This window comes from Uranotaenia lowii, chromosome 2 (assembly GCF_029784155.1).
Source record: "Uranotaenia lowii strain MFRU-FL chromosome 2, ASM2978415v1, whole genome shotgun sequence".
NCBI classification, from domain to species: Eukaryota; Metazoa; Arthropoda; class Insecta; order Diptera; family Culicidae; genus Uranotaenia; species Uranotaenia lowii.
The window spans coordinates 212,919,821-212,991,909 of NC_073692.1; the positions used below are offsets into that span (position 1 = coordinate 212,919,821).

General features: G+C 34.4%; 2 protein-coding genes across 2 annotated transcripts; both read right to left on the reverse strand.

The window, feature by feature from the left end:
- Positions 1–941: 941 nt before the first annotated feature.
- On the reverse strand, positions 942–32,007 carry LOC129744963 (uncharacterized). The gene is made up of 11 exons (XM_055737785.1): positions 31,193–32,007; positions 13,762–14,013; positions 9,141–9,365; positions 8,928–9,079; positions 8,035–8,178; positions 7,887–7,962; positions 7,488–7,820; positions 2,087–2,278; positions 1,624–1,991; positions 1,493–1,562; positions 942–1,434 (listed from the first exon to the last, which is right to left on the reverse strand). The coding sequence occupies exons 1-11, from the start codon at positions 31,424–31,426 to the stop codon at positions 1,129–1,131; spliced, it is 2,352 nt and encodes a 783-aa protein (XP_055593760.1). The 5' UTR covers positions 31,427–32,007; the 3' UTR covers positions 942–1,128.
- Positions 32,008–43,742: 11,735 nt separating this feature from the next.
- Positions 43,743–44,266, reverse strand: LOC129742306 (uncharacterized). The gene is made up of 3 exons (XM_055734188.1): positions 44,166–44,266; positions 43,955–44,045; positions 43,743–43,897 (listed from the first exon to the last, which is right to left on the reverse strand). The coding sequence occupies exons 1-3, from the start codon at positions 44,220–44,222 to the stop codon at positions 43,743–43,745; spliced, it is 303 nt and encodes a 100-aa protein (XP_055590163.1). The 5' UTR covers positions 44,223–44,266.
- Positions 44,267–72,089: the final 27,823 nt, after the last annotated feature.

The following is a 72,089-nucleotide window of genomic DNA, read 5'->3' on the forward strand; positions in this document are numbered from 1 at the left end:
GCGCCTTTAAGTATGCAATTTTATTAGCGTTGAGACAAAGTTATAGAATTTTCTTCTGATGTCTGCTATAAATTGTGAAATGAGAACAAACATGACCAAAATAGTCAATTAACATTCTATCTTGGGGTTTTGTTTGATTTTTATACAAGGATTAGGGCTTGCTGAATAAAAGATCAAGTCTCCTTCAATAGGGGATCAAGTCTCCCCTAACTTCAGAAATATCGCAATTTTTTTACTCCAACGAAAATGCTTCTAGTTCATCAACGGGTTCAAGTATCGTTCTAATTTTTGGAGCATAGAAACTTGATGTTACAAGCTGTCAGAAAATGTCAAAGAAGCCGAGTTGCTAGATTTTTCCAAAAAGATATGGTGAAAATAAGAAAAGGGGATCAAGTATCCCCACTCTCCCCTATAGTCCTCTGTAGTTTTCGGCTAACGCTTTGGAACCTTTATTCAAATGAGTTTTCTTCATCCGTTCGTTCTTAGGCATAATGGATTATCCTATAGGTACATCCTCCAGCTTGCAGAATTTGCTAACAGACGAAAGACGACTGTCAAACTCAAAGTAGGCATGAATCGCGATGACCGTGGGCAGCGGAAAGTAGTTCGGGATTACCATTTTGTTTTAAATTGGCCCGTACCGGTATCACCATTATCATTGAGCTGCCATAACAGTTATCCCGTTGAGTTTGAAATTGACACTTTTTTTTAATTTATTTTATCATCGGGATTTTAACATCAAGATTGACTGTGAATTCAGACATTTTGAGATGATTGTGATGATGATAACAATAAAGAAAAATAAAGTTTAGAGCAGAGTCCTTGAAAAGATAATTTTCTGAAAGTCATTTGTTTTTTTTTATTTGTTTTTTAACCCATTTTCAACTTCCCAATGATTCTTTCGGATATAAGGTAATACAAATTGGTAACTAAAACAAAAATTAATAACAAAGTTTCCTTTTTTTTTAATTATTTACAACAATGAAATTTGATTTTTTCTTTCAAAGGAGCTATTATCACGATTCATCAAACTTTTTTGAAACACTTAAACAAATGAGCGAACTATACATAAAATACTTTATACATACACAATAACCACACACAAACAGATCATTCTGAGTTGAGCGATCACTTCTTGATCGGATCGAACGCCGGGGTGACGGTAAATTGTTTCGGTTTCTTCAAGCTTATTTTGAAATGTTTGCCGCCGCCTCCTCCTCCTCCCCCAGATTCGGAATCACGCCGGGATCCATCGCTTGGTCCGGCATGGTGATGACCTCCACCACTGGTGCTGCTGGCAACGTGTTCGACGATTTTGGACAACGGTGCCGAACTGCCCCGGAACGAGTCCGAGAAACGTGGCCTCCGCAATCCGGGAATGTCCATCGGGTTTGATCCTAGCCGGGTGCGGTGGGTTGGCGACGATGGTTGAGACTGTGGAAGGAAAATGCTTGTAAGTTTAAGTGTTTTTTACATTCAACGATTAACATACGTCTTCAACTATGGATGAATACTTGGGTGGCGACCAGGGTTTCGATGATCGGAAATAGGAGGAGGAAAGTCTGGAAAATCATTTAAACATCGTTAGTCACAGAACAAGAGAGTCAGTTTCTTACACAATACTTCATGGGATTGTTGTGCGGATGATGGCTGGAGTAGTGATACTGGCTTTCGCCGTTGTTGGTCGAAAGACTCAGATAAAGAGCTTCCAGTTCCTGAACTGTGGGCCGGTGATCCCGTTGATGGTAGTTGTGCCTCGGGGACCACGTGTTCTGATTCACTCGGCTTATGTTGTTCAGCCATCTCTCGTTGCCGCTGATACCGTGACCATCTCCATCGGAGTGCAGAGCCTGGAGTTCCTGGATCAGATGCTTACTCATGGTCATGCCATCCATCGTGTGCAGAGTTTTGTTGTAATCACGAGCGATTTTGATGTCATGCCTCCAGAATTGTTTCTGATCCTTCGGAACAATCGGAGCAACTTCCTTTATCTGAATTAGGAGTAGATATTTAAGTCGACATTTTGAAGAGAGATCAGAATGGATATTTAAGTCAAAATTCAAACAAAAAACAGTTCAAAACAAACCTTTAAAAAGGTAACGCCCATCACGTAGATACAAACTACGTTCAGCAGGGTAAGGCACATGCTCATGCAACCGAGCGCAAACAGTTCGAGTGTTTGGTTATCCGAGTAGAGATGCGTCTTGACGACGGCACTGTAGCGTTTATCCGGGGTGCCGAACACCAAACACAGACAGGACAGCGCCCAGAGAACTCCCTGCAGGATTATATGAAAGTAGAATGATTTATAAAGGATACCGGCTTAATTAGAAAAGAGTTTTAAAAAGGTTTTAAAGAAGTTCTGTTTGACTGACTCGATCAAAGAATACTGTTATAGGAAAATACGTGGTCCAGTCAGATAACAAAACGATAAATATTTAGCTTCGTTTTTTACGTCAGTTTTGTTCAGCTTGTTCAAAATTGATCACAAACTCTATAAAGGGGCTTTAGGTGGTCATACCATAGGTTTGGTCCATGTAGATCGAAAGAATGCTACTCTTTTCTATGCGTTTGGTTAGGGTAAATATGTTGTTTGATGATGTACTTATCTCCCGTTTTTAGCTTGGATTCTTCCAGGTTCTCACAGAAAATGTTGATTTTATCATCAGCAATCATTATAACGAGGACATGCGTCAAATAAATTAAATTTAATACGAATAAAATAAAATAGTAGTTAGTTGTATTCGGCAACGTTTGTTATTTTGCCAACACGACGCAAAACGAAGTCGAACGATTCTTGTGAGTGACAAACGTGTCTGAGGGAATCTCTGAATCGAGATTCGTAATAATCGTACACGGAAAATAATAAAAAAGTAAAATTTACCGAGATAGCAAGTTGAACGCTCGTAAAAGCCAAAAAGCCACAGCGCAATAAAATTTACCTGAATCGAGGTTGGAAAAAAGTTCACCGAGAAAAAAGGTGAATCCAAAAAAGGTAAATCTTACCTCGTAGCGAGGTGAAGTTCACCTGAATTGAGCTCAATAAAAAAGTATAATTCTCCTAGAAAAAAGGTAAACCCAAATAAGGTAAAACTTACCCTGTTGACCTGGATTGAGTTGACCTGGATTGAGCTAAACAAAACGGTACAATTCATCTCGAAAAAAAGAAACTATTTACCAAACCCGTTTATTGAGGCTAAGCTGTTTTGTCGTTCAGGAAGGAAGTTTTGCTTCGTGCCAAATATGTGAAAATCGGAACAAAATGGTAAGTGTTTTCTTAGATATCATTTAGTTGTGATGGTTCTCGTTGAAAACTTTGCTTTTGTTTCAGACCGGCCCACAGAGCGAAGAAGGACATGAATGTGATAACGCAATGCAGAACGATTCAGCGGCCATGGTGGCTCGGGAAAACGCGAAAGCCGAATTGTCACGAGCCTGGCAAAGAAAGGACTTGCCTCAACAATTTTTTAAAAAAGGGAGATACGTTCCGAATATTAATATAAGGTGAAAGTCCCAATTTATTTAAAATAAATATCAAATTTTGAATGAATTTTGTTTTATTTTTTATTGAGGAAACCAATCAAACGAACTGGCATTAACTTTTTAAATCAGTGAATGGGAAAACGGTATTGTTTACTATTTTGCTAGGTGAATGCGAAAAAGGTAAAATTTACCTTTTTGCTAGGTGAATTAAAAAAAGGTAGAATTTACCTTTTCGCTAAGTGAATGAAAAAAAGGTAAAATTTACCTCGAAAGAAGGAAGAAGGAAGCACAGACTGCTGCGCTGCGGCTGATTGTTTGCTTCGATTTGGCCTTCCGATGGAAAAAGAAGGATTGGTTTAGGAAACGCAGATTTTAAAAAAATGCTGCTGTTGATTGTTTGTTTTGTGTTGGCCTTCCGGTGGAAAACGAAGGATTGTCTTAGGAAGAGCAGATTTTTTAAGGCTGTTGCTGTTGTTTATTTTGATTTGGCCTTCCGGTGGAAAAATACGGATTAGCTTTAGAAGCGCAGACTTTTAAGTCTGCTTTGATTGTTTGTTTGGATTTAGCCTTCCGATGGAAAAAGACGGATTGGCTTTGGAAGCGCAGACTTTTAAGGCTGCTTTGGTTGTTTGTTTTGATTCGGCATTGCGATGGAAAAAGACGGATTGGCTTTGGAAGCGCTAATATTGAAGGCTGCTGATTGTTTGCTTTGATTCGGCCTTCCGATGGAAACGACGGATTGGTTTAGAAAACGCAGATTTTTGAGCCTGATAGTTTGTTTTTCTTTGGCCTTCCGGTAGAAAACGAAGGATTGTCTTAGGAAGTGCGGGTGGCTGATTGTTTGTTTTGATTTTGCCTTCCGATGGAAAAATACGGATTGGCTTTCGAAGCGCAAACTTTTAAGGCTGCTTTGATTGTTTGTTTTGCTTTGGTCTTCCGGTGGAAAAAGACGGATTGGCTTAGGAAGCGCAGATTTTTTAAACCTACTGCTGATGATTGTTTGTTTTGGTTTAACCTTCCGATGAAAAAATGACGGATTGGCTATGGAAGCGAAGACATTGTGTATTTGACTATTGTAAATTGCTAGATCAACAGTTAGATAGCAGGCAGAAGTTTTCATCACTAGAGCTACCATGAATGGAGAAGTTTAGTAGAAGAAATGTCTTCAAAAGATAGTTTTGCCGTTTTTTCAGTCACACGAAGGCCCCGTGAAGTTCTGGACCGATCTAGCTACACGCGGGGTTTATTGTAATGATACCAGCAGAATAATATTGATGTTTTTTAAATGAGTGTTGATTAGGGTGGCCCAAAATCTTACTACGTCTGGGATTTTGGAGGCTCAAGCTTCAAATGATAGCTAAGGGTATAATAAACAAACTTTTGAAAGGCAGCGGCTCAGAAAAATGATGTTTAGAGGTCGCACTGGTTCGATTTATGGAAAAAATCCATTTTTTCGCAATTTTGTCCTAATAACATTTTCAGATCTTGAAAAAGTATCAAACATGTGTCTCTAATATTTTTTAAATTTACTTTATAATGTAAGTTTTAAACTAAAAATTTATTGGAGCTGTTTTGGACTCTCAATTTGTACGTATGATTTTTTAAACTACGCAATGCTATGAATTCTGGTAAAAAAAAATAATTAAAATAAATAAAAAAGTGTACTTTTGATTAAGATTTTTAATCAAGATTGAATGCAAAAGATGCGCGACGTTATGATGTGCAACTTTGCAGAAGAAAGTGTATAGCTATGACTTGTAGTTTCAAAGTAATTCAAGTTTTACTGTGGAAAAAAGTCACAATTTTCAAATTTTTGTTTAGAATTTCTTTATATTATGCTGTGGATGAGTTTCGAGCAATCCAAACTTCTGATATCAAACTTTTTCTTCCTTATATCGATCCTTGAATCAGCCTAAACAAGCATGACTAGTTTCTAGATTTTAATTTTAAATTTATTTAGTGGTTGTAGCCATAACACATTCCTCTAACCGTCACCCAAGTATGGGTAACACGACCTTCAATCAATAAAAAAACTAAACTTGGGATGGTTCTTTCTGGTGATTTAAGGATCGATAAAAGGATAAAAAAATCTCATATCAGGAGTTTATTTGGTTCTTAGATTGCTCGAAACTCATCCACAGCATAATATGAAGCAATTCTTAGCAAAAATTTGAAAATTGCGACTTTTTCCACAGTAAAACTTGAATTATTTTGAAATGACAAGTTATAGCTATACGCTTTCTTCTGCAAAGTTTTTTTTTCAATGTTGTTTTGAATTCAATGTTGATTAAAAATCTTAATCCAAAGTACACTTTTTGTTAATTTTAATAATTTTTTTTTCAAATTCATAGTATTGCGTAATTTAAAAAAATCATACATACAAATTGAGAGTCCAAAACAGTCCCAATAAATTTTTAGTTTAAAATTAACATTATAAAGTAAATTTAAATAAATATTAGAGACACATGTTTGAAACTTTTTCAAGATCTGAAAATGTTATTAGGACAGAATGTCGAAAAAATTGCCTTTTTCCAAAAATCGAACCAGTGCGACCTCTAAACATCATTTTTCTGAGTCGCCGCCATATAAAATATTGTTTCTTACACATTAAGCTATCATTTGAAGCTTGAGCTCCCAAAATTCCAGACATAGTACAATTTTGGGCCACCACTGTTGATCCACAAAACTGCCTACAGTTTATTCCTATCGGAAAATATTTTGCAATAGTCTTATTAAAGCTATGGTCATTTATTTCGGTAATAGCTACGTGTTGAATTGTTGATTTTTTCTGATTTTTTTTGGCCCAAATGGTTAAGAAGTATAAGTAACCACTCTAGGATGCTCACAAAGTTCAAACCAAGCATTGGAGTGGGACCCTTGATCTCAAATATGGGTTAAAACAGTATGGTTATTGAAAATAATTGAAAATAGACCCCTTAATTATGCCGTAAAAAAGTATTGGCTGACTAGTAGACACCAAGTAAATAACTAATAGTGATCAGTTTCATATATCGCAATCTGTGCAACTGGTTTTTACGCAATTGGGTAGATGTGTTCTGATGGACATAGAAATTTATGTTAAAACCGGATTTAAGAGGTCAAATTCTTCGAGATGCCTACTCATGAAAAGGTTCGAAAAAGGTTCCAATTTGTCTTTTTAGGTGAATTTGCGTAAAATATCATGATTTTGCAAAGGTTTTGCTTCTGTGGTAAAAATAATAGATCAATACATGACTGAAAAAAGTGTGCCAAGATAAAAAAAAAGGGATTTTATAATTAAGTAAGAGTATTTCTTGTAATCAATAAGAAATTATTATTATTGTTTATTATTGATTATTGTTTTTATATTTTTACATTAAATGTCATATTAACACCTCCTTAAAAACCTTAAATGTCATATTAACAAGTTTTTGATCAAATGAATAGTTTTTTAAATACACACGTTTGTAACTGTCCGGATTCTAAATGATCATAGCCTTACACTCTAACGATTGACATATTGGAATACATATTTTTATCATATTTTTTCATTTGTTCAAGGTATAGAAAAAAAATTCAAGTCAAATCAAACAAGGTTCAATAACTCAAAAAAATGAACATTTTAATGTTTTGAAACAATAGCTTTGTTGCTTTGTTCTATTTGGCGGAATTTTCTAGAACATTCGATCTATGTAGGACATACCGGTGTCTAGATATAGTTAAGGAACCAAGTAACCCCAGGGATGAAATATCCGATTCAGAATAATCCCTAAGTATCCTCATTTCTTCATCCTCCCCTTACGATTTAGAATGAAGATTCAGATTTCCGATTCAAAATCTTAAAATTAAAACTTCATGCAAAGTTTCAGGATTAGGAAATGTCTACAGAATATATGTAGCTTTAAAAGTAAAATTTGGATCTGAGTGTTGAGTTTCAGGATGAAAATTTTGATTTAAGATTTCTGATTCGTTTCGATCGTGGGTTTTAGAACACGATGGAACAAAATACGATTCAATCATCTTACCGCATTAACGGCCGGCGGCAGCAGCGAGGCGGAAATGGCCACCCCAACCAGAGATCCTATATTTTCCCCCAGGATGGCAATGGCAACGGCGGCTCCCGAGGGCAGCGCAATGGCAATCCCGACCAGCAGTGAGTGCACCTCGCACCGGCTCAACATTTCGTTGGTGATGCCTTCCCCGACGCCGTAACGCTCATCCAGGCTACATACGATCAGTCCAAAGATAAAACCCACCGAAGTGGTTAACGAAATTCCGATCATCTCGTTCTTGAGTCCCATCAGCTGCAGACTCCGCTCCTTGATCACCGTTCCAAAGATTCCCGCTATGATGGGGCCCTGTGGTGAATTTTCAAAATGTGTTCGTTAGTCTAACTGTAGGCGCGTTAAAAATTACTTTCTCACCATTAGCGGAGAAATCAGCATACTGGCGATCAAAAACAGCGTGCTATCTTCGATCAATCCGAACGCGGCCAAAATGCTAGGAAGAGAAACATTTTTTCAGGAAATTAATTATTTTAAAAAAGATTATAATTTTTAAATAACAGATCACCTGGCTACGCAAAGCATCGAGACGAAGTCGAAGGTAATCGAGGCATCATGTTTGACTTCTTCGACTATTTGGGCCACATTCAGACGAGCCCGGACAGAAGACAGGAACGTATTCCATGCGCCGTCCTTGCCACCGGCATTAGATCTGCAAGTTTTTCATATTAATCACTCCATGTAACATTCATTTCTAAGGCCGATGACATAGTGAATACGATGCGATGCGATGCGGTGAATGCGGTTCAATGCGGTGAACCACATTTGATGAAAATGTATGTGAATCGCTTAAACCTGACATACTCAACGCGGCGAAGCAGATGTCAATTTGTTCCGCCGCTCGAGTTCGCGTAGGCTGCGTCCGTAAATTTTCCGCCAATTCGCATCGCATCGCACTCACTATGTCATCGGCCTAACGGCAATAGTTGAGACCAGGGGTGTCAGGTGTCCTGATTTATCAAGATTTGTCCTGATTTTCGAGACACCGTCCTGATTTTTCAAAAACGCTTGAATTGTCCTGATTTTTGGAAAATGGCTCTTAAAATGTCCTGATTTTCAAAAAAATATCCTAATTATAACTAAATTTATTGTTAAATGATGAGAACATCAAACAAATCTTTAATACAATAGTTTAACCAGTTAAACCAATGAGATTCTTTGATTCAAATGACATTTAAATGAGGTTTTTCGATATTAACTGCAGGCCAGCCAAGGTTATTCTCGCTTCAGTTGCATAATTCGAGGCGTCTTCAGCACCTATATTTCGCCTTTAGTTATGCAACCTAAGCAGATCTGCATATTATTTTCACCAATTTTGTAGTGTACTGAAAAATCCTGATTTTTTCTTCACGGTGTCCTGATTTTTGACAAAACGACCTGGCACCTCTGGTTGAGACTTACTCTGAAGAATCTTCCTCTTCTCCTAGCTGCTCGGTGAAAAGCGTACAAGGAGTAATGGCAAGGGTTGAACCAAATCGCTCCCCAATGCCCCAGGTACTGAGCAAGTATATCACATCATCGACCTTCCTCCCGGATTCCAGGGAAAATACAATCTGCAATCAAAACGCCTTGGTAGTAATCTTTCAAACCTCTTGATGAATTTCGAAGCCTTACCTGATACCCTCGGCCTTTGTTGCTTTCGGTCCAGGAGGCCGTTTGGATCTTCTTCTCCCGGATGATCTCCTTCATGACGTCCTCCAGGGAGGATTCGGCATCCAGGTTGAACTTTTCCGCCTCCACATCTCGGGGGTCTTTTTCCTTCTCTTTCCGTGCCGACCCGAGAATGTCTTTGAACCCCTCCCAGGATTTTCGTAGCGCAGAAGCACGATCGAAGGGTACCTGAATGAGTAATAAATTATATCTTAGTTTCTTCGTTGCATGAAAGAAAAAAACATTTTTCTCTTGACAATTTGTAGTTTTAGATAGCAACAAATAAATTGTTCCTATGCACTTAATCAGGATCACATAAGTGATCAATTTTTTTAAGGATTCAAGAATCCAGGATTTAAGGAACTCTTTCTTCAGATTTTAAAGTTGAATTTGGCCTTTTTTGTCTCAAATAAATCGTAGTTAAGGGTACTTGTTACCATTTAAAACACACTTCATTCTATTTTCCTTCATTTTTGATACAAAGTGTAGGTGCCCTTTAGGCATACACGATTATACGATTACACAATTATTTAGTTTAGGGGTTAGATGATGATGAAGGAGAGCTTATTTTCAATTTTTTTACTGCAACATTTTGATCATTATTGACTAGGAAGATTAACAACGTGGGAACCATATCATGAACTCAGACGTTGTAAATAAAATTGCTTTCAAAGTTTCAAAGTGCAATCAACTGCATGCAATCGAGGACATGTAATTGTAAATTTTATGTCGCATGCCATATTTTTTGAAAAGTGAAATATGAAATGGCAAACTGTCAAGGTGAAAATAAAGGCATTGGAGATTGTTTTGGAAGATTTTTAGGGTTGTTTAATTTTGTGGTAGTGAAGAACTGTTGGAATGAAGTCTCTTGTTATGGAATGAAAAAGAATGGTTTTCACTTTCTTCGACAGATTTGGTATGAAATGTTCAAATTACTAGTTGTATGCCAGCTGAATATTGATTTTTTGACATTTTGGCATAAAATAAAAAGTTCCCAGTGCTTTAAATTTTACTCTGTGGAATTAATTTGTTTTACAGGAATTTTTTTTTGGACTCCATCCAAAATCTTTATCATTGGCATCTACAGTTGCGTTCAAAAAATAATTATTTCGCCCAGAGCATCTCACACATTTCCAACTTTGACATACTGCCATTTCTCTCATAGTTGCCATTTATTCATGAAACTTTCACACAAGCTTGTTAAACTGATAAACTCTTCATTTATTGAGTTTTGAACATTCTGCGTGAACTAGGAAAAGAGAAACAGTTATTTTAGTAAAAGTAGGGAAAATTGAGATTACCTCACAATATTACCTGACGTAACGTTGTTAAATTTCACGTTTTCATCTCAAAATTCGGTGACATTATGTAAAAAATCTATTCATAAATTAAGGTGGGTTGAATATGAAGTTTATTTCGGGGTATCTAACAGGCGATTTCTTTTTTTTTTGTATGGGTGCTTACATCTATAGATACAGTCTATAGGAAAAACTATGCCAAACTATCAATATCATCCTAAAACATGATTCAAGTAAAATTTGCATGAATTTTAAGCATTTTGAGAATGAAAAATTCCAAGCGCGAAGAAAAAAAAATGCAAAAACATTGATTTTTTATACACAAATCCATTTAAATAGAATGAAATTGCCTGTTACCCCAGAATCAACCTCGTTATCAAACCGCTTTAATTTTTGATCACGTTGATCGATAATATCACCAAATCTCGAGATGAAAACATGAAATTTAACAAAGTTGCAGCTAGTTTTGTGAAGCAATCTCAATTTTCCCTACTTTTACTTAAATAGTTGTATGTCTCTCTCTTCATAGTACATGCAGAATGTTCAAAATCAAATAAATGAAGAATTTATAAGTTTAACTAGTTTGTGTGAAAGTTTCATGAATAAATATCGACTGTGAGAGAAATTACAGTCTGACAAAGTTGGAAGTGCGTGCGATGCTCTGTTCAATTTAATTATTTTTTGAACGATACTGTATATGGGACAAAATGTCCATAATTGAAGAGCGTGCCACGTACGATGGACTTAAAAAAAGTCTGAGATTCGTTATAATCCATTAAGGTAAAAAATCTAAAAGAAGTGGGATTGATCATTTTTAAATTGCCTTGAAATCTGAAAAAAATAAAAGTCTAACTAGTTGATTTAAAATTATTGTGGTTTTGATTTGCATTCGAACTTATTGAACACCCTGTACTTCAATTGTAGATTTGAAAAAGAACTTTTTTTGCACTCATCCGGGCCGAGCAGTTCCCGCCAATGTTTTTCAAAACCGAGCATTACAGTTCAAATTTTTCAATCAAAAAACTGAGCAATACCCGGGCAAATCTGAGCACAATTCAAGTCAAGCAAAAGTATAACTTCTAATTTAAATTGTTCATCTAAGTACATCAGCAGCATTTTAGTCACATTCAATAATTTGTTCGATGATTATTTTAAAGAAAATAACTATAATCGGACCCAAAAATCAAAACTCACAAAAATTAAATTTGAGTTATTTACTTAATTTTGCAGGTAATGTGAATAAATCCGGACAATATCGTAGAAGTTTTACACAAAAACCGAGCTTGTCTCAAACTTTTTACTGAATTTCCGGACAACATCGGATAAAAACGATCAATCTGGAATGCCTATTTTAAGCTATAAAACGAATTTATAAACTTCTACGAAACAGCGATGCTTAATCCCAAGTAAAAAAAATAGTTCTTACAATTCAACCAAAGCGGTTTAAAATTTTGTTATAAATCAGTACAGAATTTTATAAACTCCTCAAAATGTTTAGAAATTTTAAAACGAAGGTTCTGTAAAGCAACATAAAAATCAATTATAGAACCTTCGCCAGTATTTCAATGATTCGCTTTAAAGTAGTTTTGCCTGTAAAGAAGCCTTGTGCAATAGTTTTCATTGAAGCTGGGATAAAACTAAATTTGTTATTTTAGCAACAGTAGAAAAAAAATCGAAATACAATGCATCGTCTAAATTATTTCACACATTATGGCAACTACAGATTTTAAAATGGAAAAAACAGATTCTTGTCGATTTTTGAAGGCGTTTGAACTTGTCGTGGATGGTACTGACTAAATAAGGGGCAAATTCCAAATATGCAATTAGCTTTTCTCTAACAGTTACAGTTTTTAAAATGCAAAGGCTAATTTTTCAAAATAGGTAGCAAAAATAGTGTATATTTTTGACATCACTGTACAATATTCATAAGTTTTTCAATTCTAAATTTTCAATTCAACAATATACATTTCATAGAAGATCGTGAGTTATTTCGTTTTTATGTACAGACGCTCTCTAGGAGTTTTTTTTATTTTTTCCGTTCGGTAAAATATGTGAATGAGTACATTGAAACTTCCAAAAAAATTGTCTAAAAAATTAGAGGTTTCGAGATCAAAAGCTCAAAAACATTTATAAAAAAAGTCAGATTTTCTGTCGAATTTTAAAAACTGCATGGAATTTTAGTTGTTTGGAGTAAAACCATTTTGAATACTTCATTAAACATTTAAATTTTGCTTCACACTAAAAATAATAATACAGGTCTACAAATTTATATTTGTTTTTGGGGATTGTCAAGAGAAATAATTTTAACTTACTTGAGAGCGCTTAATTAGCTTAATTTGAGATCTGAGCTCTAGTTTTAAGTTCTTACTATTTTTTTAATAGGAAGAGCTTATTAAAAAAAGTGAATATTTCTGGCAACATGTATTTGACGGTGCATAGTGTGCATTTTTGAGCAGAAATTTTTTCTGACTTAAAAATTTTGACAAAAAACTGCGCATTATACACCGTTTAAAACAACAGGGGAGAGTGAAATGACTTGATCCTTGAGGTGATTTGATTCCTTAGTTTTTTCTTACAAAGATCAAATGGAGTAAAACAACTATGCTGTTAGCTCACAAAAAAAATAGCAAATTTAGTTTTTTAGTTATTGAACTTTGATTTCAATCATCATTTTTAAATGACTCCAACATGAATCAATTATATTGAACATATTTATTGCAATGTATCAATCGTTGAGGTGTGAATTTCAAAATGTCATATTAGCAAGACAGTGGTAAATTCTCAAATTTTTGAAGAAAATGTTTCCTAAAATGATATGGGTTCAATTGATCTCTAGAGTTAAACTATTTTTCATCTTATTTTGTGATCATCGCTTAGCACATGATTTCTTACTTTTAACTTATAATTAATATTTAAAACGATTATTTTTTGTCAGTTACAGGCTGGTTCACCTTAGATTGATTAAAAAGATTGATTTGGTCTGAAAATTTGAAAATAGCGCCTTTAAGTATGCAATTGTTGTGCTGTTGTAGACAAACCTTTTAGAGTTCTCTTTTTCTGACACTTTTAAACTGTACCTATAATGAAAACTAATATGACCAAGAACTATAAATTGATCTTTTATCTTTAGATTTTGTTTGATTTTTGCCAAAAACACTGAATAAAGCATCAAGTCTCTTGATAACGAGATCAAGTCTTGTAGAATCTTTTTAAACATTTTGTTTGTTGCTTGTTTAAAACTACATCTATACGTACTAATTTAAGTTCGATAAAAAAAACTAACTCACCGCTAAATTGGCTTTACCATCCTTCTCATCGCCCTGCGCAGGGGCAGCGACGGGGGTTTTGGGCGTTCCTTCAGTGCAATCGATAAATGGAATCGTCTGAGCATTATTGGAACCGTCTTCACCGTCTGCATCCCGGCCGGTTTCCGACGAAGTGACTTGATCCGGCGGTTGTTTTTGTTTTGGTTCCGGCTCTTGATTTTGCTCGGTGAGATCTAACAAACTGCGGCGAAGCTGATCGTCTTTTGCTGGTTCCTGAAACACGTAAAAAAGTGATGATGGTTGGCTTATTTTCAAAATAAATTTTATTGTTGTGAGTTTCTAAATTTAATCTCTTGTTCTGAAAGTGCATACAGTAATTGTACAGTGCAGAACGATTTTTTTATAGTTTTTGAAAGAAAACCAATGAGCTGCAATCATCAAATCAACGATGTGGCCATTCATCAACTCTAGGAAATGCTTAACGGAATTCGAGTAGACTTATTTGTCTTTACTCCAACACGTTAAAAGCAATTTCAAAACACGTTCCAAACGGACAGTTTTAAAAATAGCCGATGAAAAATGACAGACACCAGGCAGACTGAGTGTGACTCTGCTTATGCATCGGCTTTATTTGGTGTTTAGTCAAGTATGACGATCTAATTTTGAATCTTTTTTAACGGTAAATGGTTTTTGGGTTTACAGGTTGCATCCTAAATTCTTTTACTGCTTTTATTGCTTAACTTTGTCTTTCTTTAGTTGCTATAAAATTTTCTTTGAAGAAGAACTAAATTATTTGTAAATTATTTACTTTCAACACAGAATCAATAAAACAAATTAAACGGATAACCGAGTCAAAATAGACGGATAGTCGAGACACCAGATAATCGATTCTACGTAGAATTAAGTCCGATCTGTATGTACTGCAATATTTATAAAAAATGTGTATTTAAATTATTTATTATAAATGAATAATTTCAGATTATTTTTAAAGGTCAGTTAAAGAAGATATAGGTACCCACGAATTTATCATATGAACATTTCTCTGATATTAGCTGCCTGCACGTTTCAGTCGAAAACGCTGCAATCACCTGCAACGTTATCAGTTATAGAAAAGAGGACGGAAGTCAATGAATCGAAAGCTGAACCATATTTTCAAAATCTCTATCTTATCTAATTTGTCATGTTTTGCTCAGTTTGGATTAACAGTTATCTTTCTACCAAAAGGTTCATGTGTGAAAATAATCTAAGTAGGACGTTGAGTTAAATCATCATGCCAATGTTTCATATCTTTTAACATTGGGGCTTGTGATATAGCTCAGTCGGCTAGTCAGTTGCTTCCTGAGCCGATGTCCGTGAGTTCGAGCCCAAGAGAAAACATCGATCACAGTTGTAACGGATAAGTTTTTCAATGACTGTCCGCCAACTGCATCGTTGATATAAGTCGCGAATGACATAAAGATGTTAAAACGACAATAATCGAAACGAAAAAAAATCTTTTAACACACTCTGGTTTCAAATTTTTTCTCTCGTTTATTTAAATACTAGCTGACCCGTTGTGCTTTGCTACACCTTCCGGAAATAAATGTAATTTGTCAAAATTTATTCAAATTTAGATTTTAGAAAGCATTTTTTTAAATCAAACCTCATCATACTTCAGAACCAACAACTTTGAAATGAAAGCTGCAGCTGCAGTTCTGAATTGCAATTCAAAGATGGGATATATTATTTACTGAAACTTGATCTCTAAACTCGTTTTTCAAGATCTGAAATTTGTACTCTGTACCCAAAAAAACCTTTTTAAATATGGTCCCTTCTTTGAAAAGCTCTTTATCTTAAATTTACATGGGAGCTCTCCCATCTTCTTCAATTTTGTCCCCCACTGTTTGAAGAAGGTAGGCAAATTAAACCGGCTCGATACCCAAACAGCACTTTTCATGGTAATGAAAAATATATTAAATTAGTTATGTATTAAATACAGTGCAAATTTCTGTTTTTTTAAATGAATTTACTACGGTAAAAATATAAATATTTAAAAAAAATATCGGTTGCATCTCTAAATAAGTTTTCAGCGTTTTTTTTTTAATTTTCTCTTTGAAAGTCAAATATTCAAAAATGTTGGTAAAAACAAATTTCTAAATTTACATCTGTCCCGTATATTGGGGCAAGTGTCAATGCCAAGCTTATTTACAGATGCGTCAGAGTAATGGCTTTAAAATGGATTTAATACGAATTCCTGCTTTTTGTTCTATCAAGTTTCACTGATATATCTGCAGTATTCCTGCAATATAAATTTATGTTTGATACTCCACTTTTAACGAATGCTAAGGGAATGACCTTCATTTACAAAGACATTTAAGAATTTTCAATATCCGCTTCAGTTTCAACATTCGGAATACCCCTTCTGGTCTTTCCAACATATTGAATCATTTTGAAGATGAATTTCTTAAAAGTTCGACGTTTGCCCTTGCCCCACCGTGTAAGTTGACAGAAGGGAATATTGTTTTTAACACTTTAAGGGTAAACTAAAAATTTCTCTAGAAAATTTTGCGTCCAGTTGAATATCAGTTCTAAAGTCTCGCTTTTCAAAAACGAAGCGGATCAAAAGTCTCTTTTATGCAGCCATGTAACACAAAAACACCTTTCATGTTAAGTACGTACTTGAATTGGTATGTAAGCAAAAAGTACGATGGTTTTTTCAGAATTATTTGAAATAAAAAGCTCCCATTTTCATTTCTAAATTCGTTTCAGTTGTGTATTTGGGCCGAAGTAACAATTTCTAGAAGAAAACATTGAACATTGAACGTTTGAACATGTTCTAATGTTCCTTGAATGAAAAGTCGAATGCTACCTACATTAACACTAACTAAATATGGAAGTATTTTTGCAAATCTATCAATTGGTTTTGATTCGATTGATAAAATAGCAATCCGTGTCACATCTAGGCGTCATTTATTACCACGTGCTGTGTACAAATCAAATAAGCAAGAAAAAAACACATCTAGGTTGCATATCGCCCCACGTGTTTGAGAAACAGGCGCCTTATTGTTAAATTTTCCAGCAATCAATGAACAGTGTGCTTTGGTTACTATCCTCTTGCGACGACGTTTGCTCGCCCATGGAGACGAAAAACAAACCCCTCAAAGAAAATATGCTTGGTTGAGAAATACGCGCCAAAATATTCCCACTGATCAGTATGCTATGCCTGGGTTACTATCCTTTTGCGACGTTGGCTCCCGACGCCTCGACCATAGAGACGAAAAACAAACCGCCCAAAGGAAAAAAAAATCTCAAGAAAATGGATGTCATGACTTTAATTTGTTTCGAAAAACTACAAATTTTGTATGGAAGCCGCTCCTTCCTTAAGTCGGATGGAGTTATGACTATGACAGAAACCATCCCCGGCCTCAAAAACCCTCAGATGCCAGTTTTGACGATGATCGGTTCAGTAGTTTCCGAGTCTATAGGGAACAGACAGACAGACAAACATTCATTTTTATATATATAGATAGATAGATAAACGCTAGCTGACCCGGGGTGCTTTGCTACAACTTTAAAGTAAATGAAATTTTCAAAAATTATCCAAATTTTTATTGATTAGTTGGCATTATTTTAATCCAAAAACCAAAAGCAACCGCTATAAAAGGAGAGCTGCCGTTGGAGTTTTACAAAAATAACCTAAACTTATTTTCTGACTCTTGATCTATAAATCAATTTCAGATCTGAGAATTTTTCTCATATCAGATATATCATATCAGATATAGTTCCTTTGGTTGATAAGTTGTTAAGCTTCACAACGAAATTTATATGGAGCCTCCTCCTTTCCTCCCCTACCCACAGTGTAAGGCGTAAGGGTCTATAACAATGGTAGAAAAACATGCCAATTTTCTTATAATGTTTAGAGTCAAACCAAATTTTTAAGGATGTTTTATACATATATTTACTTCAAAAATCAAAAGAAAAGGTAATCGTGTGATTGTAAAATTTAACGCTTTTTCGATTTATCTCCTCCAGTCTTTACAGTGTCATCCGGTACCAGTTTCTCAGTTTTTTTTCCCATTTTCTTAACATGTTCTTCTCGTCTTTGACTATCTTCTTGCTCTTCCGAAGTTCCCGCTTCATTATCATTAGCTCCGGACAGTTAGGTGAGTTCATGTCCTTTGGAACAAAATGGACAGAATTGGCCTCATACCACTCCAGGACACTTTTAGAATAGTCACATGATGCCAAATCTGGCCAAAATAGCGTCGTATTCCTGCAAAACGGCGAAAGGCGCTTCTCGAGGCACTCAAATTTGTAGATCTCGCCATTTACTGTGCCCTTTGTCACGAAAGGCTCACTCCTCAGTCCGCAAGAGCAGATGGTCTGCCAAACGAGATATTTGGAGGTGAACTTCGACATTTTTCTCTTCTTTAATTTGTCGTCCACATCGAACTTGCTCTTGCCGGTGAAAGACACCAACCCCGGGGCTTTTACATACGTTTCGTCGTCCTTCACACAGCAGCCATATTTTGTTAGCATCTTTTCGCAGTGCTTCCATGCCCGAATTATAGCTCGTCGCGGTTTGGGAAGTTCTGTACCTTGTATTATGTAGTCCAGCTCTCGTCTTTGCATTCTGGACGTAGCTCTGAGATATGCCGATCTTTTTAGCCAAATCATGGCTTGAGACGTTGGGATTTGCTTTAATCATCCGCTTCACCATTCCCTCCGTCTCTTTGTTCTCCGGTCCATGTTTTCTTCCAGCTCTGCCGTCGTACAACGTCAACCGATCCTGGAACCACTTCAACACTCTGGAAACATTTTTCCCAACTGCCGGTGCGACAGGTCAGGAAATTCCAGGTGTTTTGAAAGAATTTGTTCTTTCGACTCGCGCTGGTTCACCTCCACTTTCGTTGAATCGAAAAACACGACTTCGGTTTTGACAGCATGTAAACAATACACATCAATGAGAAAGTGTGCAAAATTTGGTTGATTTTTACCCAATGATAAAAAAGTTATGTCCTGTTGAGAATGTGTCGCAATAATGTCGTGTTCGCCCTTTACTCTTGTTTCGCATATTTTTTCATATTTTTTGCTTGATCAAGCTTATGCTTGATCGATCCGTTGTATCCGCAAATTGTAGAAGAAAATTTTGGTGATTTTTAACTATCCATATTTTAACAAGCAAAACACAAAATCTAGGACGGATGAGGGTTTGACCGCAGACACCAGATACCCAGACTGACCACTGAAGGCTGATTTTGGCGCTTGTTCCCAGCGCTATCTACGGGTTATCGTGAAACTAACGGCCACATACACAAAAGGAAAAATCTCGATATATCACACACACATTTGCATTGTGCTATTTGTTTTTTTACATCTAGCGATGAACACGGTCGTTTTTGATAACTTTTGATAGAAAAAAAAATAACACGATATATTTCGAAAACCACTAAAGAACCGTTTTTGAATTGGAGCGTATTAACCAAATGTGGTTAGAATTCAACCATAAAGCTTATAAAAAATACATCGACTTCGACAGAAATGAAAATTGAATAAAAAATGGGGTTTTTATGCTCCACTTCCTTATTGCGTTGTGGTTGAAAAATAACCATTTAATGACATCTTTGGCTTCATTTGTGAAGATCACTTTCAGCTGCAAGATTTCGTTAACCCCGAAACCTCCGTCAAGGGTAAGTTCAAGTTTCCCGAGTAGAAAAATATTGTGACAAACTCAATTATTTGTAAATAGTTGTCAAACGATCTAGGACTTGTTGAGAAAACGACAAATGACATCGTAAAAACATTTCACTAATTGTATATTGCAAAACTACAGTATATTGAATGTGGCTTCAAATTATATTACTGTTAATCAGTTGAATGGACGAGATTCTTACAAAATTTTAATGAACAATCTGTTTCAGTTAGAGTTTCTCAAAACCCTTCACCTAGCCGAATTGCCGCATTTATAGAGGTTTACAAAAACTGAATAAAACAAAAGTAGAGGTGATATTTACAAAATTTGTAAAGCAATGTTCTGTTAACAGAAGAAGCTTAATGAAAATCGCAACAACGAAATATACCATCCAGTCACCATCTACAACAAAAAAACCGGTGACAGATTTTTATTTACCTTTTTCTCCAATAAATCCTTAAACTTCCGTTTCTATGAAAAATTTAGTCACATTTGAGAAATGTCTTCTTTTTCAAAATATCTAACTAAACTTGGATATCAAACTAGTCCTTTTACCGCCCACTGGAAGAGGCAATTGTGGAAATTTTCGGCTTAGAGATGATGCATTTTCCTGCAAAATTTAAACAATTTCTAACAAAGTGCATTGGTTGACATAATGATGGTTCTTGACAAACAATCTCAATCATCCGAGTCTGTTTAGTAAGAATAGCTTAGCTCTTCCTGTTTTATTATTAAGTTATTTTTTCATTATTATTTTTTTGGTTAAATTTCGAACCATTTTTTGAATATCGCTCGTGTAATTGATTTTATCCATGGGTAAAATAAAACAAACGTGAATTCGTCACATCAAAATCAAAACATTAAATGAATTTACGCACACAGACATACGATATTTGACAGTCCATAAAACGACAAGAAAATAAAAATGACTTTCGTTTGCATCAAGATAGTACTGTTCTTTTACCATTCAAAATTCGTTTTGGTAGTGTGGAAAAGCATTGTATATAAGTTTAGCTACAGCGAAATTATTTCTTATTTACTGAGCAGCGGTTAAGGAACATTGAAATTACCCTTATTCAAAATTATAGTTTCTTGAAGAATGGATTCATTTAGTAAACTAATTACTTTAGAAATATGGTTTTAACAAAACTTTGAATCAAAGAATTTGGTTGAGTGTCAAAGGTGAAAAAAATTCGGAAGCAAAGAGAAATGGATTTGAAACATACATTTTGAAATATTCAAAATTCATTGCAATTTTTTAACAATTTTTTTTCGAATAAAAGATTTTTAAGTTGACATTTCTCACGCGCACTTGCTCTCGTGTAAGGATTAAGATGGGGAAAAAAGTCTAAAAACATGGTCGCTTTTATGGTTAATTTTCCAGTCCAGTCCAGAATTATGCCAAACTCTCGCGTGAGCTTTCATTACGTCGTTTGAAACAAAATGTAAACAAACAGTTTTATTACGAAAAAAAAACAAAAATTGACATAAACTAATAGCAACTTCTTTCCATTTTGAATATGTGTAGCCTGGACAACATATTCTATATGTGAAATACAATTTTCAAAGTTGTTTTGATAACTTTTGAAGCAATTTTCTGTGAATTTTCAAGATATTTCATACAACGTAATGAAAGCTCACGCGAAATGGTCATTACAGTTGTTTTTTTGACATTTCTCACGCACATTTGAGCAGGGAAAAATACCAAACACGGTCGTTTCTGAGGTTATTTTTCCAAAAATTTATAAATTTTAGTGAAATTACCAGCATTATATCACGAACACTTCCAGCGGCAAATAGGATTTAAGGACTAATCAATACATTTATCACATTTAAATATTATTCAATATATGTCAATAACTTATTTCACTCCTCAAACCTATCTAGGTACGAGCCAAGAAACAGTTAAGATAAATTAGAATTCAAGATTTTCAAGGAGTTATATATAGTTTGTCTTTTTGGTAGCAGTCAACCTGTCAGATTAAGGCGAACAATTCCGAACTCAATGAATTATTTATAACAGACATTATAATTTTCAAACTTTTACTCAGCCAGATAAATTAATTTTGAAATCAAAACTGAATCTCAAAATAAATTGGCTCAGAACTAAGGACCACTATAACGTTGCGTTTGTATTTTTTTTGCATCTCAATCGATCGACAGTCACTGTTTGTATAACATTCATCTCTTATTATGATACAGTAAATTAAAGTAAACAATTAACATTGAAGATAAAAACGATAATGAAAATATTTGAGATAGAATTTCAAATACTAATAGGTGATTCAATCAAGACGGTTTTCATTTGGCTTGTTAATTATCAAGTGTGATTTTTTTTCTTGATGAAGCACAGTAGCTTCACGATGCCCCGACAGATGGCGTATGATTCTGGACGACTTGTAGTTGTATGGATTCAAGCGCCACTGATCAGTCTGGGTATCTGGTGTAAATCAAATTTTTAGTTTATTTATGTTTCAATTGAAATTAAGGACTGACCTAGTAAAACATTAACGGAAACATTAATTTTAAGTTAATCATAGGAACAGCAGCTAATTATTATGTATTATGTGAAGCCAAATTTTTATTTTTGGAAAGTTTTTTTTAATCTAGTTGTGAGCAAGCCATTCGGGGGACGTTATTGTTAACCAAATGGTTTAACACTAAAACAAACATCAACGGCAAAGTTGAATGAATTGAGGATGTAAAAACAACATAAAAAATTTGATAGTCGAATTAAATTTTGAAAAGACGCCTGCTTTTAGCGTCATCCTATGAATCAATCTTGTTGAAGGCTACTATTAGTCAGATGAGAGTAGTGCGGAACTTCCCTCGAAAAAATGTTGAATTTGACCTACTGAAAGTAAAACTTGTTTCCACTAAAATTCCCAATTATGGAAAATTGATTCAGATTGTGGAGGAAGCAACTTTTCGGTCATGGATTCGATTGAATGAAAGTGATTTCATAACATCTGTAGATTCTCCGGTGACGCATTTTGACTCCGACGACTCTTTGTGGATTTTTTTTTCCGTACTTTATAGGTACCTGTTCCTCGAACGAACCATGGCTCATATCAATCTACGAAGTAACAAAGCTGTCCCCATGCGCTATGGGAGATATAATGTGAGCTATTTGCATAGCGATAAGATTCATACTTAATGCCTAAATCAATAATGGATGCAAAAATGGAGGAAAACATTCCACTGTGCTGAGACATACGTCGGCACAGTAAGTTAGCGTGATAACCGAATGAACATTTGTGTCACAATGATGACATCTTCATCCACCGATAGACAATCAATCAAGCGTTGGGAAAGAAACCTTCAGTTCAACTTCATACAACAAAAAGTCAGAAATGAAAATATTTTTCAATTATGACATGGCGCTGCTTTCAGGTGAACCCTCAATTTAACAGCTCCATGAATCAGCAGCAGCGCAGCGCACCGTTTGGTTTGTTTAGCTTGCAATAAATCACACCTGGATTCAACCGTCCGCCTTGGAAGGAAATTGAGGCTAAGTGTGTGGGATCCGACAACGATTCGTTGTTTCTGAAAAGCTATTGCGTAAGTCCTCTAGACCAGACGACAATTTCGATTGAGAGGCAGTTCTTGATCCTGCAAAATTTCTTCATGGAGAAGATCTTTGAAGGCGTCCGAAGAGAAGGGAAGATCTTTGAATAGTCTAGCAATAAATTGAACCCGTTTATTTTAAAACGGCATTAGTTTAATTATATTGATGAGTTCATATACGATTACGCCTCTAAAAAACTGAGCACTTGAAAATTGGATTTGTAGCTTTTGAACGGCGCAAAGATGGCACTGTTTACAGTCAATTTGCAAAGTATTTTTTGCATGTTAGCATTTGAAATTTTACACACTTTTTTATGATTTTTTGTTCGAGCTTGTACGTCTATTCTATGTGTTTTAGGTAATATAAAATATCACCAACTACAAACCCAACTTAGCCTATTTGAAACTCAATTTATAGGCTTTCAAACGTAGAAAACAATTTTCATATATTTTGACTTCAGACTTTGTTAATGATGATTATCTGCAAAAATTTCATGATGATCAAAGTTACCCCGGTGATAAAAGTTCCCCCAGTCTACGGTACCTTTTCGATCAGTAAAACCCAAAGAGGTAAAATTCATTTTTATTTCCTTTTTTATACGAATTGTAGGTAAAATTTTACTTTTTACTAGGTGAATGAAAAAAAGGCAAAATTTACCGAGAAATATGGGTGGAAAAAAATCACCTCTGTTTCTCGTTAAATTTTCCTTTCTTTCATTTCTCGTGTGATTTTAACTTATAAGGTCGGAACCAATTTGAAATTCTTCTTTTGTCACTTGGAGTCGAAACATCACGATGTAGAGGGGAATAATAAAAAAATGGTTTTAAATTATTGGAACAAACTGATCAAAAGCTTACATGCAAAAATCTTGCACAAAAATTATGTTTTCCGCTCTCTTAAGTGTTTGAATTTTCAAAGAATTAATCAAATTTTCCGATAAACTTAAACCTTATTTATTTCCCCCTCCGGCATTTCCAAAAAAATCGAAGGGAGGTGGTGTGATAAACGAAGAATTTGACATTTGTTCCGGCCTAATGTAAGAAAAAAAAACATCGAGGACCGGGCTTCGACCAGACCGAACTGAGCGCTATGAGGGAATATAGAAACACCAGTAATTAAATCTCGAATTATTCATTTTCTAGATTTAAAACACAAATATGAATGACTGAAATGAATTCCTTGCATACTAAACTAAACGATTCTGGTTTATAGACATCAAAGATTGAGTCTCTAGATGAAAATATTTGCTCATAAAGTACAAGTGTCTATAAAAAAAACACTGAAGGCGTTTAGTTCCGTTTGGTCGAATCCCAGCCAATATGGGCTCGTATGCAGTAAAGGATTGAAAACAAGCGTCATTTCAAGCTTATTTCAATTTCCTGGATGATTTAATATGCAAAAATTTCTTCTTCCATACAAATTTCCATACTAAATTGAAACGCGTTGCGCTTTTTCAGGAATCAACCAAATCATCTAAAATTTTATGACCCGAATGGCAATGAAAAAACATTGCCAACATGCATTCTTTTGTATTTTCTCAGCACATAATCAGAACCAGATGTCTGCGTTTAGATGCCCAAACGTTTGGCGTCTCAAACTGTCAGCCACAAAGCAATAAAATGATTATAGAAAAAATGTAAACACAAATTTCTCTCTATCTCATTTGAATGCATGTGCGCTGATTGGAAAGCAAACATTTTCGAACCACGCGTTGATTGAAAACAAACAAAAATAGAATTTTGAAATAGCTAGAAGCCATTAGCACCCACTACTTGAGCACCGAGAACAGGGATCGATGAATGAAAGATGGTTTGGTAACGAACCACTAGTGCTGATAACAGCGCTGCTGCAGCTCGTTTGGTTATGTCAATCAAGAGAGGTACTATCACTATCTGATAGTTGACGGAATGCAAGAAAGAAATCGAATGCAACTTCTTTGAACCCGAAGGAAGAAAACGTACAGTCTCTTTTTATATCTGCTTACTAGTGCATGATTACTCTATCCAATAGGAAAAATCTAATCGACCGAAACTATTTTACAGTATCGTGTAAATTATTATTTCTTCATATACGTGCTTTTTCAAAATTATATAGGGTTAGTTGCCCTACTTTTGACCTATTAAGCGGTGATTGTTAAAAAATCATGCTTTTCTCATAAATGGGCGTGAGGTTTATATTTTTCAGAAAATTAATTTATAGTTTATGATCTAATCTGCATGTATCAATAAAAATTTTCGACATAGGTTTCGCCATTATTGAAAAATTGGCAAAGATATGAATGACCAAAATTTCCATCTTTGAACCTACTGATCCTATTTTGGTACTGAACTGGTTCCTTTCATTGGACCTAGATCTGAAATTCCTATAAAAAGTATGATTTTTTGAAAATAAATCAACAAATTCATAGAAAAAGGAAATCTTGAATCAAATATTATAATAAAAAAGGATTACAGGTTGTGAACGATTAAAACATTTTAATTTCTGTTATGAATATCTCAAACACTTTTATTCCTTGTCAGCTCTCTCAGTAAAACAATAGCTGAAACTTTTTTTGATTGCTTTCTAGTAGTTTATTTGTGTAAAGCTGACAAAAAATGATAGAAATGTTCAATAAAAATTGGTTTTGAATTATACTCCAACCAAAAATTCGCACTTTTGTTAAATTTTTGCTATTGAAACAAAGTTTTTGTGATGTTAGGTCTAAAAATGGAACATCAAAGTCAGAAGTCTCCTATATTTGGACCCATTACAAATTTTCCGGGTTTTCCATTGATTTTCATTTATTTTAGGAAAAATAGGTAGAATGGTTCATATTCTTTACAGTGAGAGTGATTCCCCTTTAAAATTTGGCTTGGACAGTAAAACAACGTGTATTTTCCTTGTTCACTCTAATTTCTCAAAAAGCGCCCTACTAATTGAGCTGTTTGATTTACCACTGATGAGGAGGTACATTTTTAAAAACGTTGAAAATTTTATAAGAAAGACTTTTTATAGCAAAAAGCGGTATGGTAAGATTCAGGAAGAATAAGAGTTAATTGTGTGCATAGTAGTATCTTTATACTATGCTAGCAAAATGAATTATTAACAATTTCCGGCATTTTAGGACTAAAGTAGGCTCTAGGTCCAAAGTAGGAGCACTCACCCTATTGTACAAAGAAAAAAAAAATGTGAAAAATAGCGTGCCATGAAATCAAAACTGACCAAATGACATGCAATGTTTATGAGTTTTCTCGATACAGTAATTTAAGAATTCACGTCTCTAACGCAATCAACAAAGTTAATAGGATACTTTGCTTAATCTTCATTAGCCATAAGCAAACTTATCAGACATGGAAATTATATTTTTAGTCATGATAGTGTATTTAAACACTCAAATATAGGTTTGTCTACGATACCCCACATATAGAGACCCATGATTCCCCACAAGCTATGAATTGCAAATTGTTAGCGTTTGAGCGACTTGCTAATATTTCATGAGAACTTCTTTTTCACATGAAAGGGCTAGACAAAAGGGCTAGAACGAAAGCATATACCTAAGCATATTTTTGTTAAGTTCACTCAAAAGCTATTAGCGGACGCTTGAGATAATTTGTAGATGTACATGAGTTTTTAAAAACTAAATAGAAACAACAAGTGATGCGAACACCGGGGAAAAACGTTTGTAAAAATGCTTGTGCTGAGCGTGATGATAACAGTTGGATTGAGATTTTCATCTCAACACGCATTTGATATATTGACCCACGTTAACCCATAACCCATGATACCCCACTCTTAGCAACATATTTTTTTGTTTGTTCAAAAAATTTGGTAATTTCCGAAAAAACTTGTAATATCGCTGCTTACCTTTTTAATGAAGAGTGTTTTTGTAAAACAACACTAATAAAAACTGAAATATCTCTGAAAGTATTGGAAAATTTCATATAATTTATTCTTCTTCTTCTTTATTCTGATATTAAAACACGCTTAGCTGAGGCGCAGAGAAATTTTACTTTAAGTGTCGAAAAATTGAGCTCCGCAGCAAGCCTTTTTAAACGCACGTATAGCACAACGTGTTCAATTCAGCAGGTAAGAATGGCAAAAATATATTAAATTGTTTGTTTTAATTTCAAAAACGTGTTTTAGTAGATGATTTGAACAAAAACTTCCTTATTCGATTTTCTAAGCAGAAATTACATTACGCATTCCATTGAGATTCATTGACTCATGTCTAATACGTGTCACATATGCTTTTCTTGTTCTCGATTCAAAGGATGCGTGATACAGAACTGAAGAAATATTCAGAGAACTTATCAGATTCGGAAGATGGATTCGATGATTCGGACTTTGATCCAGACTATGAGCAACTTCAGGCATGTCACGGCGCAAATTATTGTTCTACGGGTGAGGATACTGAAGAGGACGAGATAGACATACAAGTCATCGATAGACACAAGACATCAGGTAGCGTTAAGTCAAGTCGGTAGAAACCTTTGGATGTAGAGTGGCTAAAAAAAAATTTAATACTCAACCAAAGCGATCTAAAATTTGGCTCTCAAGGTAGTATTCCTTTTGAATTATTGGGATGTAAAACCCCCTATGAGTTTTTTTCCTATTTTTTTGACCCGAAATACACAAAAAATGGTGGTGAAAGCCATTTGTATGGCATGTAAAAGAATATTGCCAACACATGCACACCATGCACAGCACATATTTGAATAAGATAAATTTGTTCGTATTCTCGTCTATAGTTCTGTCATGAATTGCTCAAATGTACGTTCTTATTGGAATGCGTTCTTTAGATATGAACCAATAAGGTCAATGTGTTTGAATGATTTTGAATAATGATGAAATTTTACCTAAAGATCATCTTCAATGCGATCGACTAGCAAAAGTTCGACCACTGATTTACCATTTCAACGAACGTTTTGGTCATTTAGCTTTTGAACAGAAGTTTTCAGTAGATGAGCAAATGTGTGCCACGAAAATGAGCTCATATATGGACAAAATTTACCAAATAAACCCCACAAATAGGGGTTCAAATTATTCGTTCTTTGTGGAATGGTTCGCCCATAAATGGAATGTAATCGCCCATAAATTCGTAATTTTCACTGGATCACTTTGTGACACAATCACCAACAAATGTTTTTATCGTTATCAGAACCCATAGTATAGGTACCATCAAATAAATGTTCCATTAATAATAAAACAAATAATTTGTTTTGTTTAAAAATACATTTCTATGAAAGGAACCATCAATCTACATAGAGTGCACAATGTTGTTTTAAAACAACATACTATAAAGATATGAAAAATATTATCATTTATCATGAAATCATTTCAAATTATGTTTTTTGAATTGAATGCAGACTTTTTGATAAGTCTAAATTTTTTTTCTCTTCACAAAGGAAGGCATGCATCAACGGTTAAGTCAAAAAGTTTAGAGCATGTTTTCTCGAAAATAGCTTTAACGCACTTGTGTCCTTTTGAAAATCAAAACGCAAAAATTGCACAAAATGCACATTCAAGTTTAAAGATCATGAGATTACAATCATATTTCCAGAATGCCTTTATTAAAACACAAATTTAGAAAAATGCGATTGTATATAAAGCTGCTTGCTTTATTTAGAATTGGAACAAATTTTCGCTCATATTGTGGCGCTCCTGGTGGACGGATTTGGGAGTTCTTGGAACCCATGAGTCGGAAATTTTGTCAGCTTCACGTATGTATTTTTAACATTCCGCGAATCTACTGTATTTTGTAAACAATCAACATGGAAGCCGAAAGAAGGGAAAAAATTGTGCACAGTTATTTGGAAAATTCATTGTGGTCTGTCTGCATCTAGGCTAGCTAAACAGCTTAAATTGCCCAGAAATATCTTATGGCGAAATATTGACGACGAGGAATTCCAATCTGTCAGATAGTGATTTGGTTAGAAAATTCGGTGCCGCCCATACTGCCCCTACTTTCATAACAGTCCCATATGCAAAAACGAGCAAGCGAGAAAATCAGCTTTTTCTGTTTTGGAATACATTTTTAAATTGTGACCACAGCTTCCAGCATAAACAAAAATCGTTTAATGGAATATGTTCTAGGTTGCCATAATAAATCGTAGGACCTGAATTTTTCGAAATTTGACAACTGGTAAGGTCAGGAGCACCATTTTTGTTTGTTATGGGACTGTTATGCGAGCATATTCGAGACCTTTTTCAAATCTACTCGCATAACAGTCCCATACAGAATATGGTTTGCTCGCCAAGCTACCTTCTAAGACTTAAATTTGATCATTTCTTAACATGTAAATGTAGTTCATGAATTCCACATTGTTAGTTGAATCTTATCATGGTTTTTAGGTTTTTCTGATAGTTTTTCTCATAGGAAGACCATCCTTCCTTTATCTTAGCCTGCCTTTCAAAAACTGTAGTTAAATTTACTGTGTAGTGTGCATAATTCGACATCAAGTGAGTTGCATCTTGTTTAAATGACTTGAAGCAATAAATCAAAGATCATTTCACCGAAAGAAACATAGTAAGGTAACTACATCCGTGGTATTTCACATATGGGACTGTTATGCGGGTATATTTCATATGGGACAGTCACTAGTTGATATTTTTTTCGTAATTTCTAGAACAAAGTCTCTTTTTTTATTGTTTTATATTGAAGTAAAATGTTCAAAATGACGAACTGTCAGGTTAGATGAAAAATGACGAAAATTCATATGGGACTGTTATGCGAGTAGGGGCAGCATAGTACCGTGAGGAGAATTCGACTCCGGGAAGGAATCAAGTCGTATCGAGCTAGCAATCAGCCAAATCGGATCATAAAACCGAATAGTGCGGCCAAAAGCCGTGCTCGGAAGCTAAGCGACAAGGTGCTGAACAAGTTCGACGGGTGTCTTGTGAAGGTAGATGAAACCTATGAAACTTCGGGCAAATCCCAGGTCAAAAATTTTACTTGGCACCGGCTCGACGGGATGTTCCAGCCAAATTTAAATTTGATTTTGCCCACAAATTTGCACGAAAATGTATGATTTGGAAAGGCATTTGCAGCTGCGACAAGAAAACGAAAGTATTCGTTACAAATAAGACAATGACGTCAAAAAGAGTGTCTCATAAGAACGATCTTTGCCGTTCATTCGATCCCACGATCATCCCGTAATGTTTTGGCCAGATTTGACAAATTGTCATTACAGCAAAGTAGTTTAAAAATGGTATGCAGAGAAAGGGATCCAGTGTGTTCCCAAAACCCTAAAACCCTTAATCCACCCAACTGCCCGCCCTATTGAGTAATACTAGGCAATCATGAAGAGGAGGCTTAAGGCAAAGAGAAAGGTTGTCAAAGACAACAATCAACCTGGTGGAATAACATAGCTAAAACGATGTACGAAGAAGGTGTGCGCCACCTAATGAGCTGTGTTACAGGAGAAATTCGAGAATCTCTTCAAAACCGTGATTAAAAGTTTTATTTGTATTTTTTCTTAAAAGTATGTAGAAAACGCTACATTTGTTCATAAAAAGAACTTGAATTCTATAATAAATAATTGAAATACAGACAATTGTTTTTGTTCCAATTCTATCTGAAGCAAGCTTTGGAGCTTGAAAATTAATTCTGCAGAATAATGAATAATTTAAAGTAGAGTGGGTGTTACCAGATACGTTTATCTCATATTTCTGTCTATTGGAAACCAATGAGGTTGTATCTGGGAAGGGCAGAAAATAGGTCAAGGTCAATTATAGCATGCAGAGTTCAGAAATGTTTCAAGTTCAAAATATCGAAAACAAATGTTTTGAATCTGAATCATTTTTGAATTCTTGCTGGTATTTTTGAACTTTTGGACGTTTTTCTGTCGAGAAGGGTATGTCAATAGCGCGTACACTGTATCAACAAATTGTCCGTACAGCACGCTTCCTTTGTTTATAAAAAGATCTTGAATTCAATAATAAACAACTGAAATGCAGACAATTTTTTTTGTTCCAATTCGATCTGAAGCAAGCCCTAGAACTTGAAAATGAATTCTGCAGAATAATGAATAATAAAGAGTACCTTATTTGATAAGAATACAAAAAATAGGCTAGAAAGCTAAAATTTAAGGGTTTTATTTGTACAATAACAACCACAATCTAGAAACAAAGGCTTGGTAAGAATAAAGAAACAAAACCCCAAATCATTCTCAAGACTATCAATAAATAAGAACAATACTGTAGTGCTTCCATTGCAGTTCAGTTTATGCAAATACCTTAAGCTGATGTTTCCTCGGCTGGGGAGTCAGAAATGATTGTGGGTCCCCTGAGGTGGCCAACAGGGGCTGCTTTTGTTCATCTTCAGCAGATCCCACCAACTGTGGACCTTCCTTTTCGTCCTCGAACTTGGTTGAGCTAGATTTGGCTAGCTTATCCTGAATCTTCTGCCGCAGGACCTTCTCGTACCGGGCCGTGGGAATCTGAACCACAAACAGGTGGCCGGCCATCATGTACCAGAACCAGAAAAATTAACGCACGCTACCACTCCAATAGACAGACAGACATACACACAAGCCGAAAACTCACAGCTGTCGGCGGCAAACGACAAACACTATTGAAGCACTCACTCCACTCCTCGGTTCACTTGGCTTTGATTTGTTTTACAAATCGAAAGATTATCACACGTGTTTGCTGCCGGTGCACAAAATAGGGGAGTAGGTATGTAAAAAAATCGATCGGCGCTTCCACCAAGTTTCAGGGCACCATTAGGTTTCTTTGTTGTGGCCTCGGAAAAGGTGCGACTGGTGTCCGAGCGGGAGAAAATGGACCGGAAGTAACAAAGTTATGGTCGAATCCCGAGCCAAATCACAACTGTTGAGAACTTGCATGCGGTTTCATTTTTAGCCGCAACTATTCACTAGGATGCACAGAGCGCGTTGGAAAATGGACGGCTCACTAGAAGGAGGGGAGAAAGCCAGAACCTTCAACTTCCCACCATTTCACCGTTTTTTATTCACTGAAATTTGGAAAACAGTTGATTCTTGACCGTGCAAGTGACAGAGCTATGGAGATACAACACTCGACAGCGACGGCGACGCGATCAGAACTACTATCGCTCGTCACGGAGCGGTTCAGCCTAACTCCCCAAAAACAGATGGTGGCGCTACGTGTGGAAGTGACGCTAGGTTGATGTTCGTGCAATTCATTTTGAGTCTTGAGCGGGTTTCATGATTCGTAGAAAGCAGATTTAGATTCTCTGAGAATTGAATTTTCATTTCTGGACATGATTTGCGATGAACATTTTGTTTATCTCATTTCGTAGTATGGACCGATGGAGTCAAAAGTCAAAGGTGAAATGACAGTGTTGTAAATAAAAAGTAAACAGAAGTGAACAAATTTAGCTAATATGAATTGGTATTGTTTTCATAAGGATGTACAAAATTAGACTGAAAATCATGATTATGAGCTGATTTTGGAAAAAAAAATCTGTATTTGTTTCATTTCAATCTGTGTTTATTTAAATTATCTATGATTCACCTTTTTAAATAAGAACGTAAACAATTTAGAACACTTACAATTTTGCTGTGATGAACTTTTTCAACCGTTCATTTATAGTTTAACTCTCTTTTTGCTGATAACAATAGTTTACAGCACTTTTGAACTAAGTAAGCTAAAGATTACTTAAAATGTGAAATCTATCACTTAATCCCAAAACGATATTTAAACGATAATCCAAATAACTAAAATTATACAGTTAATTTAGAATTTAAAAGAAAAAAATAATGAAAAAAATGCACTTTTTGAGAGAAAACTTTGTTCTATCAACTTGATGGTAATCTGACCTTTTCCCAATTTAGGCTTGTGGAAATAATTTATGATAAGCAATCAGAAAGCTATGAAAAAAGTTAAAAGTACCAGTGTTTTCGCTCCTCTCGAGTAAAATAGCTTGAAATCCCTTTCACGTTTGAGGCTCAAGGCAACCCTCCTCAAGTCATATCTTGCTGAAATTTTGGTTGTGAGCTTCTGGTAAGCTTATGATCAATTTTAGCGTAGATTAGTACACTGCGGTAAGTTAAATTATTCAAAAATTAAAACATTACTGTTTTAACATAATTTTTTCAATTTTCAACCGATTTTAATAAAAAGCCACTTGAAATTTTTGTTTTGAATTGACATTTAGGGTCTATAGAAAATCAGATTTTCAAATGTTACCATCGAGTCTAAAACTGTCGATAAATCAGTCACAGAATAGCAAACTATTCGATGTTTTGAAAATAAACCAGACAGAGAAATATTTCATCAAGAGAAACAATGTTTCAATATGAAAAAACATGTTTAAAAAGCTGGTCCCTCATGGGTATACAATTTTTAACCGAAATTGAGCAATTAAAACTAGCAACTTGAACTGAGCAACTCACAATTTTTATCTTTAAGTTTTGTGTAAAAAATAAGTTTCTTCATTCAACTTTACGTAAAAATTTATCAAAAAAAAAAAAAAATAATTTCATATTTTTAAAGAATCAATGGTGAAAATTTCTTCCAACCTCAACAAAACCAAAAGTTCAAATATTGCCTGAAGACTTAACGATCTTCAGGCAATATTTGAAAATACGATATAAATATAGGATTAAAATAAATTGAATATTGAATTGAATAAAAAATCAATCGTAAAAACAATATAGCTTTCGGCAACACTATAAACAAAAAAGCTTTGTCATGAAGATGTGTTTTCTACGTGTGTTTGAATCTGAAATAAGAAGCAGTGTAATTTTCAGTGATGATAGTTTCAAAGTTTTTTTTTTAGCATTTATTGTATAATCTTTAGTATCTTTAATCGGTGATAAAATATGAAAATTATTGAAAATTTATTTTTTTTAATTTATCAGTTTTGAAAGAATATTCATTTTTTACTAATGCATTTTATTAATTTTCTAAACTAAAATAAATTTATTACTTTGTAATTTTGTTAAAAAATACAATAAAACTTTTTTTACTACGACCTTTTATTAGCCGTTATTCAGTGTCAAAGAAAAATTAGGCTTTAAAAACAGGAGAAATGTAGCTGTTTTCTGACTTTTGTAACTTTGCTTTTTCAATACTTTCCGCACATAATTCAAGTTCATATAAGTAAATTCTTGCTATCGAAAGTATTTTCATTAGAAAGATATTTCAAATCGATCCTAGAGTAGTTATTGCCTGAGTGCTACCTGAACTTCTTCTTGAATCTTCCATGGATATACATATATGGCTAACTCTTCCACTCACAGAGCATTTTAAAAGGTTTATCTCGATTTATGCAAAAAAGTACAAGTTCAGAAAGTAAGAAAAACAATTAAATAGGGGTTCTTATGAATAATAAAGCTGATCATAAACCTGTGCGTAATTCATTGTATGTTATTGTATATTGCTGCTGCAATATTTCAGATAAAAAATGGAAATGATCAAGCTCAACAATAATATTCTGTATTTACGCATAAAGGAATTCAGTTATATAGGGAATTGATTTCTTGAGCAATTAAAGTAAAAAATTGATGATTTTTTGAGCTAGTTGTTTTTTTTTCCTAAATGACACACCTTAACTAGCAGGCTTACATTCAAAGAACGAGTTTCAGAGAAAAAATGTTAAATTTCATGATATGCACAAAAATATGCCTCACAAAATGTTGAATAACTTCTTCATAAGCACATATTAGCAACTACTTTTTGTTTTTAACCCTCATCCGCATTAGGGTGTCATTTTGACACCATTGCAAGTTTGAAGGCTTGTAACTTTTTTCAGAAGCTTCAAAATACAAAAATTTCTTCGGGGACCCTAAATGAATTCAAAAGTTCTTCAATATTGCATCTTTACTTTTTTTATGGACGAACCCTGGAAGCCTGGACAAAAAAACTCCCTTTTCCGACTTTTGGTGTCATTTTGACACCACAAAAGTAAAATCTATTTAAGTCGTTTGAATTATCATGAACTTCATATAAAACTTATATCAATAGAAACCTTGTAATGTCAGTAAAATATGTTTAGAACATTATATACAGCTAAAGTTACAAGTTTTCTCGTTATTCAGCATGAAAGAAAAAAAATCTGAAAAAACATGCCTCACGAAAACTGCTGTAGTTCATATGTTACACGTCAAAAAAAATATTTGCCTTATGCATATGAAAGCTGAAGTTAATGCCTACATCATGAAGACAAGAAATATTTTTTTAAATTTTTTTTAATGAAATGGTCACAAAATGTTCAAAAAAGTGGTCTAAAAAACCTACTTTTCATTCGATTGCTAGTAAATACTGTTTGAGCGATGGTAGAGTTTTAAAAAAAATATGACTACAAAATGTATTAAAATTCCAACATTTTGCTGTCTTTAGATTTTTGATGCAACAAAAATTGAGTTTACTGGAATTTTTCAAAGTTCACTACTTTGCGCGATTTTTTTACAAATTGAAATTTCATCTGTTTTTGTGGTCCACCGTCAGGTTGTACCCGGATTATCAGTGCTTTTACTTTGTTTGGACCAACCAAGAGTATATTCATTGGAAAGCACATTTAATCTCCATTCTAGTGAGGTGCTACAATTCACGCTGTGAGATTTCACAAAAATATGAAAATTATAAACATAAAATCATTCCTGAATTTCTAGAACTACAAGCACCTCGTCCAGCAAAACGTGTTTGTTTGCTCTCCGAGTAGGTACGGTGGGTGGTGATTCGGGCAGAGAGCGAAGCCGACAGACGAAATAATGATGCGTGTCGTGACTAGCAAACGTGAACTACTGTCAATAGAAAATTTCCAACTAAGAAACGTACGACAGAAATAGCAGAATCGTAAAATATGGCAAAATCCATGGTAATAAAAGCAGACTGCATCATTATTTCGTCTTTCGGCTTCGCTCTCTGCCCGAATCACCACCCACCGTACCTACTCGGAGAACAAACAAACACGTTTTGCTGGACGAGGTGCTTGTAGTTCTAGAAATTCAGGAATGATTTTATGTTTATAATTTTCATATTTTTGTGAAATCTCACAGCGTGAATTGTAGCACCTCACTAGAATGGAGATTAAATGTGCTTTCCAATGAATATACTCTTGGTTGGTCCAAACAAAGTAAAAGCACTGATAATCCGGGTACAACCTGACGGTGGACCACAAAAACAGATGAAATTTCAATTTGTAAAAAAATCGCGCAAAGTTTTAGTGAACTTTGAAAAATTCCAGTAAACTCAATTTTTGTTGCATCAAAAATCTAAAGACAGCAAAATGTTGGAATTTTAATACATTTTGTAGTCATATTTTTTTCAAAACTCTACCATCGCTCAAACAGTATTTACTAATAATCGAATGAAAAGTAGGTTTTTTAGACCACTTTTTTGAACTTTTTGTGACCATTTCATTAAAAAAAATTTAAAAAATATTTCTTGTCTTCATGATGTAGACATTAACTTCAGCTTTCATATGCATAAGACAAATAGTTTTTTGGACGTGTAACATATGAACTACAGCAGTTTTCGTGAGGCATGTTTTTTCGGATTTTTTTTCTTTCATGCTGAATAACGAGAAAACTTGTAACTTTAGCTATATATAATGTTCTAAACATATTTTACTGACATTACAAGGTTTCTTTTGATGTACGTTTTGTTTAAATCGGTCTAACACGCCAAAAGTTATAACGATTTGAGCTTGTGGTGTCAAATTGACACCACAAGTGCTGATTAGGGTAATGAAATCTAATGCGGATGAGGGTTAAAAAAGTTGAAACTTAATTCTGTAACTCAACGTGGAATTTAGCTGAAAAACTATACTTTAAGATGTTTGAAATCGGTGAAAATCTTTGATTTTTTATGTCAAACTATTCTTGCAATAACTAAGACAATATATTTTGGGAATTGAATATGTTCTTATTAAATAAAAATTGTTGAAATAAAAGAAAATAAATAAAATGATGTTTTTGGTTTATATTTATCTTGAACAGATTATTTTCTATAGATCAATAAAGATCTCTATTATTGCTTCCTCGTTTTTTTTTTTAAATTAGTATCCCTAACTTGCCCTTCTAAGTTCGTTGCTCAAAAAATGAAACTTTTCAAAATCTTTGATAGATTTTTGTTGGGCTATCAATCTCGTTTCCAAATTCCTGCAGGAAATGGAAAATGAGGTTTTGTCACAACTTTTATAGGTTCTGCCCCACAGTGCGTCCTGAGAATCCAAACCACACGCACGCAGAAATAGCAGAATCGTAAAATATGGCAAAATCCATGGTAATAAAAGCAGACTGGATCTTTCGGAAATTAAAAGCCAATCAATCGAGAAATCAAGTTTGCCAAGAAACATCTCGTTTTGAAAAGGAACATTTTCATTGCAACCGAAACCGTGAACCAGGAAATTCTCGTAAAAGATTGTCTTCAAAAGCGTTTGCTGTCTTTCCTGAAGAAACATGACTTGTGTATACTGCTTTGGACGGATTTGGCATCCTGAAATTATGGAAAAAAGGCTATGGAGTGGTATGCCACTAACAACAAGCAGGTTGTACCCACGGATGAGAGCCCTCCCAAGACACCAGAATTTTGCCTAATCGAAAAATATTGGGCTATAGTTAAGCAGAACCTTAGAAAAGACCCAAAAAACTGTTAGCAGCGAGAAGAAGTTCAAAGCAAATCAGCGTTCTGCGGCGATCAAAGTGGATAAGGTGACTGTACAGGCGGACTAGGTCGACCTGAATCTCAACCAAGTATTTTTCCGTCTTTTATATATATTGAACTTCAAAAAGAAAGATACTTTGATGTTTTTAATTAATAAACAAATAATCTATTTACACGCAATTCAGTCTTACCATTTTTTGACCCAAATACCCTTTAGTTTGGTTTGTTGCCCTCCAGTACCAATTTTAGCATTGATTCTTCCAACTTTTGTTACATAATGTTAAAATTATCAACAGCAATCATACACAGCAAAAAACAATGTAACGATGGACGATGTAATTTCTGGAGATGGTGTAGTTTTAGTGATTTCTGTCGCAATAATACATCTAAACGATGTACACAATGCGAATACGTCGTGTAGTGTAATATCACAACTTTCTATGTGATAAAGGGTGATACGGTCAAAATTTGGTCAAGGGAAAACGCGTGTAAATCGGTGAAATCGTTTATTTAAAAAAAAATTAAATTTCTTTTTCAAGTTTAATTAGTATAAAATTCAGGAAAAATATTCAATAAGGCTTCCGCTTTTCCAAATCCGAATTGCCGGGCCTTACGCTTAACCCCTGCCATCAGATTTTGTACAACCACCTTGTCCATCTTCTTCGCCGCAGAAAGCCAGTTTTCCTTGAACTGCTGCTCGTCCTTAACAGTTTTTTTTGTCTTCTTTAGGTTCCGCTTGACAATAGCCCAGTATTTCTCAATTGGGCGGAGCTCTGGCGTGTTGGGAGAGTTCTTGTCCTTGGGAACCACCTGCACGTTGTTGGCGGCGTACCACTCCATGGCCTTTTTAACGTAATGGCAAGATGCCAAATCCGGCCAAAACAGTACGGAACAACCGTGTTTCTTCAGGAAAGACAACAGACGTTTATTCAAACACTCTTTCACGTAAATTTATTGGTTGACAGTCCCGGAAGCTATGAAAATGCTGCTTTTCAAGCCACAGGTACAGATGGCTTGCCAAACCAGATATTTCTTCGCGAACTTTGACAGATTCATGTGCTTGAAAATATCTGCTACCTTTCCACTTTCTTTTGCCGTATAAAACTCCTGTCCCGAAAGCTGCTTGTAGTCGGCTTTGACGTAGGTTTCGTCGTCCATTACCACGCAGTCAAACTTTGCATCGTCGTGCAGCCTCCGGGATCGCGCTTTGGCCGTCGTATTTTGTTTATCATCGCGATTTGGAGTCACTACTCACTACCTTCTTGTAAGTTGATAGTCCGGCTCGTTTTTTGGCTCGATGCACGGTTGTAGACGATACACCCAGCTTATTTGCGGCATCTCGGAGAGAGAGGTTAGGGTTTCGCTTGAAACTACCGGCAACTCTCTTTGTCGTCTCAGCGGCTTCCGGTTTTCGATTTCCCCCGATCTAGACTTCCTGGCTGTCGACAAACGTTCCCCAAACATTTTAATTACAACGGTTGATTTGGCAACGGTTGATTTGGCAACTTTTAGCGATTTTGGCAGCTTTGCGTGCGAGTAGCTTTGATTTTCGCGATGCGCGAGCAAAATTTTGATGCGCTGCTCTTCTTCCTTGGACGGCATTTTGACAACTGAAGAGTGAATTCCAAAATCAAAATAGGAGCAACATTCTACACACACACACACACATCTTCAAAATGAGGGGTGTTCAGGTTTTTTAAATGCAAAATTGAAAGAAATACGTCAAGTTGATATTTACCAAATTTTGACCGTTTCACCCTTTACTGGGTGTTAAATGTTAATCGTTAACAGTGAAGAAGTTTTCGGTTCGAGGTTTAATGTGTTCCGCAGCGATAGAAATTTAGCATTGTCCGAAAAAAAGTCAGGTGGCGGCGTTCTTGTAGCTTTGGATTCTATTTTTCCCTCAGAAGAAATTAAACGTAAACATATACCTACTGAATTTGATTCTATCTTTGTAAAAACATTATTGGCAAAGGAAATGCACATTTTTGCTTCCGTGTACTTTCCACCTGAATATGCCACTTCACATGATTTTGAATTACTCTTCCAAATTCTTGAAAATACATTAGCTGAACAACCGAAAGCAAAATTACACATTTATGGCGATTTCAATCAACGCAACGCTGACTTTATTTTGGATGATGACAATGAAGCAATTCTACTGAATCAAAGCAATCGAAAGATTCCTTTTAATTCAACCACGGTAAATGAAAAGTTCATATACCAGTATTTCGATAGCAACTTACTACCTTCTTCAGTGAACGTTTTCGATTGATACCATACCATACCTCAACAGAAGCAATTCTACTTCCAGTCGTTGGCGAGAACGAAACGTTACAATTAATCTTCGGCAAAGCTTCTATTTTAGGCTTAAACCAAGTGAATCATGTTAAAAATAGTAACAATAATTATCTAGATCTACTTTTTACTAACTGTACAGAAGACTTTTCGAATCGGCTGATCCACTATGGAAAAACGAAGCATTTCACCAAGCGATAGAATACTCGCTCTTTATCCATAACTGTGCCAAACCTCGCGACTGGGAGTACGAGGAAATGCCAGACTATCAGACCTCAAACTTCGAACTATTGAAACTAGAACTAATTAATATAGAGTGGTCAAGTGTATTGAAGAATGAAGGAAATTTTGATACAACAGTAGGAACCTTTTATAACATAATGATTAATCTCATAAACAGTTATGTTACTTAAAAATTTAAAAGACGGTCCTACAGCTCTAAACACCCTGTCTGGTATAACAAAGATTTGAAAAACTTACAAAATAGGAAGCAAAAAGCTCATAAAGTCTACAGAAGTGATAGAAGTGTTACAAATCATCAAAATTATATAAATGTTTGCAACCAGCTTAATTCATGTATAAAAAGTTCTTTTGAAAAATACAATCAGAAAATTGAAAAAGAAATTAAACAAAACCCAAAAGCGTTGTTTGGCTATACTAAAACGCAGATGAAAAATTCAAACTTTCCTACTCAATTGACACTTGACGGAAGCATTGGAAATAATCCACTGGAAATTTCTAACTTATTTGCAACTTTTTTTCAAGAAGTGTACACTTTTTTCACTGAGGCTGACCGAGATAGGGAATACTTTTCAGTCATTCCAGATTTAGCGTGTGACATTCAGGTCAATGAAATTAATTACAATAATGTTTCCGAAGGACTTAGAAAACTTGATGCTTCCAAAGGAGCAGGGCCTGATGGACTTCCCCCATGTTTCCTTAAAAACTTGGCGGCCGAATTGACAGAGCCTCTTCTGATTCTTTTTAATATGTCTTTCAATTATAGAAAAGTACCCAAATTTTGGAAAAAATCTTTTTTAATTCCGATTTTCAAGTCCAGGAAAAAAATCAGATGTACGAAATTATAGAGGAATAGCTATTTTGTCTTGCATCCCAAAACTCTTTGAATCAATAATAAATGAAAAAAATTATCAACAAATAAAAAAATATTATAACGAGCAAACAATATGGTTTCTTCAAAGGACGCTCTACAGCATCAAATCTTCTCGAATTCGTTACATACGTTATCGATTCTATGAGCAAAGGCTTTCATGTTGAGGCTATTTATACCGACTTTAGCAAAGCCTTTGATCGCATTGACATACCCCTTTTAATCTTCAAATTAAAAAAAATTGGCCTTCATCCAAATCTTCTCTCGTGATTACCATCATACTTAACTGATCGAACACAAATCGTTCGTTTCCAAAACGAATTATCCAAATCTGTAGCTGTGACCTCTGGTGTGCCTCAGGGGTCTCATTTAGGACCTCTCCTTTTTATACTGTTCGTTAACGACATTTCCTTTATTCTAAAACGGATTGAATACCTAATATACGCCGACGATATTAAACTATTTCTGAAAATAAAAACATCCGAATATCCTATGTTCGTTCGATATTGGAGTATTGTAGCATCACATGGAATCCTTATCCAAAAATTCACGTGCAACGTCTCGAATCAGTTCAAATACAATTTTTGTTATATGCGCTACGTAAAATCAATTGGACCACTTTTCCTCTGCCATTGTATGAATCTCGTTGTAAGCTTATTGATATAGAACCTCTCAGTAAACGCAGAGAATTTTCCCAAGTTGCATTTGTAAATGATGTTGTTACACAAAGAATAGACAGTCCTGAATTACTTTCAAAACTAAATTTTTACGCACCCTCCCGTTCATTAAGAAATAAACATTTTTTCTACATTAAACTTTACGAAACAGACTATGCAAAACATCAACCTATTAATCAAATGATGTACAAATACAATTTACAAAGTGAAATTATAGACGTAGCGATGAACAAAACACAATTAAAAAAGGCATTCTAAAACAACTTCATAGAACAACAAAACAATAGCTTACATTAGTTTTAAGTAGTTTTAAGTATTGTAGTCTACATAGTTTGACTTAATAAATAAATAAATAAATAAATCTTAAGTTGTCCACATCATTTATTCAGTCTGTAAAGCCTAAGTCGGCTAAGACGGTGTATGTCCTTTAAAAGTCAAATCTAACTTAATAATCCGATAAATTTAATTGAATTTTAAACAGTTTCAGCACGTGAATTGGATAAGTTCTTTAATTTTGTAAAAACCATCAACCACAATTTGACCTTTCAGACGTAGCGTGATCGTGAAAAGTGTAATCACAAAGTGAAAAGTTTTGGAAACATTGCGATCGTGGTGTACAGCTGGCGAAGCTATTTTCTCTTTCTTGTTGATATTTTTTTCAACTTAGCTCAGCTGGTTTAGTAGTGAGCTTGGGTTTGGTTTTGAGATAGTATACAGGACGCTCATCAAACGATCATGGTCGTCGTTTTGTTTAGAATTTCAATGCACTTGAAGTAGTAAATGTTGTTCTCTCATCCCAATGCAATGTCGGTATTGGCGGTTGATCAATTCGTTTACCACATACATTTTACTGCCGTATTCCAATTCGATAATCCGTGTAATTAGCACTTCAAAGTGAGTAGCCGTCGTGGAATTATACATTCAATTTACACCTTGAGCGGTTTCTTGACTTCTTTTGTTACTTGTAATAAATGCTGTCCTAATTTTCTACATTCGATTTTCAGTTAACCGTTTTGAAATTTATTATGACATCCAGTTATCTTTGGTAGATGAGTGACCTATAATAGGGAAAAAGGTTTTATCAACCGATCACATTGATTTGGCTTTACCACATCAAATGAAACAATTTTGTGTCAAATTGATATTTTTTTTTTGTTGATAAACATGAACTTTTCTTATCAACTTAGGGAAAACATTGAACTTATCATATTTTAATGACAATTATACTGATTTCAAACGAAACCATCATTGTCAACAGAAAGTTGACTCTTGAGTTTTTCTACACTGCAAACGAACCGGTACAGAAAACTCAACACCTCTCATTCACTCTATTTTTAATCGCCTGAATGTAGACAATGATACGAACCGAAAATGTTTTACAAATGTAGGGTTGATCAAATATCTTGAGGTTGGAACAGATGCTCGAAACAAAAAACAAGACGTAAACAAGAAACAATGTTCTTTTAAGTGAAAAAAATTATAACCTTTGTTATCATAATGTGTATTTCAATACAACCTTATAAAAACACTTTACAAAACCGCTATAAAATCTTTGTAAAATTTTGTCCAAAATTATTCTAAAGATTCTTTATTAGAGTGTACTATTTCTATTGTTTTTATAAATCATTTATTTTAAAGATGTTAGGAAACAAAACAGCTACATTAAAATACAAAGTAACTGCTTAAATTCTTTTACAAACTCCTCATTACAGTTACACGCAGAAAAAATTATTTTAGAAACAATAAGATTTTAAACGAAAATAATAAAATTTTTGGTTGGGAAAAGCACAAATATATTTCTGGTCACACTTATTAAAAATATCGATTTGATTTAAACTTATCGTTTGATTCAAAATAAAATACACCCTTTTTGAAAATGATCCATGATTCTTATCAAAATAACAAAATTTTGGGTAAAACGCATAAAAATTAATTGAATCGAAAGTAAAAATAAAATGTGGTTCAAAATTCCAACAATGACTAGGTTTGAAGCAATTTAGTTCTTTCAATTAAAATTAAATCCAATTATATTTCTTTTAAATTTATTTTTATTGATGGAATTCTGAATTTATAAATTGATTCGCACTATTATTTTTAAAATTCATTTTATTTCGGAATCGGCTCCGATTTGTTGCCACTTTCAAAGCAGGACCTATCTGCGCAGTTGGATAGCCAGATTGCGGTCCTCAAATATGTACGGCACCTCCATAAACCACTTTGATACGGACCAGGCGATGCTTTCGTTGAAATCGTCCAGCGATCTGCGGAAGTTTGTTTTGCGTTAAAACAAGTAGGTACGGCGTTTTCAATTAACCTACCTTCAATGACAACTGACGTCCAAATTTTAGAGCGGCTAGAGCCAGGTTGTCGTGGAGGTACAACGATAATTTCTCTGGTTGGCCGAGGCATCTGAAAAATGAAAAAAAAAACAGATGTTGGAAAAATTATTTTTACTTGTCGGTACAATAATTTTTTCTCTTCCGGACGGGTTGAGGTGTTTTCTACCTATTTGAAAATTTCGAAACCTACCTTGATAGCTGCTGGCCGATGGACATGTCGTTGTAGTTTAGATCGGTTTCGGATCATTATTTTGATCAAAAATGCCTCGCCTGGACCAAGGGCAGGTGCACTCCGACGATTTGTTTTCCATTATATGGTTCGAAAAACATCCTTTTGTTCTTTTTTTTCCAATTTTTTCACTTATCGTTTTTGAAGTTACACGTTCATTGAAATAAACCTTTTTTAATTTAGAATTAAACCAAATTTTATTTTAAGTAATAAAAAATGTGAGTGTACAAATAACAAAATTGTTTTACTAATTTCATTCGAATTTTTTATGAAAATCATTGAAAATACATGCATTGGAAAAGTAAAATAAAACAACTAAACGTTTTGTTGAAACCATACCCCGTTCTTTTTCTGCGTGTACAATTTCGAGTGTCAAAATCATTGGAATAGAGACATTTCTTAAAGCTAAAATTAATGTTGAAAACATAAAGGCAAATCGATTAAAATGTAACAAATAAACTAGATAAAGTCGATCATCATTGTATTTGAATCGGGCTCATGGATTGATTTGTGTCTTTAAAATTTATTTTTTCATGCTGCTTGCGTCTGCTGAAGTTTCAAATATTCATTCCTTTTTGATGGAAAAGTTCATATGGAATTACCCAGGGCTGGAAAACAGAAAAAATGAAAAAAAAGCTCAAATGTCAAATTGCCGATCAGTGAGTAGGTAACAAATTTTGTTTCTTGAAAATAATTATAGTAAAAACTTTTTATAAGTCTTAAAGAAAGTTATTTATGGCACAGTTTTGCAAAATTCATCAAACTGATCATGCCTCATACATGAAACAAAAGTTTTGTTAATTTTGTTTGGTTCCGGCATAAATTTTTATCTCAAACGATTACAACTCTTTGCTGAACCGGTTGTGTCGAAAAGTAAAAAAATGCTGCAGTGAATTTCTATTTGCCTCACCTAGGGGATTACTACCTACACATTGATTTGATCAGTTTGGTCAGTAGGTACCGTAAACTGGGGCAACATGCAACACTTTTCAACTTCAATGGCATCTAAAATCTTAATGCTTATAGATAATCATACCTCTTGTACATCAAAAGTTTTAAGGTTGTTGGGACACCAAATTGACGTAGTCAGAGAAATTATTGGTTTTACTAGTTATTTTTAAATTTACATAAACATGCGATTTTCACCCTACTAAGAAAAAGGGGTAAGTTGCAACAAACTCTGTAATGAATGAAAAATCATATGAAAACGTTCGAAAATTTATAGCTTTTGATACATTTATGATGTCATAACGCAGAAAGCACCATTTGCAGTAATTTTTGGTTTTGTTCGAATTAAAATTTTAATTTTTTCTGTCAAAAATTTTCCAAGAAAAAAGTGTTGATCTGCTGCATACATTTAGGGGTAAAAATACTACAAAATACCTATTCTTTTAGCTTAAATCATGAAAATAAATCTTAGGATGGACGAAATTTTAATGTTAACAAACGCATAATTTAAAACAATCATATCCCAGTATATGGAAACGCGATTTATGAGATTTAGTTCTGATTTGCATTTCGTTGCATTTTGCCCCAGACAGCTCACTGAATTATAAAAATATATTTTAAAAAATTTAGTGATTGTTTGAAAAATATTTCTACACCAACATTGTTGGTAAAGGATAATGAAAGCAATATAAAGTTTGTAGGAGATATCATTTAGCCAATTTGTCATATTGGGTAAAGTTTTTTACGGCATCGTAAAATGTACAAATTTATACATTTATTGGTCGATTTTTTAAATTTCTTATGGGAATCAAAAACTTTAGAAAACTCTTTCAAGATGTTAAAAACTATGTCATCATCAATTTGTTATTATTCTATGATAACTTTATTACAGTATATTGAAATAAAAATTCAATGAGTGTTGTGGTATACAAATTTTGCATCTATCCCTAATTTTGCATGATGCCCCGTTGGACGGTACATCAAAGCGCTCAGATGGCGACCCAACTTATGTCGAAATGCTCTGCTGGCAAAAGAATTGTAGGGGAGAGTGGGGATACTTGATCCCCTTTTCTTATTTTACTTCATATATTTTTGGAAAAATTTAGCAACTCGCCGTCTTTGACATTTTCTGACAGCTTGTAACTTCAAGTTTCTATGCTCCAAAAATTAGAACGATACTTGAACCCGTTGATGAACTAGAAGCATTTTCGTGGGAGTATAAAAATTGCGATTTTTCTGAAGTTAGGGGAGACTTGATCCCCTATTGAAGGAGACTTGATCTTTTATTCAGGAAGCCCTAACCTTGTATAAAAATCAAACAAAACCCCAAGATAGAATGTTAATTGACTATTTTGGTCATGTTTGTTCTCATTTCACAATTTATAGCAGACATAAGAAGAAAATTCTATAACTTTGTCTCAACGCTAATAACATTGCATACTTAAAGGCGGTATTTTATATAATTAAGAGAAAATTAATTATTTTTGCTCTTTTCTTCAGACAATTGTTCGATAAATATTAGTTTATGGATAAATGTTAGTAATTTCGTAATCAGCAATCATAACGATCAATTCAGAAGAAGAATATGCCGTTTGGAAGGATTGTACCCAACTCTAGGGGATCAATTGTACCCATGATCAACATTTTAGAAAACTTTCCAGTTTTCCATTACTTTGAAAATATGGCATTATGAAGTTCATTTTTCGCTCAAGCGATTGATACATTGGAACAAATATTTTTTTCATAATATTCCCAAGTAAGGAACATTTCAAAGTGATGAAAAAAGATCTTCAAGTTACATTTTGTGAAATTTTTCAAACAAAGTTCAATTACTCAAAAAATTATTTTGTTAAAATTTTTGCTCATTTTGGCACATTTTTCTAGAACATTTGATCTTTGTAAGACATTCCAGTTTCGAGATATAGCTAAGGAATCAAGTATCCCCAGGGATCAAGTATCCTCATTCTCCCCTACTGTTAAAAATCATTGGAAAGAAAAGTTTTCAACTTTTATTGCTTTTATACATGCAATTATAAATCTAATGTCGCACGTCATATTTTGGAAAAGTTTTAATTGTATGTTGCTCCATTTCTTGATACAATCGATTTTTCATCATTCGTGTATCGATTGATGTCAATTTATTTAAGAACTTAAAATTTCACATTTTTATGCTTCGGTGTGTAAAGAATACCTTCAATAATAAATAATGATTTAAAAAAAAATTAGCAAAACATTATTTTTAATCCAAAATGTTGGCAAAATCTTAAATTTTGAAGAAAAAATGATACTTATTAGTCAATTATTTTAAAAACTGTATTCGCGGTGATGGACATACGCGGGAGTTAGACAAACAAGTCGTACAGAATTAGATAAAATAATGGAAACAAAATTATCCATAGGATAAACTGTCCCTCCCACTTCTAAAGAAGCGTATGGGGTGGAGGAAGGACCCAATTGGGCCTGTGGAACCATCACAAAAAAAAAACAAAAAAAAAATGCTGCTCTAAAATGTAACCTTATAGTTTTTCACGTCTGACGATTAATGAAAAGAGGTGATGAATGTTATTTTATTTGAGAAGAGACTAGCTATTTCAATAAGTGGAGGATGAAAAACATAAAAAGCTTATTGATTTTTCTCCTTTTCTTTGCGGTTACTGGAAAGTTTTTTCTTCTAAGAATTCGTTTAAATATCTGAAACGATTGGAACCGTTTAATTATAAATCCAAGCTTGTTTAGTTGAAGAAAAGATAGTTCGGAGAACATTCAAAATTAAAATAAATTCTGTCATATGAATTAAGGTTACATTTTCAAATTCAGTTTTTTTTTAAATTTAATTAAACGAATATTTGTTTCAGTTCTTGAAAAATAGTTAAACAATTTTCTATGGCATAATTTGAAACGCAAATTCGTAATCAATATTTTAAACCAAGTAGAAAATTATCTTTGCAGAGAGGAATCAGAGAACAACTTTAGTTTTCCAGAAAGTCTAAAAACAGATTTAAAATAACAACGAATTTCCTAGCTTTTTGGAAAAATATGTTTGAAAGTAGTTATTATCCTACTTAGTTCAAACATCATTTTTCAACATTGTAGCTGATAGTTGAAAATGACAATATTATCGAAAATAGCAAAAATACATTTGCAACACAGATATTTTATAAAAATGCTGAAATAAATAAAAAAATTTATAAAAATAAATCGAATAAGTTAGAAACTTGTGACCAGATAATTGTTTCAAAATTTTAGTTTTCAATAACTTATTCCTTTCATAATGTGATCATGATAATCATCAGATTTGAAAATAGTGTTAGAATTTGTTTTTTTATCAAATAGAGAACAAAACCAAAGACATCAAAAGTTTGTAGCTCTGGTAAAAGAAATTAGATGATGCCTTTCAGAAAGATATTATAACTCGCTTATAGTTTGATTGATTGAAAATGTATTCTCTAAATGTATATTTTATTATAAAAAATTAGTTAGCGAGTCTTAACATTAACATTAACGAGTCTTTTAATTTTTTTCCCCAAAACCTTTTTTGGTTCAAGACAGTGTAAATAGAAGTTTCAGGAGAAATAATCTTCAGAAATTTCAATAGGAAACAAAGGCTGCTGAAGTATATGAAACATGCTGAGAGTACTCATTGTTGGTTATAATCTATTTGCAACTAATATGTTCTTCAAGAAAAATACAATGAAAAGCTTGTTTAAGTATCGTAAAGAATAAGATCAAACCATTATAATTTCGAAACTTAAATCTTCTGCAATTTGATGATCCACTTAAATTAATCAAAAATGGTTTCGGGTTTTAGTTAAAACTAAATTTGAGTTTAGGCAGGGAGTTTATTATGCGAAAACTTGTAATGGTAACTCTTATGATATCTAATTAAATGTTATTTCTGTAGTTATTAAAAAGTGATCTGAACTGAAGAGTTTCTATACGAAATTACAGAAGCATAGGAGAATAGGATTTTAACACAAATTGCATAACACTAGTCAAAAGTGTTTCCTGATCATATCCTTTTACCCAATCCACAAAAAAAATTGTTTTGCTAGGATGCAGAGGTGACCTCGGTCCTAAAGCGTGAATTATTATTCTTTCAATCCTTTTTCTCTATTTTCCTTCTATCCATTTACTACTAGGACGTGGCCGGCGCCGTTATTGACGTGTAAAGAGAGAGCATAAGTTTTGTTCATTGTGGATGTGCTGTCAATCCCAGATACCATTCATTTGACCTCTGGACAAAATTGATGGCCTCGGTCAATCACGGAGTAGCAACCATTGGCGATGTGGAATTCGTTCTACTGAGCCACGCTTGCGATCATTGAATTTGAAATGTGTTTGTTTTTTTTATCGGTTTAAAAAATAATTTGAAGCTTGACGAAGCTAAAAAGGAACTTTTGATTTAGAATATTTTTCATGTTGCATTTCAGGTTCAATGATTTAAGGTGGATGTGAGTAGTCAATCAAGCTAAGCTAAGCTAAGCTAATTATTTTAAAAACTGTATTCGGAAAAAAATGCAACACTTTGAAAACATTTTGAGCGGGTAGATGAAAATTTATGAAATGTTCAGTGATACAGTAGTTTTTCGATTTTATCACGGTCAAAAAAAATTTCACCGTGAATATGGCGAAACCGTGAATTTGGCGAAACTTAAAATTAAAGTGGAAAAAAAGATTTGTATTGTCTTAAATCAATAATTTATTATGTTTTCAGTAGTGGAAACGTTTTGTATCAATAAATTTTGATCATACGATGTAATAATCAAAGATTAATAAACAAAAAAAATGATTTCAGATAAAATTATTCTTCTCTATAGCAATTTTGAGATTTTTCTTGAAATTAAACCATATAAAATATCCATTTGATAAAATCTAGTAGTTTATTTTGTTTTTATGGTAATTTTTCAGTCGTTAATTTTTATCTCGATTTTAAAAAAGAGTTTAAAGAAAAATGCATCAAAAAAATTCTTCTACAAATTTTAATATTTTAATCTTTACACCTTTGAATAACTAATAAGCTTACCTTTGTGAAAAATATTTTCAAATTTGCTCAACTTAGACTTTTAAAGTGTGTTTCTCGAAATTAGCTTTATGGGGGTAGATAATCCTTTGTTTTTCATATGTAACAAAACAAAAATTTTATTCCTTTTTACATATTTCAAGGCAAAGCTAGCAGAATTTCATATAGATCTTCAAAAATTATCCTTTCAGACAATACTAAAGGCTGTCCAATCAGGATTGCGCATGTCATCATTCCAAATAAACAATTTCAACAATGGAATTAGAGAAAATTATCTCTTTTTAAAAACGCTTAAATTCATCCATATCATGAAATAATTCACATAACCAAAAAAGTTTACTTTTTTTATAGCGGCTAACCAACGCAAGCGACAACACTAGCCTTCAGCGTGATTTTAAAATACTAATGTTCATTATAACAAGTGTTTTTAAATCCAAATGACGTTTTTAAACACTACATATGTAGCTAAAATAAGCAGTTCAATGGCATTTTCATATTATTGAATACCTGTATACCATAACATAAACCATGAAAACATCATGAACAAAGACGTTCTACGCTTTTGAACGAAAACTAAGGTCCGGAAAACGATTTCTGAATGATTTCCTACAAAGCGTGATAAAATCGAAACAATAACCGTGATAAAATCGAGCGTGAATTTGGCGAGTATTGATAAAATCGAACAGTGATAAAATCGAGAAACTACTGTACTACCTAGAATAAAGCTTAGTTCTTTTAGAAATGGGACAGTTACGAATGCGTGTATCTCAAAAACCTTTCGTTTGATCTAAATACTTTCAATAAAGGAAATGAAGGTAATATTATGATAATTCATGAGAAAATTTGAAAAAAATTATTTATCGTTTTTTTGTAACAATAAAATCTACTTTATTCTTGGTACCTCCCATCGGCCAGCGCACACTTTTTTCTGTTAGCATATTGATCAGTTTTTCAAACTTATTCTTCGTCTAATCTGTATTTTAGGTGGCTACATCGTCCTCCTTCAATTTCTGCTTCTTTTCGGATCAATACACATTTTTAAAAAGAAACTGAGGGCAATTTAGTAGATCTAGCTGGTTCGAAATTAACAATTTTGATTATTTTTGAGCCACTTTATGAGCGTTTTGAATGGAATTTCTACTGGCAAAATCTGGCAAAAACGAAGTAAAACCATCATGAGATCGAACTTAAAGTTTAATCGGTTAGTATAGATCGTAGGTTGCAAAGAGTACATAAAAGATTACTCTTTTTACGCTTTTAAAAACAGCGAAAACCGTAGTTTACGTTTTGAAATTTGTTTTTCACAGCAAAAAAACCAGCAAAACAAACTTTAATATACTCGAGACCTTGCCATGAGCAGACATGGTATAGGATTTAAACGCTGGAATTTATTTAAAATAGGGTATTTCATAAGTTTTTTCGTTCATCAGAAATCATCTGTTCCATAGTCTCGGAACCGGCTATACAGCTTACGAGCTTTGGAATTGGCATAAAATTGTTGTTTGTGGTTAGGTTTGAATGCCTCAATTTTCAGGCAATACTTTCAGCGTATCGGTTTTTTTTTTGGAAATTTCAGCGATCTACCCTTAGTTTTTCGCATATTGAAAATTAAAAATGTTGGTATGAGACTAGACTTCCCTGATGACCCTAAGCTGAAGTTGCCGATCATATGCTTCACCCCAATGTTTGATTTGAACTTTGTGGACATTTTTGACAGAATTTGCATACTTTTCCACAACTCACACAAAATAATTCTTTGAATAATCAACGAGTTTGTCAGCTATCAATTTGATAATGATGGATTTTGAATGAAACTGTGCAAAATATTTTTTTCCTTTTTCTCTTGCATCGTACATATCCCAAAAACGCGAAAATTTTAAATTTTGAAAAAAATAGGTCGGATAGTATTTTTTAATGGTAACAAAATGCTATCAAAATTTTGAATGTCCGATTACTAGTAAACGAGCTATTAGCTAATGAAGGTGTCCCATTTCTAAAAGAACTAAGCTTTATAATGATTACATGTGCAAAATTTTGTGGCGATCTGTCAAGCATTTTTAGAGATAGCGCCGAACGAATAAGTTTATTGACTCAAATTTTTGCGCAACATATGCGCCATCTATATTGCACACTATAAAATACAGTTTTTCTAAATCAAGGCTATTTTTCCTGGGGCTTGACCTTCAAAATAACTCAAAATTTTCGATTTCATCCAACTTACGAAAAATTTTTGCAGATTTTCCACCTTTTACAAGAAAACAACATCCATCACAGTTTTCGCTTATTGATACCATCCGAAATCCAAGCAATTCAGAGTATTTACATTGAGAAACCTTTTAAAGTGCCATCGAAGGAAAACAGTCGCTTTTGTAGGCATTTTTTGGTATGTTTGGCTGTCAATTGTGCCAACTGTTGTTTACCACTTATCGATTTGCATCTTCTACAGAACGTCAGCCAAATTTAGTACTTGATATCTTTTTTTAAATTGTTCTTCTCGTTTTTCCTCTGAACATTCAGGCGAGTCTTTTCAATGGAAAATTTTTCTGACAGGAGATCAGTCAGATGCCCGTTGAAAAGTTTGAATCGATTTCCTCCATGAAATTTTAAAAAACTTCACCCCGCTAACGGGTGTACCATTTTGCGCACGATTTAACCACCGTATTTTGTTAACATATTTTTGTGATGACATGATGTTTGGTCTGATTTTTTTTTTCGTTTGTTGGGCGAATCAAACAGAAAAATTGTCCTGCTTTTCCACTTCCCAAATTGAAAGACTTGGATGGCACTTTGTTAAACCCCTCACTTCCAATACCTTCCTGGAATTAATCATTCTATACTTATATTCAAATTTTGCTCACTGTTAGAGTACCTGTATCCGTGGTCTATTCTTGGGTCTAATTTATACAAGAATTAGACTAACAAAATTAGATCCAATCTAGTGATAAAATAGCAATCCCGTTCGTGATCTATTTACTGTCAAATGGTTTAAAGCAAAGCATTTTACTTAAAATGTAGGTTTTTTAATTGCACTTAAAAGGAAAAATAAAAAAAATATTTCGATTTGTCTCAGCGGCAATTTTGTTCCACCATCTCTTCATCTTTGTTGCATCCCGAGTCGTCCTACCATTCTTCTTCATCTTCTGCTTGACAAATGCCCAATATTTTTCGATAGGGCGGAATTGATGGCAGTTGGGTGGGTCGATGTCCTTTTCGACAACATCCACCCCTCTTTAGTGTAGTGGCAGCTTGCCAAATCTGGCCAAAATTTTACTGGTCCTTTGTGAGATCTAATGTACGGAAGAATACGTTTTATCAGGCACTCATCCTTGTACATTTTGGAGTCCATGGTCTTGTTTGTCACAAAAACCGGGATTTTTCGCCCGCAGCTGCAAATACTCTGCCAGATCAAACACTTTCTTGCAATCTTAACGGCAAAAACGAATTTTAACTTGCCGGGGACATCACCCCGACCAGTGGGTTTATAAAATTTTGGCCAGGAAGCTGCCCAAAATCCATCTTCACGTACGTTTAGTCATCTCGATCATTTTGAAATATTCAGAGTCCGGCTGAATTTTACTCAGACATAGCCTTTTGTATGATGCAGTCGTCGCTCGATCTAAAACAACTCAGTTTTTCAAAGTGAATGCTACTCAGACGACACGAAATTTGGCACTCAGCAAATTCGAGTGCTTGAACTTCAAGCCTTGAAGGCAACAACTGAGTAAATGTTGATCAGTTTGTTCAAGACCTTTCATCATTTATCGCTTTTGTCTACAATAAATACCGGAAAAACCAAATTATTAAGGTAAATATTAACTTTTAATAATAATTTATGAAGAATCAAACGGTATAAGTTTTATTTCAGGATACAATAAAGTAATATACGAAGAAGGACTGTTCTCGGAGCGGCCGGCACAAGCAGTAGAAGGCTAATCTAGGGTTGCCATCCGTCCCGCAAAAGCGGGACATGTCCCGCTTTTTGTTGAATGTCCCGCTGTCCCGCTTTTTCCTCAAAATGTCCCGCTTTTTTTATTGGAAATCTCAGAAAGGTTCTGATTCAGTATGGAGAAATTATTGTGTAGGTTGCTTTCAAATGATTGAAGATCCTAATTTTTCGCCGCAATCTTAATTAGTATACAATGATGGAAGTTTTCTTGAGTTTTCAAATGTTTAAAACAAATTTGAAATATTTTTGTAATTACACAATGGTTTTATACACGGTATCAAATACGCCATTGACACATTCCACCGTGACGTGAAATCGCTTTGTCCAGACTTTGCACTGTTATCATTCTAGAAGTCAACCAATTTACTTGAAAATGAAGAAAAAATTGTAGCAAACTGTCGCAAATTAAATTTTCTTCAAAATGAATATAATTTGGTCATTATAAAATGTAAGATGTTTTTGTTGTGATCGATTACTTTTGTGACGTGAATTATCGCTAGAATTGACCATTTTTGACTTTAGTACATACAACTTTGATTTCCTGTTCTCTCTGTAGAAATAGAATATTGATGCCTTCGAATGAGTTGTAGAAAAAACAATTTCCCACAATTTGATGCACGTAGCTTTTGGATATAACAACAACGAACGAAGTTTTGCCTATATGAAGTTGTGACGGGAATTCACTCAGTTTAAACAGAACAGGGCAGATGACTGACTTCACGTCACAAAATATAAAGTTATACCGAACCATTCTTTAGAGCCTTCAAATTTTATGTGCGTTTTCAAATGCGATATTTTTTTGTTCCGACTATTACAAACATGAATTTTCAGTATCTGCATCTAACTTTTTCCTTATTTTGATTGGCACTTGAAAAGCAACATATTAAGAGATCATACGTTAAAATTACTTCATTTGCAGATTCACAAAAAAAATTTAATATTTTTTTCAATCTTTTTGAACTTATTAAAAAATCAACTAAATTATGCTCGATTTGTGAAAATCCGACCATCTGGAGGGACAAAACAGCTTTCAAAGCATATTTTCCATATAAAATTATACAAAAAATCAATTTTGTGACGTGAATTCAGTCATTCGCGCTGTTGTAACTCAGCTGGATTCCAACCGATTTCTATAAAATTTAGTGTTTTAGAATCGTCTTATCATTTTCAAAGAAGATCTCATTTTTTTTATGTCACAAAATGTCAAAGTTTTCTCGTAAAATTAAAAAGTTCCCTTTTTTTTACGTAAATTCAACCATTTGCGGCTGTTTTTGTTCGCTTTTCAAAACAACTACATTGGATATAAACAATTTTTTTTTGCATAATAAAGCAGTGTTTTTTGGCTTCAAAAACGTACTTAAAACAATTCCAAAACAAATTCATCCTCTATTTTAATTAATTATTTTGTAAAAGTTGTCAAAATAATCACTTTTTCCAATGAAAAAAAAAAAAATAGATTTTCAAAACCGTGTAATACATGTGATTTGAATTATTAAAATTATAGAGAAGTTTGAGATTTTTTTTTTATAAGCGAATGTGTCCATTGACTTGTAGGGCTTATATTTTACATATTTTTTCTCTCAAATAACGTGTTAATTCGCGAGAAACGTAAAAATTATACGTGTTTATGACAAAAACCAGGAAGAACAGAAGTCATGTAAGAAAAAACTGAACAAACTCAATCTGCGTGAAAAAAAACCTCAGTGTACAATGAACAACTTTAGATGATGTTTGGTTATACAATTAAGCTGTTTTTATTTTTTTAAGGAATAAAAGATGTTTTTAAAAGTTTTTCAAATGTCCCGCTTTTTTCGGCTGTGTCCCGCTTTTTTATCGTGAAATGTCCCGCTTTTTTCTGAAAGTATCTGGCAAGCCTAGGCTAATCAAATCCGGTTTCGCGGCCAATTAAATTCTGTTGCTCAAATGGATACGGAAAGATGATTCCGATGGAGAAACAGCTGTTCCGGAGTGAAAAAAAGTGAAAAGATACGAAGCATGATCTTACAAATAGTTAATTTGTAGAAATTTTATAGATTTATATTTATTTTAAAATATAAAAAATGCTCAATTTTTATTGTTCTGATCAACATATAAAGGGTGTTATATATAAATTTGGTCAATATCAACTTGACGTATTTCTTTCAATTTTGCATTTAAAAAACCTTAACACCCCTCATTTTGAAGGTGTGTGTGTGTGTGTGTGAAATGTCCCTCCTATTTTGATTTTGGAATTCAATCTTCAGTTGTCAAAATGCCGTCCAAGGAAGAAGAGCAGCGTATCAAAATTTTGCTCGTGCATCGCGAAAATCCGAGCTTCTCGCACGCAAAGCTGGCAAAATCGCTAAAAGTTGACAAATCAACCGTTACAAATGTAATTAAAGTGTTTGGGGAACGTTTGTCGACAGCCAGGAAGTCTGGAACGGGGGGAAATCGAAAACCGGAAGCCGCTGAGACGACAAACAGAGTTGCCGGTTGTTTCAAGCGAAACCCTAACCTCTCTCTCCGAGATGCCGCAAATAAGCTGGGTGTATCGTCTACAACCGTGCATCGAGCCAAAAACGAGCCGGACTATCAACTTACAAACAACTGTCAACCAAGAAATTTACGCGAAAGAGTGTTTGAATAAACGTCTGCTGCCTTTCCTGAAGAAACACGGTTGTTCCGTACTGTTTTGGCCGGATTTGGCATCTTGCCATTACGGTAAAAAGGTCATGGAGTGGTACGCCGCCAACAACGTGCAGGTGGTTCCCAAGGACAAGAACCCTCCCAACACGCCAGACCTCCGCCGAATTGAGAAATACTGGGTTATTGTCAAGCGGAACCTAAAGAAGACAAAAAAAAACTGCTAAGGACGAGCAGCAGTTCAAGGCAAACTGGCATTCTGCGGCGAAGAAGGTGGACAAGGTGTTTGTACAAAATCTGATGGCAGGGGTGGCTGGCTAAGTAGAACGAATTCCATATCGCCAATGGTTGCTACTCCGTGATTGACCGAGGCCTTCATTTTTGGCCAGAGGTCAAAAGAATCGTGTCTGGGATTGACAGCATGTTCTCAATGAAAAAAAACTGATGCTCTCTCTTTATACATCAATAACGGCACTGGCCACGTTCTAGTTGTCAATAGATAGAGAGGAAAATAAGAGAAAAGGATGAAAGAAATCAAACTTATGCATTAGGACCGAGGTCACCTCTGCATCCCAGCAAAACAATTTTGGTGCGGGTGTTGGGAAAAGGGATATGATCAGGAAACACTTTTGAATGTGTAAAGATCTTGTTCTCGAAACCTTTTTTCCTATGCTTCTAGTGTTAACTATAAGGATCTTATTTTTTGAAAAATCCAAAAAGAATGTGATTGGCACTATTATGATAACTAATAAGAAATAATGCAATGATATTTGTTTTAAAAATAAATAGGTGCTTGATTTGAAAAAGAATTATTTAATTTGATTTTTTAAATAAACGATTTCACCGATTTACACGCGTTTTCCCTTGACCAAATTTTGACGGTATCACCCTTTATAACTACATTCTTATTCATTTAACTGGATTTTACTATTACTTCCATAAAAAGCGGCCAAAATCCACTCCGAAATCATTCGCGAAAAGGGTGATCAGTCAGATCTGAGTAAAGGCCATTTAGTCAGAACTGAGTAGGTGCGGTTTTGGCGACAACTGAGTAAGCCTCTCTCTGAACTGAGTAGCTGAAAGTTAGCGAGATCCATGAGGAGGCTGTAGAGTATAAAATAAATCTTATCCCTGAAGAAATCAATTTCGATGTCATGAACCAAAAAAGAACGAATATGACGAAACAAAAGGCTGAACGTAAAGATGGGAGTTAAACGAATCAGTTTTAAGATTAACGTTGAAATAACGAGTTGTGTTGCGGAATAGAAAGTAAAAACAAATTTCGACGTGAAGCACAGAATACGACAGAGGCATCCGTTGTACTGCGTTAGATCCTTGTTGTATAGCTTCCGGGCACGTCCTTTGGCTACAACATTCTGCTTCCATGTCCGGTTTAGTTGCTTACTGGACCGATAAGATCGTATTCCTTCGCGCAGACGAATCCATCTGAATTTCTTGGTGATGTCATAGTACGACTGTCCTGGGTTTGCCTTGATCGTTCTCAACACCTTCAAATGCAGTTTTCGATCCTTAGTTCCACTATGAAGCTTGGTATGAACCTGCCAATCGATAGTATGCATCTCACGGAAACATTTGAGAACGCTGCACACGGTCGATTTGACCATTCTCAACGTAGGTTTTTGACATGGGTGTCCAAAATTAATATTCGTTTTGCGGCTTCCATCACGTGTAACTTAAAAAAAAGTATCGTAATGAAATTCTCAGCACTGATAGAGAAAACATTCCAAAACAAAATACTGTCAAAATATTCCAGATCCAACCACTAGGAGCGCTGTGGTATGATATACAGTTTGTTAAGATGAACTATGCTATAGTTACTGAAAATGAATAAAATAAAAAATCCACTTACCTTATGGGTAGTTATGGGGTTTTTCTTCGATATTGAACGTCAGTCTATCTGAAAAATACCAGAAGGAATCCGGATGGCGTAGTACTGGCCCCTTCGAATCAATCACTTAGAATAAATTTATCTTTTCGCATTTGTATAACCATTCTTCACTTCATCAAAGGTGTTTGTATTAAATACACTCATCTTCCAATAAAAATGAGTAGTTTACCAGTAGTACAACATAACCATTTTCTTACCGCACTCGACCAAGGCTTCTTACGTTTTTCCCAGAATCAGCTTATTTTGAAAAAAATTGTTTTCCGTAACGATTGATTTATCAGGAGCAGTAGATTGTTAGACTAATGCCCTATTCTGCGATGGGACTGCCATCTTGGACTTAGCTGGCGGGAGCCGCATTTCATAAGTTTAGCCGCTCGCTGCGAGACAGACGCTGTTTGAACCACCCCTGTCCTAGAGAACAGGCGCATGCGCCACCTTTTCAGTATGCATGCGACCCAAACATCTACCGAGGTTGGGTACCCGATCTCCGTTTAGGTCACTCGCCTCCCAGCCGGCACCACAGGGAGGTTGAAACAGGAGTTGGGTGATATGACCACTATGCGGCCTCGACTTGCACATTATCCACCATTCGCCAGTCAGCTTATTTTGAAGCTAACAAAAAAAGGCACGATATTTTTTAACAATCATCTAATGCAAGAAGTCGAAAAGATGAAGTTTCAGTAGAAAAATCGATGAAAATTTTAAAAAAAGATCATTTTTTATTGAATATTTCTACTTATGGGATAGTCTTCCTGGCAGCGGTAGTTAAGCTACCATTTGAAGGTTGAGCCCCCAAAAAAAACTTTTTTTTTTTTTGTAACATCTTTATTTGAAACGGCTCATACCTTTAGGCTTTAAGGAGCCAAACTCGTTTTGTTTGTTTACAATTGTGTGCTTAAATCTAGTTCATCACTTTTTATTAGAATAAAGAAAATAGATAGGGAAATGTGAAGATAAAAAGAATTATAGACGAAGATCAATAGTTTTTAGGAAAAGGTATATTTCGAACATGTAGTCCAAGTCTATCACGGCCAGCACATCTCTCACTGGAACAAAGGGTGGTTTTCCTCGGGCCCGAAGGGAGTCTATGAAATTCGTTCTAGCGACAAGATGGACCTCACACGACCAAACAATATGCTCGATGTCATGGTAACCTTGGCCGCAACCACACAAATTGCTGCCAGCAATGTCAAAACGATAGAGTACCGCGTCTAAGGAATAATGATTGGACATGAGACGGGAAAATATACGAATAAAATCGCGACTCAGGTTCAATCTATTAAACCAGGGTTTAAGGCTTACCTTTGGGATAATCGAGTGGAGCCACCGACCCAACTCATCCTCGTCCCATTTGCGCTGCCAGTTGACAAGAGAGTTTCTTCGAACCAAATAGTAAAATTCGTTGAAGACGATTTCACGTGGATACGTGTCGCCTTCCATCGCCCCCACCTTTGCCAGAGAGTCTGCCTTCTCATTGCCCACTATTGAGCAATGGGAGGGAACCCAAACAAAGGTGATGGTAAAGCGACGTTTTGATAAAGCACTCAAACTATTCCGTATCTTCTCGAGGAAGTACGGCGAGTGCTTTCCCGGTTTTATTGAATGGATTGCTTCAACAGAGCTCAGACTATCCGTTACAACATAGTAGTGTCCAACTGGCCGTGAAGTGACACTGTCTAAAGCCCAGTGAATAGCTGCTAACTCCGCTACATATACAGAGCATGGTGACTGGAGACTGTGAGAGGCGCTAGATATTTCGTTGAATACTCCAAATCCTGTTGTTTCCTCTATAAGTGATCCATCGGTAAAGTACATTTTATCAGCATCGACGTGTCTATATCCAAAAAAAACTTAAATTATGAAATTTTGTGATACCCAATTGATGATTTGTAAATGGATGCATAAACGTAACCCGTTTATTAACTGCTGCCACCTAAAGAACTCTCTGGAGCCACTTTTATGCAAAGTTTTCAATAGGCCTCTTCTTAAGTCATCTTAAGTCTTATTTCTTGTAAAAAAATTTACTTAAACATCAAAATTTATTATGTTTCATAACATTTGATAATTTTCAGCTAAGCTACACGTATAGCGTATACCTCCGCAACACGTATACCTTTTTGTATTGTCTTTACTCTTTACGCATGTACATTTGGAACCGGAAATCCAATAAATATTCAATTTTATTTCAAATCAAAATGAAAATTGACTCCATTGAATTAATTGTAGATGAACGTAGATATCCAAATGCACTCCGAGATAACTATTACAAAAAGCTTCGAAGATACCAAATATGTTAGACTTTATTTCAGTCGCCATGTTAAATGTAGTTGTATAAGCACACGTGATCATTCCGTATAAATAAAACCCAAAGTAACTGTTATCGATAGACATTGTGATGCAAGATACTCAGTTGCTTAGTAGAACTACTTGAATTATCTTGTCCATCTAAAACCTAAAAGATGTACCACTCGTCTGATAACCAATACAGCGTGCAGACTTGGCCGAGGTAAACGAAAAAATAGTAATCGACGTTATGGTAGTCCCTCCAGGAAAGTTCAACAGATCGTACACAAGTCCCGTACGATATCTTGACGTAGGTCCCCGTTGATGTTTTGGTGTTTGAATTTTGTTTTCAAGATCTGTTGAGCCTACGTCGGCTGCATGATGTAGTTCTGTTTGCGGTTTGCAAATTGTCCACCCACTCGTGTCTGCCCTCAGCAGAAGCCTCATCAGAAGATAGCAATTGCTTACACTTTGCAATGGACCGGTACCTCGTTGCTGTTTTCAGCTGCTGAATTTAATTAACTGATAAGTGCGCGTTTTCTAGCTTTCTTCAAACGGTCTCAACTGGGCCAAGAGTTTTGACAGAGTGCTATGGCGCTTCTGAGACCAAGAACTCAGTTTCTATCAGTGGAGCTTTCCAGTCGTGCGTCCGGTGTCCTGAGGTGCAGATCGTCGGTTTCCGATTTTTTTTTTTCAAATGAGATTCGGGTTTGAGATCGTTCCCCTGAAAATCGTTAAAAGTTTTCGGTGTGATTAATAATTTAGATTCGGCGTTCAGTTCGAGTGTATTACAACAACTGTCGGGTTTTTCATAAAAGAAAAAGTAATCTTTTCCCTACTCAGTTATAATTTTCCAGGGTAAGTTTTATAGTTTCATGTAAAACTATTATTTTTTGCTTATCACGGTTGCTCTTTCAAATAAATATTTTTTATATTAATTGCATAAGATTCAAATGCCAGCGTCGAAAACTTTTCGTAAGGCGTTCTCAATCAGTTGTAGCTTGTCCCAACAACAAATTGAACTAAATTAAAAAAAAAACTTCAAATGAAGATAAAACGTTCAGGGGAATATTAGGGGTAAGATGATAGCGAAGGCTTTCTGTGCCTTTTTGGGCATCAGATGTCCAATGCATTCTTTCAAGTGTGAATAATGTATGTTTTGTGCTAACCAAATTATTCAATTTTTTCTCCATTAATGCAATTATATCCGAAAAATGCATAATCATACTGAATACACGTTGAGCTAAAGAAAACATTTAACTTTTCCCAACAAATTTTACATAGAAAAACACTTAAATTATGTGTAGGTCTTTCCACTAATCGTATTTCCTTCTAAATATCCTCGAAATATTCTAATTTATCTCAAACTTAAGGCTTTTACATTGGAATACGATACATTTGAAGCGATCAGAGGTACAACTTTGTTTTTCAGCTCGATCTTCGGCTTGACTAAGGTAGTTGATGTTACCCGAAAATGTTTCACGTAAGCCTTTCTCATCTGATTGAACTTCTGACCAAGTTTTGAATTTGATGAATCTTCTTGCACACAGAGCTTCCAATCGCTCATAAATGGTGTGATCATTTCATTCCTTCACACACGTGGCAGAGATTTTTTTCTTTCGTTCCCATGATAAATAGCTCGGAATGTTTGCTCATTTGTAGGAGTGAAAGAAAGGTTTTTTTAGTATCGGGGAAGCTCCAGGAGCAGAAGTTATTTTTCCCGTTTGGCCATCCAAATACCACGAAGCTACAAGAGCACTCATAAAAATCTCCATGTTTTCTTTATCAATCCTTCCAAAGCTTTTTTTTAGCTCGAGAATACGAACAACACAATTATAAAGCTCATCTCGGCCGCCTTAAACTTCCCTTCTTTGAGGGAGAATGGAAGCAGCAGCGATCATTTTTGAAGTACATTTGAAGCTTTTTTTGGAGGGTCAATGGATGGTGTCAAACAGAACAGTATTTCGGTACAAGTACCCAAACAAAACTGACATTGCGTCCTTAAAAATAAAGTTTCCCTCAACTTCGAACAAATCTTTTTGCTCAAAAGATTTGCAATCAGTAAATATTTTATCAACTTTCTCGTTTCAGAGTCCGATTTTCTTCGTCACTCGCGCTATGATAGAGTTAAAATCCAAACTTACCGGAATTGTTAGAATTGGCTGTGCTATCTATTTCGTCTCCTTTTCCAAACGAACCGCAATTGGCACTTGCTCCATGGTGATACGAACACACTAGAATATCATAAAGTGTGTAATGAAAGCAATCTGCCGAAAAAAAAAACAAATAGAAAGACTATTACAAACACAAAAAATTAAATTTATTTTACAGTATTTTACCTGGCTCAACGCTTTGTACTGTACCATTGTTATTTTGATTACCAAATTGAAAATATGCAATGTTTTTTCGAAAACATCGCTTGCAAATTTTGACAGTTAGTTTTCAGGCAGATTCTACCCAACCTGTATACATCTCTCAGGTGGCGATGGAAATCGCGTGCTAAGTGTTAGTAAAAGTTTTTTTTTTGTAAACATTGTAACCATGCCAATTAGTGACGTCAGTTGCATTTTCAAACAAACAACCATCATCGCTGTACCAGCGAAAAGTAGAGAAAAAATCATTGCCAACTGCTGGTTACGATTCTCGCCTATTTAGGATACATAAACATCCTGGCAAGTGACGCAGGCTTTGTTTACCTTTTTACTTTTTGAATAACGAGTTCTGTAATAAATAATGTAATAAATAGTGTTCCTTCTTTGTACCAGAAAACTTCTAGCAATTCCTCACGGAAAATAATAAAAAGGTAAAGGCTCGTGAAAGTCAAAAAGGTAACTTCTACCTCTTCAAGGTGAAACTCACCTCACAGCGAGGTAAAATTTACCTGAATCGAGGTTGAAAAATAGGTACAATCTACCGAGAAAAAAGGCAAATCTTACCTCGTGGCGAGGTGTAGTTCAGCTGAATTGGGCTCAATAAAAAAGTATAATTCACCTAGAAAAAAAGGTAAATCCAAATAAGGTAAAACTTACCTCGTAACGAGATGAAGTTGACCTGGATTGAGCTAAACAAAACGGTACAATTTATCTCGAAAAAAGTAACTATTTGCCGAATCCGTTTATTGATGTTAAGATGTTTTGGCTGTTTGGCTGTCCGTTCCGAAGGGAAGTTTTGTTTCGTGTCAATAAGAGAAAATCGGAACAGAATGGTAAGTGTTTTCTTAGATATCATTTAGTTGTGCTGGTTCTCGTCTTAATGTATTGCTTTTGTTTCAGATCGGCCCAGCTTCGAGGTATATTTCACGTCATCCTCCAGATATCATTCCGGAAAAGCCGGACCTGACCGGATTAGTCAAACGGAGAAGGGCATGAATGCGTTAACGAATTGCCACGAGCCTGGCGAAAAAAGCACTTACCTAAATAGTTTTTTTTAACACGGTGATACATTTCAAAAATAAATATAATGTAAAATCCCAATTTATTTCAAATAAATATAAATTTTTGAATTAATTTTGATTCCATTTTTATTAAAGAAACCAACCAAACCAACTAGCCTTTACCTTTTAAATCAGTGAATGGGAAAACGGTATTATTTACTATTTTGCTAGGTGAATGCGAAAAAGGTAAAATTTACCTTTTTGCTATGTGAATTGAAAAAAGGTAAAATTTACCTTTTTGCTAGGTTAATGAACAAAAGGTAAAATTTACCTCGAAAGAGGGGTGGAAAAAATCACCTTGCAAAAGGGTAAATTTTACCTTTTTTTTTATTTTCCGTGCTGATCTCTCACTAAGAGCAAGTTCACTGGTGTTGGGAAAAAGTGGTAGAAATTTTGTCACTTTTTGAACATTTTGAAAATTTTGTCGTGCAAAAACATTTTATAGATCTTCGGCCTTCAAGTTTTTTAACAACACGTGTTGTAGTTTCGCATGCTGTGATGCAAAAAAAGCAATATTTCTATCACGTACGGCTGAAATAGAAACAGTGCTGTAAAAAATACAACGCCACAAGATCTTGAAAACATTTCAGCATGGTAAAATTTTCAAAATATCAAAATTTCTACCACTTTTTCCCAACACCAGTGAACTTGCTCTTACACAGCTGATTTGAAGCTTCTGATATAGAGTATTTGCTGAGACAGATTGTGGGAGGGTAACTTTTTGTTTTTGTTTTGAAAAATGTAAACATCAACTGGTCGCCATTTTGATCTTTGATGGTAAGCACAGTTCAATTCTTTCTTTTAAAAATTTCTTTAATTAAAATCATTACTTGTTATGAATTTACAATTAATTAAATAAAGAATTGATATTTTCCTCACCAAGGTGCACTTACAAAACCACTACAATTGCATTGCCAATTTTATTTCGTTACTATCTGGTCATTGAACATGCGTAATGTTGTTGTTATGTTGACCCTAGAAAATGTAAACATGAGAAATCAGCTGATCGCTTGACAAGTGGGGAAATGTCTTATTTATGTTAGTTTTCTCGAGTCGAGAGTGCGAGAAATCTAACATAGGAATATCTTGATCATTGAAACTGCCCCGCGCTTGCAATAGGCGACGAAAGCGCTGTATTACATTATTTTGAATGGGATGCAGCTAAAATTTTACTCAATTTTCGACAGATCATACGGGGATTCAAAAAGAAGAAAAAGAATCGCTTCCATCGATTAAAGAGATGTGAAGATTTTGTGATTTGATTCAGCCTAATGTGTACATACAAAAAAAAAAAAGATTTTTCAATATTTTAATATGAAAATTGTTGCAAATCTATTACATTATGAAACCAAAGGTTCAGTACCCGTTCAGGAGAGCATAACATAACAGTTGTTTTTTTTCTTTCTCAATTTTCTGGCGTCGAAAGCTTTTATTGCAATTTTGAAGCTCTCATTCGAATGTATTACTCATGGCTCCGAGGTAGCATGCGCGCACTCAGAGGAAATCTTATTATAAATTTCATAAGATACATCTTATGAACCACTTTTTTGCGTCCAAACTAATTTTTTATAAGAGTCTTATGAAATTCTTTCAATTTTCATACGATGTTCTTATGAAAAATAGAAGAAACGGCATTGTGAAAAAATGATGAACACATTCATTCATAGCATCAGTTTTTTTTTTCACCATCTAACAGTACGAAGCAATCTCCAGTTCATTATAGTTATTATAGTTTTCCTTCAATGTTAAATGTTATTGTTATCTCCGGAATGGTAAGTTCGATTTGATGTTTTTGGTGTGAACGTTGAATATATTAGTAAACTAAAATACATTATTTGTTTACTTTTCAGCAAGCTGATCGGCAAAAAACGAAAGGTCGAAGATTAAGTTTATCAGTGGATTAAGATGCGGCAAAAAAAAAACTTTGATGGAGCCGTCTGTTGATGCGCTGCTGATGGTGACCATGAAGGATTTAATTTTAAACAAATTTGGCAAACAATAAAGTGATTGTTTTCAGCATGAAATATCGACAATTTTTCTAATTAGAAAGTGATTTACTGTTTCCATAAGAATCTCTTATGAAAAGCAACAACCTCTCATTGAAGTAGGCGTTCATCTTCAGAATTCATTCGCGTCATAAGACAATCTTATGAATTTCATTAATTTTTCTTATGGCGCCAATTCATAAGAGAATCTTATGGCATACATAATAGTATTTTTCTGAGTGCGCTTTTCAATCTGCAAATCGAGAATCTAATCCTCCTGGCTGTACCAAAATGTTTCTAGAGTTGTGCAAGTTTGCAATTCATAAGTTTGAGTACAAGCCAGTAGGCAGTTCAACATTGCATACAAGTTAAATTGGTACAAGGCCAACGTTACACGAAATCTTTTATCTCGAGACTTATATTTTTGCATTTTTTGGTGGTCAATATGGGAGAGTGGGGAATCGTGGGCCACTTTTTTTCGTTGTTCCATAACTTTTTTATTGTAAAAGATAAAATGAAAATAAAAAATGGAATGGTTTTCTACATTTTCAAGGTATCATAAGGTATTTTTTTTAAATTTTAAAAAGTTATATTCCCCAAATTCTGACTGTTTTAAACAAAGCAATATTTTTTGGATTTTGAAAAATGGTGGGAATCGTGGGCCACTAAATCCAAATTGACCAAATAACATGCAAAGCTTATGAGTTGACCCAAAACTGTGATTTCATAATTCATTTCGTTATTTAAAAGCAATTTCAGATGATGAAATAAAAATTAGAGCTATGTATGATCGAATAGATCCCAAAACCTGGATCGCGAACGTTTTGGCGAAATTTCTTGTATAGGATGGACAAAATATTTTTCATAACTCTTCATTTGGCATAAGAAAACTTTACATATAGGAAAAACATATTTTAAGTTCTGAATAGGTATAAAAACATAAAAATATAGGTGGTTCAAGATGGGTGGCCCACGATTCCCCACAAGCTATGATTTGCAAATTGGTTGCGTTTGTGTGACTTATTGATGTTTCATCAGAAATTCCTTTTCCACGTGAAAGATCATTGCAAAACTGAGATCATAAGCGTATGAGAATATTTTTATTATGAACTTTAGGTTCTCCATCGATGCAATTAGCGGGTGTTTTTTTTAATTATGTAAGTAAATTTTTCTAACTTTTTTTAAGCTTAATAAATAAAAGAAGCTTATGATGCGTATTTAAGTCAACAACATATAGAAATATATGCTCACGTAAAGCGACGACGATGACAGTTGGTTTAAGATTTTTATCTCAACACACATCTGAGATATTAAAAGTGGCCCACGTTTCCCCATGGCCCACGATACCCCACTTTCCCCTATACTATTTGATTGAGGTATAACCTTGTTATAATAAAGGTGATAAAATTCGATTTTTCTAGCATGTACTTTTTGATTTTATTTGAGATATTTTAGCACCTTACACGAGTGCAAAATTTCATCTCATTTAGATAGAAAAAATTGAATACCAAAATATTTCATCTTGATATAATTTAGTTTTTTCTCTTTTGATCGGGAAATATATAGGCTGGTACTATCACTTTGTAGAAATTTCAAGGTACGAATGCCACAAGGATGGTTAGTTATCATGGCCGTAGGAACGGGGGGGGAGGGGGGTTTGGGGGTTAAACCCCCCCCATGAGGGTCCAAAAAAGCAAGCGAGGTATTCTACTCTAGACTCAAAATTTTAAATTCATAATCAAATTATGATAATAGAGCAAAGATATTCAAGAGTAACTATCTGGACTAAAAACTAATGCAAAAGCCTCAAAAATCAATCCCAAGCTTGAAATCTGCTACAGTTTTCAAAATTTTCTCACTGCTTCATAGAATAAGGTTGTCAGATTTTATTCAGCACGTATCCGGACAAATCCATGCTGTTTTAAATTAAAACCTGGCAAAAGCCGGGTATTTGATTTCAAAATTGTCGACCAAAATCCAGGCAATACCGGGCAACTTTGGTCAAAACCTAGGAATTGCTCATCAAAAATCTAAAAAAAAACTTTAAAAAACCTTTCATGATTATTTTTTTGAAACTTGCTGCAAAAATTTTGGACGCATAATTAAAAAAAATTTTTACACAATTTGTTTTTTTTTAGTTTGATTTAAGAATGAGAATGAAACAGACCCGGGCAAAATCCGGGCTTTTCCAATGAAATCCGAGAAACCGGGCGGACCGGACTTTTTCCAAATTTTATATTAAATATCCGGGCCAATCCGGTTAAAACCAGGCAATCCGGCAATCTGATTATAGAAATTCAGTTCTGAATATTAAATTTTCAATCAAACCCATTTTGAAGCTTTTGGTTCCATATTCCCATGACAAAAATTATATTTCGACATATTTTCGTATTTCTGATTCTGTATCAAGTTTAGGATTCTTGATTTTCAGTTCGAGTAATCATAAGAAATTAAGAATGGAAAGCTGCTTTGAAATCCTGGCTCAAATTCGGTTTTACATTTCATATAAAATTTGAATAATGTTTCTCGAAAATCACATGCATTTTCAGTAGATTTCAAATTATAAAAAAAGAAGAATTTTGTTTTATACTCATAATCGAAATTCTTAAACTTTATTTTAGCACAAAATTTAAACATATAAAGCTTATAGGTGGCGATCCAAAATTAAAACTCAGATTCAGTTTCATCATTTGAAATTCACATTTTTAACCAGACTCACAAAACAGATCAAAAATCAATCATTGAAATGATGAATGAAGATTAAACCAGCTCTACAGTATTTAAATAATAGATTCATGAATGAGGGCTCAAAGGCTTGGATAATAAAGTTCTAATCTAGAAGTGAGATTCCTAAATCATATTTTTTGTACATTTCAAAAATCGTATAGAAATTTGGAAACAAATTCAAAGTTCAATTGAATGAGTTTTTCAATCAACATAAAATAGTTGAGAAATTTAAGAGAACATGAACTTAAAAATTTGCTTGTCAATTCATTTTCCAAATATCATATTTTTAATCAGAATTAGTTTGTACATACAATTCAACTGAAAATCACAAATCTAAACTTAAGTAAATTTTCAAAGTTATGATTCCTGCAAAATATCCCAAATTATATTTAAAAAAAATCATCTACAAGATTTTTATCATGGAATTGATTCTTCATGAAAAATATTTCCAGTTAAAGAAACATGTACCTGATCTTCACTTAAAAAATCTGCATAAAATACTTTATTTCTTCAGTGTATTGTTAAACATTATTAATATTGCAGTTTTTAAAGCCTAATTTCAAACTAAAATCATAAATTTAGTTCAAGTTTGCATCAATCATATTAGATCCGAAATTTTTTATCTCTTACTGTTTTTTATTTTGTAAAATTTAGGTTAGAATCTTAGAATTTGCAAAACAGTTTTGAAGATTAGGCTTGTTTGATTTGAGTATAGAATAAGTTTTTTTTTTAAAGAAATTGAAGGCTACCCTAAAAAGAACTTATTTTATGCTCAAATCAAATAACTTTGATCTTTCAGACTTTTAAACATATTCAAAAATTTTAACCATTGATGAAAGCAAATTTCATATTTTGGCTTCATTATAAAAATTTAGCTCACCCCTTAGGCTAAGGACCACTGTTTTAAAGTTTTTTTTTTAAGGTTTTTTTAAATGACACTGTATCATCCTTGTGGCATTCGTGTCTTCTCTAAAGTTACGATTTCATACAAAAACTATTAATGAGTACTTAAAAATGAATAATCATCTAGTTATAAAAATAATTTGTTTTATTTTTTTTTATTCGTGTGTTGTTGGGCAAAAAATCATAGGTAAAAATAAGTCACCAAACCCCCCCCCCCCCTCCCCATGAGTCGGTTCTTCCTACGGCCCTGTTAGTTATCACTAATAAAACCTGGAATTTACGTCGTTAATTTTAAAAACAATTTTGTGAAGTGATTTGGAATATATGTTTTAATTAAATATTAGTTGAATGTATCAGTGGATTTTCAGTTTTTAAAGCTTACACAATGGATAAATATAGAAAATAAAAATCTGTGATGCAACGTTTAATCCTTTTTACAGGCAGAATCAAAGAAGATAAGCACAATTTGATTCATATCATTCCAATGAATGCTGAGTGTCTGAGTCTGAACTGCTCTGATAGGAGAAGCTATCGTAATACTTTCGCTGCTTGTTCAAATTGGCTAATCTGCCTGTAGGCCCTTTCACGTGCACTCAAACAACCTCGTCATCCCGAGTCATATCCCCACCTACACAGGGCGATTGTGGTGCATTTACGAGTGATAAACGAAAGCCAATAGAGTGATGGTTTTAATTGCGGCGGCAAATAGAGTGGCAAATCTGTTAAACTAGCGCATGTGTAGCCAAAGCTATTAAAAGCCCAACACCACTCGTTGACTGATAAGACAAGTTTGTTCTAGTTTCGCTCAAAACTACACATTTTGGTGAGTAGTATGTTAAGTGGGGACAATTTTATGGCAACCTTGACGTTGAGCTATCAGACTGTAGTCATTAGAGAGTCCGACTGTTGTTTACCTGTTGTGGCTTCATTACGAAATCAAAATTGTTCGTTCCATAATTTTAAACATTCTTTTCCCGGCATCATGACCTTTAAAAATGGTAGACTGTCCCAAGTAACAATTTTAGTTTTATAAAAAACTGGAAGAATTCTTCCAAACTGCGCTATAAAACAACGTTTAGTTTTATAAACCCCATTAAAACATCTTTAAAACACTTACAAGTGTAAAAAGGCCCACCTACAGGAGGTTCTGAAGAACACATTGAAAGTACCTTATAAAACCAGGTTTCGTCAGATGAAAGTTGTCAAGTTTGAGTGAAATTTTTTTTGAGTGAAAATTTAATTTCTTACAGCGGTTTTGAAATTGAATTGACGAAAAAAAAATCAGACTGAGTCGAAAATATAACAAGATGATTCCATTTTTCCAATGATCAACAATACATGATATTTAATTGATCAATTTAATTACATGATGATAATCGCTACCTCATTCACAAATCTGATGCGCTTTAAAATTTATCGATTGATTTGTCGAAATACATGTGAAAAAAACGAGCCCCATCATAGTTTTGCGAAATAAAAGATTTCAATAAATGTATATTTCGAAACATGAAAAATACTTTTGAGTTTCTGTCATTTTGTTTCTCTATCAGTATTTTATACAATTTTTGTGCAAGTAAGGTGTTAGGCTCTCATATGCTTCATAATATTAAATGCTTCATAATAACAGAATGAATGAGATTTATTTTCTCAATATTTTCAATAATCCATCAAAATGGCGTGATCCCATGAAATAATTAAAAAACATCACCAGAATGCGATTCACTATTTATTTAAATTCAATTTATATTACACTACCTTTTAAACCGGATCCAGCAGTAGAATTCGCTGTACTTGTTTGGGAAATAGTAGGTCGTCTTTCCGGTTTCATGAAGCAGCTCCGGAACAAGGGTCCAGATTGTTTTTCTAGCCACATTCCGCCACAGCTTCGCAGCAATTCCAACGGCTAATGCGACGGCACAGTCGGACTTTTCAGGATGTGTTGCCGGTGAGAAAAACCATCTGTTACCGGCAAATCAATAAACATCCGGACTCGGCTCACCGGCGGGACTTGAACCTGCAATCTCCGCTTCAGTACAACGGCCTGAACGATGGTCGGGGCGATTGCGCCGAATTGTGGACGACTCGGCCAGGCAGGGCATATTTCCGGAT

Excerpts from the sequence above, each read along its gene's own strand:
- LOC129744963 (XM_055737785.1), bottom strand. The coding sequence starts at position 31,426 with ATGATGGCCGGCCACCTGTTTGTGGTTCAGATTCCCACGGCCCGGTAC. Across the intron at positions 14,014-31,192 it reads CGAGGAAACATCAGCTTAAG|GAACCAGCAAAAGACGATCA; the intron begins GTATTTGCATAA and ends TACGTGTTTCAG. Across the intron at positions 1,563-1,623 it reads CCGCACAACAATCCCATGAA|ACTTTCCTCCTCCTATTTCC; the intron begins GTATTGTGTAAG and ends ATGATTTTCCAG.
- LOC129742306 (XM_055734188.1), bottom strand. The coding sequence starts at position 44,222 with ATGATCCGAAACCGATCTAAACTACAACGACATGTCCATCGGCCAGCA. Across the intron at positions 44,046-44,165 it reads ATCGGCCAGCAGCTATCAAG|ATGCCTCGGCCAACCAGAGA; the intron begins GTAGGTTTCGAA and ends TTCATTTTTCAG. Across the intron at positions 43,898-43,954 it reads GACGTCAGTTGTCATTGAAG|ATCGCTGGACGATTTCAACG; the intron begins GTAGGTTAATTG and ends AAACTTCCGCAG.